General features: G+C 37.2%; 2 protein-coding genes across 2 annotated transcripts; one reads left to right on the top strand and one right to left on the bottom strand.

Annotated features, from left to right (window-relative positions):
- Positions 1 to 775: 775 nt before the first annotated feature.
- On the bottom strand, positions 776 to 14,857 carry LOC146004045 (uncharacterized). The gene is made up of 5 exons (XM_083142647.1): positions 13,447 to 14,857; positions 10,088 to 10,142; positions 5,858 to 5,932; positions 4,052 to 4,116; positions 776 to 1,781 (listed from the first exon to the last, which is right to left on the bottom strand). The coding sequence occupies exons 1-5, from the start codon at positions 14,806 to 14,808 to the stop codon at positions 1,758 to 1,760; spliced, it is 1,581 nt and encodes a 526-aa protein (XP_082998773.1). The 5' UTR covers positions 14,809 to 14,857; the 3' UTR covers positions 776 to 1,757.
- Positions 14,858 to 25,568: 10,711 nt separating this feature from the next.
- LOC146004469 (protein GVQW3-like) lies at positions 25,569 to 26,045 on the top strand. The gene has a single exon (XM_083143325.1). It carries the CDS (start codon positions 25,569 to 25,571, stop codon positions 26,043 to 26,045), a length of 477 nt encoding a protein of 158 aa, XP_082999451.1.
- Positions 26,046 to 72,089: the final 46,044 nt, after the last annotated feature.

Consider the following 72,089-nt stretch of genomic DNA (forward strand, 5'->3'; position numbering starts at 1 on the left):
CAGGATGCAAAAGAAAAATGAATGAAAATAGCTGTGGGCAATTTGCCGATAAATACTTGTGCATCCCACTGTATTATAATATAATGCCAAAATGGAACGCAAAGTGGAATCTGAATGAAACCATTCAAAAATCTTTTGTTTCGTTCGGGAATTTTCATGCAAGTTGAAGTTTTCCAATTATAAATAAGTATATTTGGGGAAAATTAGTTTCAAATTAATTGCATCATACTCTAATAATAATAATAATAATAATAATCTTCAGAAAGTGAAATGTCTCCACGTGATTGGGCGTTCCTCTTGGTGGCATCAATAAACTGACAAATTTACGTATCTCAGATCTCAAGGGTCATAAAATAAGTGTCCATGAGAAGCTGGGGGTATTTCATCTAATGACTTACCCATCCTGTTCCACATAAGTAGTTACCTTGTAATCAAGGGGTCCTGGGTTCGATAGTCGGTGGAGACACATAGTGGTTCGGATCCCACTTTAAACTGTAGGTTCTGTCCCGATTAGCCTTACTGTGCATAAAATGGATTAAAACACCAACTCAATCAATCATGTTCCACATGAATGGCTCACCTGCCGATAGCAATTAAATTTTAAAATCTACAAAGACGACCAAAAAATTAAATTATAACCAAAACAACCAAATTACAATGCACCATATAAATATTTTACATGCAAAATGTATTTAATTTAATGCAATGTTAATAATGTCTCATTTGTTAACAATATTCTTCTAGTTATTTTTACAATAAAAGTATTGATCCCACTCGAACTTTAATGATTATTATACATTTTTCTCCAAATATCTGATAGTTGAAATAATTATAACAGAGCAGAACACTTGAAACAACGTGAAACTAAATAACATTCCTAAAACATGTAATCGTGAATGTTATACAGACATTATATAGAAAGCATATATCAACAAGCTGTTTGTAAGCATAGCATTTGCTTTAGTCTAGTTTCCAAGTTACAATTCTTGTGCAAAACTGATCTCAATATTGACATCTAATTATATTGATTATGTTAGTACAAACTGATATTTTTCTGCAGTTTTTAACAATTTACTTGCATAAAAACAATACTAAAGTCAGCGTGCTAAATTATTTTTTCTTATTTTTATGGAAAACAATGAAGAATTAAGCTTGTAAATGAACAACAGTATTATTTTATACCCAATAGAAGTTTGATAGGTTTCTTAATTATAGAACTTAATTCCACTTCTTGTCTGTTCTGATTCTGTTACATTCTATCCTGATAAGATATTAATGCTCAATGCAACATGATTATAACAAATATCAAACGTACAAGAGCAGGGCAAGTGATATAAATTGCGAGTGTTTTTGTTGCAATAAAAGATGTCTATTTACTATAGATATTAGTCACAATTGGTTAAAACCGTAAGCATTTCTGTATATCAAGTAAATATAATATTTTAAACAAGTTTATTGGACTTCACAACACAGTATATAACGTGCCTACATCATTGTAACTAAACATGCATTTTTCATAATATGCATTGCCATGGTTAGGCATCATAACGATACAAGTAATTAACATTTTAATGTGACCAATACTGATTACCAAGCACTTAATATTAATAATTAACTACATTTTTAATCACATTTCAAAGGTAAATTGCGGTGAAGGAAATTGAAGTTTCTGTACATATAGAAATAATCAATACATAATATTCATTCCTTGCGTATTTCAACTGTCGACACAAATAGTAACAATTTGACTCTCAGAATCACAATGCTGGTTTCCAGTATTTCTGAAAAAAGAAAGAGAAAAGTTAAAGGAAGCGATAATGTAGGTCAAGTTTTTTTCTGAAGTAGCTACATTCACGCATCTCTTTTAGTAGTGTCACAATTCGCATCTTTATACAATATTTTTGTCCAATGTCGATCAAACTGCACTTGGACAAAAATGGTGTACATAAAAGAGAAATTAAAATTCATAATTTCGTTCCTTGAGGATACGTTTCAGGGTTTATCATTTTATATCATTGGATATCATTTTAAACTTATCATATATCTTCATCATTGTTATTACCCTAAAGATGCAGAAGAATAACACAAACTACAAATACACAAATCTCGTTATAGTAAGCTGTATTTCTGTGCTATTAACAAACAACGTTGTTCTTGTTTTGCAGTTCTAAATATGTATATCTCACCTACGGAGCCGACGAACCAGGCACCAAATGTTATCTCGTTCACCTTGTCTTCAGATGACTGCTTCAGTTCCGAAACACTTTTTAACACTTCAATTTCAATTTTTAGTTCATAATTTTTTTTTCCTAATGAGCTGGTTCTGTAAGAAGACTGAAGTTGGAAAAGGTACTGATAATTTGATTAATGCTTTTATAAGTGTTTATTTTCCCTTTTAATATCTTAATCATTGTAAAAGTATATAGAGTCTGTATCTTCGTGCAATATTCGACAATTATAGCTGAATACTTTCTATTTTTCATTTATATATATGCAATTTCGTCCTTTTATCTTGTTCATAATATGTTGACAATTTGTTTGTTTGGGAATATTTATATTTTTGTAGCCGGTCTCCGTGGTGGTGAGGTTAGCACAGCACGCTACGACGTCAGAGATACCGGGTTTGAATCCCAGCCTAGGAATGGGTATATTTTGAGTGTCCCTTCACCACATCATCACCCATCCTCACCTTCGCGGTTAGCCAAAGGGGCATAATAGCGAAGTAAAATAAACCAAAGTAAATCAATTATATTTTTGTATTATGTGTCATATTTTCTCTTTTCTAAAATTTCCATCAATTTTTAAGTATTTCCTGCTTTTAGCCCTTCTTTTCCATGCAAATATTGTTTGTACAGTAGGATACGTAAGTATTACCAAGCAAATTGTCAATCACCATGTTCGTGCACTTTATTTTGTCCAATGAGAGCTTCAAGAATTGAAGTAAACTTGAAACGAACTGCTGATAACCTCTACACCAGCATACTTAAAAATATATTATTTAAAAACACATAGGATGCAAGAGAAACTGATAAAGAAGTCATGGACAATTTTCCCAACAATACTTATGCACCCCACTGTACAAAATTACTGGACTAGTTAGCACACACTTAATTCACTTCTTTATACATTTTTTTACAAAGATATAATTCAATGAATACTTTTCGATAACGTTCAAGTCGCATTCTCTATTTATTGTGTCTCGATCCTTCATTCTTCCTGAGGAATGTGAGAATTTTTCCAAATCAAGTTTACAAAGCTTGAAAATGAAGTGAATGTGCATGTATATTACGCTGTATCTATTAAACAAGGGGGTAGTTTTGTTCCCACAAGTCATCGCACAGGGTTTAGCAACACTGTTGAAAGTTTGTTCACATTGGCTTCTTCGGGTCTCACTTTTTCAGGTCTCATCCTCGACTTGTGACGTCACGAAGATTTCAGTGTGTTCATGAGTAACACGCCTAACCCAACAACGAAATTTATTTACCGTAACTTCAGAACACGGAGGGGCGGGGCTTGTGTTGATTTCGGTGTGCGACCAGATATACCGGACTTCTTCCAGGATCGAGCGCAGATGCTAGTAGGGGAAACAGGGTACGTTCTAGTTGGCAAAATCTGTTACACCAGGGAAGTTTGATAGATAATATTTTGACTTTAGTTAGTTCAGCTATACGTTGAAGGCGGTTAATGAGAAATCTCGTTCCTTGAGCATATACCAAGCTACTAAAGACCACACCAGTGACATTACAATCAATCCTATTGCTCTTGTTTACACATGTTTAGAAGCACATTTTGTAGTAGTACATCTTAGAAACAAACATATTTAGTGTTTTCAAGCTATTCTACAGCATATAGTGATCTTCAGAAACTGTTCTTTGCTTTCAGTGTGGTTATCATATTTTGCTCGGTAACAGAACGTACGAAACTGTTTCTACCCAAATTTCGTTTACCCACCTTCCATGTAGCAAAATGTTCATTTGAACTTCTAAGAAGTAATTGCTTGGAAGAACTACGCTAGCAACTACAAAACCAAAGAATATTTGTTTGTACTTACCATGAAAAAACTAGAATGCACAGGGCAACATCTGTCCATGTATTCTATATTGCAGATTTCACACACTGCAAAGAAATTACTTATATTAGTTTATTTAAAATGTTAACACAATGCTTAACTGTATAGTGTTCATGTTATACATCATGTTGGCTTGCAAATGATTATCAGTAGAAATAGAAAATAATGTGTAGGATTATTTAATGCTATTTCTTAATATTATCAAAGTTGTGGATCCAAGTATTTCGGTATTACAAATGCCAAAGTTACATGACAATCACCAGCACATAGTTTTATGTTGCAGACAATAACAGTAAATTAAAACTTTAGGAAATGTGGATTTTAGCAACTAACTGTTATGCTGTGTTTTTGGTTATCTAGTTTGAGAAAATATATTAACTTTTTTTTTACAGATTAGTTAGACTGTGATTGTGATTAGCTTCAACGGGAGGATTCAGTAAAATCAGTACCATTGCAAGAGAGGGAGGCTCAAATGAAAGGTAAGATAAAACGTACTGTATCATTGTTTTGTGCCCAGGGTTTTGACAAGGGGGCGGGGATTGTGTCATCTTTTCTTGCATTAGATGCAGTGCTGAATCTACAAGTAAGTCTTTAGGGGGCCCTCAGCCATTGACATAATAGAAGGCTCATATATTTATTTATTTAGGAAAAGATCCTTAACAGAACCAATAGTTCCAATTACAAAGGATCATATTAAAGACATTTATAATAAAGATTAAATATACATTTAAAAAAATACAATAATACAAAACTACAGAATTTCAATATTATGCGTAAGGTTGTAAAAAAAAAACCTTATTTACTCAGGGGTACATAGTACCATGAATGTATACTTAGGGTATGTAGGGCTCACATATTTTCGATGTCGGCCATCTTGGGGGTGATGTGATCAGCACTACGCGACCGTCGCCTTTAAAACGTTACCATTTGATTTGAGGCTGGCTAGAATTTCACGAGAAATGCAGTGGTAAAGGTTTCTTCAACCTATCTTTAATCAGGAAAAAGGTATGACTGCATGATTGTAACAAATATATCATTTTCCAGGTGTGAGAAAACAGTGTAATATATATCACATCACTCCCTTAAAAATTTTGAGTTGAATTCAATATGGCGGACGTTCGCTTCGAGGGGACACACCAATGTGATTCCCCCTAAAGCTAACCTGTTTCTATCATGACCAATTGTACCCAGCCTAACTCATTTACTTTTTGTAGGAGTTAAAGACTTTTGAACCACACTCTAGGCCCGAAGGGGCTTTTGGTAATATTTTGCGGCGGGGGGGGGGGGGAGGGGGGCAAGATTTGTAGATCCGGCACTGGTTTAATGTTCTTTTTTTAAGGGAAAGGTTAGCCCTATATTAAATACGACAATATTTTATCTCTGTCTCTTTCTACAGAACTATATGCCACTGAAGGTTTTTTGTAAAGTTTCGAGTTCCACGCCTGAGGTTGGTAGAGCAGCTGACTACCACGCGGAAGACCCTGTTTCTGCGCGGCTCTGAGACCCACTCAGCCTCATATAAATGGGTAATTGGGCGGCCAGGCATGATGCTGATCACATCATCCCAACTATGGCCGGGATCAAGAATATGTGGAGCTCTACCTCCACATCACCCCCATATTTCAACACCATGGCATGTGCTCACATGCACAGGGGTACCTTTACCTTACCTTTTTAACACTTTCAGTCAGTCATCATTCATCATCACCGTCGGCGATTAACGTAATAAGGTAGAAAAGTTGCCACAAACACACAAACACTGAGACACACAAGGAAGATGGTACTTACAGCTATATTCAATATCTTGGCTGTAATCTCTTCTTTTTACATTTACTCTGAAAGGGTATCTTCTTGAAGTTAGATCTACGAAAGACAGGAATATATGACAATTAATAGTACAGACATGCATATTATTATTCATATTATTTTTAATTATTTTCTCTCCATTTTTGGGCATAAACATTTAAATTTCACTGTGACGAAGAAAATGAAATAATTTTCACAGTAGTGGTATAGTGGTAAAATAAATAGCGGGCACTTCACAAACTGCATCACAATGACATCCTAGTAGGAAATACCTTAAGCTACATAATATGGTGTCATAGTTGTTATCATGATGTTTATTATTATTATTAGTGGAAAATACCTAAATATGGAATATGTTTATAGTAGGAAGTAGGATATCTCTCCTGCATGGCGTCTTAACCCAGTAGTGGGAGCGTAAAATAATGGCGAAACTATATAATAGTGCATAGATATTCAGCCTGTTGGGAAATATATGCTGAACTGACGGGATTAATTGTTTTGTGTAACTTGCAGTTGGTGGATTATCGGAGGCGAGTTGTTTTTATGCTGTCTTTTTCTTAACGTAATATAAACGCAATGAGGGTTATTTAGACATAAAGGTGAAGTTTTGTAGGGTAGGTATTGTGAGGATTCAACGACTTTGTCATTGGTTAGATCCGACCTTTGTGAATGTGAAAACAAAGATGGCCAGGTTCATAATATGGAATAACATAGGGGTTTGCATTATGGAATAGTGCTCCATACATAGAGCCAACTTATGAGTAAGAAACGAAAGGTATGGGAAGAACAAAAGTGGTTACTGCAATTCATAGCGCATGAAATAAAAAATGGGGTACCAAAGGGGCGACAAAAAATTCATAATGTCCCCAGAACAACTTTATTTAATTCAGTTGCATCAAACCAGACACCACAGGAAGCGGTATTCCGGAAGATGGGAAGGATACAATTTTTTTCATCCGAGTTGAAGGAGCAATTCGTGCAGTATCTCGTTACGGACAGTAAAAGCTTTGGGGTGCTACCTCTGGATCACCTCTCGCTCCTGTCCTTTCTATCTCTGATGTTTGTACTCCAACCCACCACGATATCGGTTTCAACGTTACCAACACATACTACATCTGGAAAAGAAAATCACTCCATGAACGGTTTTCGCACTGCCAATGGTATAATTGACGTTGTTCCGAAAATGTCGGGCTCACCCCCGTAAATCTGAATATCTTGTATATATTCAGAAACGGGAAACCTCCTAGTTACTTTTTACTTGTATTTACCTAAGAGTTACGTATCTTTACAAGTTTCCTATGTCATAAGTCCTATTTTGTTCATTGTCTATGGTACTCCATATTTGGAGCACTTTTTCCTAGGATAGAATTTTTATATTTTTTACGATTTCATTTGTTTTATGTTCCTGTTGTGTTTTTAAGGTATCTGAATGGTAGATACTCTAAGAAACATATGAAACTGTAACATATATTTTTGCCAGTACTTAAATTCGCTAGCGTTAGCTAAATATGCAAAAAGCAGGATTGATATTCCATATTTAGGTAAAAAAAGGTAAAGTGTTCCCCTGTGCATAGCACCACGCCATGAAGGCGTATAGGGGGTGTGGGGGTAACGCCCCACACTTTCTTGATCCGGTCGTGAGTGGGGGTGATGTGATCAGCATCACGCCCCTGACCGCCTTTACCCCCCAGGGTTTCCCCCAGGTACCCATGTTATTCGACGCTGGGTAGGCGCCGGGGCCGGCGTCGAATAACATGGGTACCGGTACTTTCTCCTATTATTACATGTATTATATATAATTTATTATATTTATCCAGTGGCGGCGATTAGGGGCAGTTGCCCCCTGCCAAGTAAACTGTCCTTGCCCTCCCAGTTTTGACACCCACTCGCCGCTACTGTATATAACGCAAGGTACCAACATTGTGGCCGCAAAAGGTGCACGTGGCGGACGAAGAGCCAATCACATAATGTAGTACTGCCGTATCAAGCAAATGAAGCGTCGACTGGAAAAGGGAACATTTTCGTTTGCAAAAGGAGAAAGCAAATAACTGTACGCTTTAATGCTTTCTTTTAGTACGCACAGCGTTTCTGTATTATTTTCTGCTCTGTGTTGAGAAACCGAAGGCAGTGCGATAGCACACACAAAAAAGTAGTCATTGTGTTACGTTAGGTTTTGGTTAGATAGACACATAAGAGATTAATACTAAATAAAGTAAATTGGAAGTCATATTTTCTCACCCCCATAATAGTACTGCCCTATCAAGAAACGCTCCTTCAGTTTGAAGTTCTCATGGTCCTGCAACGCTCTTACAATAAATAACACAAATTACTCTGACAGAAATGAGATTATACGTTTGAAATATATACTTTATATATCACATTCATTTTCCAGAGGGGGTCCATAAAGTACGCGAGGCTGGAAACATTCGTCGCTGAGCAAGATTTTCGCTCGTTGAGCAGACAGATAATTTACTTGATGAAAAGCTGATGTGAACAAAACTGTCGGAATTTTCTTTTTCACACCCTTGCACAGCTTTCCAAAACTATTTAATATTTATTATTTGGTTGGAATAAACTAGACTTTCATTTTAATAGTACAATTACAAAACCTGGAATATTACATCACCTTCTGTTACTTGAACTTCCTCTGTAATTACGCTATATCGCAAGCCGTTGATCATATATTTCCTTTCGTCATTGGTCGCCAACCCGCCATCCTCATACAGTTTTCCTCTTCGTTCCTTTGCCTCACGAGATCGAGACACAAAAACGCCATATTCTGTGGCTGAAACCTGTGGCGAGCAACGTTCAATTTCGCTCAGCGATGAAGTGAGCAGCGCTCGCGGAGCAACGTCTATTTGGCCGTTAAGTAGCTGAACGATCACGTTGCTCGCTGAGCGCTCAGATGCTTGACGCGCTCCTGTTCGGTTCTGTTTACAATATCGTATTCCGGGAAAGGAGGTAGGTACAGTTAACGGCAAAGATGATAGTAGGCAAATTGTCCATGGCTGTTTTCATTAAATGAACGAAATTCTGTTGATTCGAAGCAGGTATTATCCTCTGCATATAATACTTTTATCTCAATTCAATATCATGACATTGCGTAAGAAGGAAATTAAAATGGTCATGGACAATTCGTCTACTGTTTCTTTTGCTGTTGGGTGTACTGTAACGATATAGTGTAGTATGGCTCATGTAATGACGCCAAGTAGACCTGCATTATCATGTGACTAAAGCAATCTCTGCCATTGGCTTGACCTCGGACGAATACCCCCTACGCTGAGTATGTTGTAACTTCGTGTACTTCTTCTTCGGCCTGCATGGCCTCATATTGATTTGCCTTAAATTTACATATAGTTTCTTCATAGTTCAGTTGTTTAAAATGTTGAAATCTAATTGTTTAGTAAGGGTAGATTACTCCGGGTAATGTTGGTCAGATAGGTTTCTTTTGCTGGGTTGCAGTAGACTCTATGAAGCCATATTTTGTACCCACTGATGCACAGCTTCACTGATTAACGTGGACTGACTTTTAATTATGTGTTATTCCTCCTAAATGAATACAAAATTGTAATTAAAGAAATGAAAGTAGTGGGAGAATTTTCTTGCACAGAGTTGCTAGCAGTGGCGACGATTAGGGGGGCGAGGGGGCATTTGCATCCCCACTTTTTGCCACTTTTGCCCCCGCACTATGCTAAACCTTGCCCCCCCCCTTAGTTTTGGAACCAAATGTCCGCCACTGGTTGTTAGTGTTGTCTGTTAAAATGAGGATGTACTTTTGTTAACGTATAAATTTGTGATGGGTTTTGTTATTAAAATATTGTGGTTTTTATATTTATTCCAAAGAATTGTTAATAAAATATGGGAGTGAAGTGAAGCTTTTAAATTCAGTTGACCATATGAACTATCTAAAGTCTTAAAGTTGTGTAACTTCCACTACATAGATAAGATAATCCCCTTCTCACCCTGGTTTTAAATTGTCTAGGAAAATAAGAGGTGTAAGGGATTATAGTACATTAAGATTTCAATAGAGTGATCATTTGACACTACACTACTAGACATAGGAGTAGTCGGAATTAGTGTACATAATGTGGACTGTAATACACATTTTATATGCTAAATTACTACTAATTTGTATACTTGAAAAATTATTTTAATCGAAAGTGGGCAGCGTAATAATAATTACTTGCTGAAGGGAAAAAGAAATGAACTCACCAATATTTTCATTCCTGCTGTTTGCTGCGTTTGTTTGTTTTGTGACATCTGCATTCTGAAAGTACAAAATAGTAAATACTTGTGAAATTTGAATCTTAATTCTGAAAATAGATAAAATTTCTATATGATAATTTAATCACTTAAGTCACTTTTACGAACACTCTTACACAAGTTCAACGGACAAAAAAATAGGCACACCCAGCAGAACTTGCCTAGTCTCCATCCACTGCAAGAACGAAGTTAAGGTAAACATAACCACGTGTCTTCTGAGAAACAGATCCTTTCGTGTGTGTTAATTCTGATGTCATTTTCCGATTATGGTCTTGGAGTGCGGTCTTCAAGTCGTGGACTGGAAGTGAAAGTCTTTCGAATTGCACTTCGACTGCAGCGCCAAATACGATCAGTAGATAAAACTTAGTACTCGTTGTTTTCCCCACGTTTTAAACACTTGCTTTTCACCATAGAAATCATAAAGCATTTTCAAATGTTCGTACACATACATTTCCACACATTAGAAGCACTTTAACCAACAACTTGCTGCCCCATAACGTATATTTAACCTGTGTTGCTGGCTTTTTACCACCGTGATTATAAACAAATGAACAACGAGTGCGGAAATCACGTAACCTAGTCAGCAACCATCTGTACTGCGAGCTGTGAACTTGCGTACTGCTATTCTTGGCGCTTTCGAACTGTACTAGGTGATTCCAACAACAGAAGAAATACGTCCCGTATTAGCCGCGACAGTCCCATTTTTTAAGTCTCTGTCCCGATTTTTTTAAAAAAAACTTAAAACTTTTTGTGACATTGACTTATCGGCGGAGAATTACTGTACCAATACACCTTCTGTACTATTACTATGAACTATGGGGGGAAATTATTTCACATTTTAATGTTAACAATGTGCCACATTCCAATTTTCTTGAAATATTCTCTGTTGATCTGGAACTAATGAACGAGTGTTTCGTACATGAATTGTTTGAAACTTTGAAAGCTATGTTGATTAATAATGTGAACTTTAATCACACGCGTGCAAACTTTTACAGGATGTTATTTCAAAAGAAGGATGTACTGAAGAAGATCCATTCATGGGCAAAATATCAGTGAATGACTTCTAATACTAAAGGACTGCTTGGTTGGAGTGCAATGCATATTGCCATACTATGTAAGTTATTTACACAGTATTTATTTGTTTAGTTAGTTTTCAAACATAAGTATTTTTGACGGACCAGTTTTTACATTAAAATATGCACATTTTGCCGTCCAGTTTTTCCATCAGGAAAATATGCAAAATGTCCCGTTTTGTTGTTTTAAAAATCTGATTATCTTAGAAATAGTTCCTTTCCTATGTTTTAGTTCTGGTTTTACTTTGCTCATGGATATATTGGTCATAGCTGTACAGGTCATAATATAAGTTTCCTCAACTTCAATATAGCAGCTACATTGAATGGTATGGCTTTATGACATGCGATAGATATATTCCCACGCAGCTCTCATTTTAACAACCAATTGGATTTCCCACAATCCACGGGTATTGTTTAGATTGACTTCGTTCTTACAGCGGACATAGAATAATACAGTGGCGGGATGAGGTAAGGGAGAACAAGCTTCGTGCTGCCAAGCCAACCATTGGTGCATGGCGTTCCTCGTACCGCCCCTCCAGTCGAGAAGAAGTTATTCTAACTCGGCTTCGTATTGGACACAGCCGTCTCATCCAAGGTCACTTGCTATAAGGGCTGGACCCTCCAATGTGTCGTGTATTTAATGTTATTTTACGAGCGTAAATGTTCGGAATATTATCACCGAATGTGCCGATTTGACTGTCCTCGGACATTCGTCGAATTAACCATTACACACAATTCTTAAACACAACTACTTCATTTAACTACCACACTTCATTCTCAACAAATCGCAATGCCATACTCCCCCCCCCCACACACACACAAAAAATGAAAGGTTTGGGTTTTAACCCGCGACGTTTAATTCCTTGTGGAAAAAAGAACGCTCACACTCAAGAATTTTTACAACTGTTCTACATCACTGCAAGTAAATGTCTTCAAAAGTGCTCATAATTGGATAAGCAAGCACTTCCTCATGCTACGATCACATTTTCACTGCAGATTGTGAGAAATGTTAATTTTTGTGCATTGTACAGTACTTTGTAAGGTATTGTTAAATATATTTTGCTTAAATTATTCATAATTATGCCTCCCTGTGTTCAGAATTGACAGGGATTTCCTCCAGGTGTATCATACCGAGTGCAATGGTTCCATCTTACGAAAATCTTTCTGTTTCCAATTTTAACATGCAGAATTGCAAATATTCTCTTACATTATTCGTCATGTTTAAGTTTTTTCTTTGCTCTCTGTTCATATGTTGGAATCTAGTTTCTGACTTCTTATAAGCAAGAATCATCAGTCTGTTTTTTTCGTAGGGAAGAAACGTATATAAAAGTTGATTACTCACTTCTGCTGATCAAGAGTCATGGACGTCCGCTGGATTTTTTCCAGGGCAAGCAAGGTATTTTTTACGGGGGAAGGGGGCATATTTTGGCCCCATAATAGTGATACCTCCTCAGTAAACACTGCTTCACTCTGAAATTATCATGTTCCTTCAACGCCCTTATTGTACTTAACACAAATTACTTTGAAATGAAATTATGTGTGATATATAATTGTAGGTGGACATTATTTTCCAGAGGAGGCTGTGGACATTCTTGCCCCCTTTGTCCCCCCCCTTCCATTCCGGACGTCCATGTCAAGAGCTATGCTGCAATATTAACGATTTCTGGACTTGAAATATTTCAGGACGTTCAGATAACTCTTGGATAATTGTACACTCGCCTCACTTAATAGTCCGCAATTTACTTCTTCTTCACAGCATTTTTGCGTAAGCATAATTGTGACACTACCAAGTGAGGGGAGTGTACAGTTCACTACCACAAAACTCGTAATTCGAGTTTCTTGAGAAAAACACAAAATATGCGAGGCTGGAATTGAAACGTGTGGTCAAATGAATGTCATCTGATTTCCGTTTTGGTCTTGCTATCTACAGGGCGACTTAGCTTTCTTTTTTCTGATTGGCTCAGATTGATTATAGCTGAGCCTTTGGTGGCGCAGGAGGTACAGCACGTAGAGTTAGATGAAACGGGGTTCGTGTCGTCTGTTTGGAAGTGCTTGAAGTTGAAGGGCCAGGTATTTCCAATGATTGTAACGATTTTGGACGTTGGATATATCTATCTCGTAGGCATATAATTTGGAAAACGATAGAGAAAGCCTGAAAAAAAAAAATGTTCACACACGTTTCACGCGAGAAAACGAATGTCGAAAAGTACATTCAAACTGAAAAGTGTCACCTACCTCTTGTCCTTGAAGACCAGTTGTGATCTGAGAGTTGATGTTCTTCATCTTCTCGAACTGAAAACCTTCATCAAATCCACAGTCGTAGGAACTAGCAGTCGATGAGGAACCACTTACACACTGGTCTTCGTTCATGTGTGGCTGCAAGTCTTTCACAATTGGGCTGCATGAAGAATTCTCTGTCATTCCTATTACATCAAATTTTGCACTTCCTGGATGATATAGTTTCCTTCTGTTCACTGAATGTAAGTAACTATCTCGTTTGCTTCGGCGCTGCTCGTCGGTCCATCCTGAACGCACCGTGCAAGGCTCTGTGTTTGACTTTTGCGTTGTGATGTTCTCCCTCGTTGCTTGAAATTGAGGCGGGTACTCCCGCTTTGATCTGCTTTTAGTCATCTGACCCTTTTTTGCTTTGGAGTTGACAGATTTTGCTCTGTTTCTTTGCCATCTTTTCCAGTTTGCTGCTGCAGATTTAGTTTCTGCGTTACGTATTTCATTCACAAGCTGATAATTGCCACACAATTGATTCAACCAATTGAGCATTACTACCATCTCTATACCAGGAAAACTAGGAATATCTGTTTGACCTGTCAAATCCATGCCTGACCCTTCTGAATGTGAATTATCTGAGTGCATTTCTTGATCTACCCTTGAGTCTTGCCTCAATTCTATTTGATCTGTTGAAGTTCCCACATCCTTATTTTTTTCGATGGTTTCTCCCCCGGTTTCCTCACCTTCTGGCAGTGGAGGATTCGGTCTGTAGTTCTGAGATGTTTTCACAGTGGATACTGGCAGAAACGCAGGTGCTGCTTTTGCAAAATATGAATTCTGACTTGCACCTTGATGAGGCTCGTCCATGTTATCAGTTTGGGAGTGCAGAGTTAAGAAGCTCGAAAGTGTCGTGTCTAGTTCGATGGATTTGTCACTTCGCGCAACACCCAGTTCCTGAAGTTGATCTGGCAGCGCATGGTCACCCTCATGTTGGAAGAAGGAGTGTTCAACCAGGTCTTCTTTTACATCCCCGAATACATCGTTCAATCTTCCTATCGTTGGAGAAGTGACGGGAATCATCTTGCCATCTCCTCTCGATTCTTGAGTTGGATTCAACGCTGTGTTGTTGTATGCTGACGTTGATTTGGATTCTTGAAATGAACGCCGGATTATACTTTGTTTCTCCGATTGAGGGGTCAGATCTTCACTGGCGATGGCATAATTGGGTTCCAGGTTCTCCTCCACGTTGCCAAGACCAGACGAATGTGTCTCCAGACTTATCGGATCATCCTGTCTGGAATTCGAAGAGTCAGCTTGTTGTTCAGCAATTGGATCTTCTTCGTCTGATAGAGTGAGATCAATTATCTCCATAGAGCAGTCGTCTCGGAGTTGTTCTCTTCTAAAAAAAAATGGAGGAGTGGGATTCTGTCCTAAGAAATAAATAATCTTTATTCAGTGCACACTTCTTTCATATATTTATAGGCTTGATAAAAAACTACAAATATAGATATTGCTATCATTAAATTAATGAGAATGTGTGTATGTTTGTACTTTAAATCCTTTATTTTTTTTTTTTGCTATCGAACACGAAGTTATCGTTGCTTGTAGATACAATTATGATAGTGCATATCGAATGGAAGAGTAAATTGCAGTTAGCAATAATTTCAATTGACGAAAATTCGTTGTTCTCAGTGGTAGTATGCCATTGTCCAAGAAACGGAACAGTATGGAGTAAATAACGATGATAATTTTCGTGACTTCAGTGTGGAGCAAATGACACGACAGATAAACTGAATCGTAAAAATGATATTTTCAATACAGTAAGCATTATAATAGGCACAAATCAGACCCTCTAATATCCTTGTAGGATAGATTTCTTTTTCATTCCATAAACAGTTTGCTCATGGGGAAATGCCTCCCTCCCCTCCCCAGAAAAGATACAGCAATTGACTTTTCATAGATATGGTGATATATTGCACTGATTAAATATTTGGGTTCACACTGTAGGCTATTACCGCGGAAATCATTGCGTCAGTTCGATGGATCTGGCATTGGATTGTATTTCAGGGAAATATGTAGAGAATATATCCAGTTTAACGTAACAACATTCTTACAAGGAGTATGCTCACATTGGTCAAAGCTCTGGGAAACCATAGGTACGAATCCAAATTAAGGCACTGATGTTTTTGCGTATTTGTTAGCTTATGCGTTCCATAAGTATCAATTCATCATTCATCCTCAATGTCAATGGATTCTGAGTTGGATACCTGATGGAGGCACATTACACATTAGTTCGGATCCCTCTTTAAACTGTAGGTCCAGTCCAGATTAACCTATCTGTGCGTAAAGTGCACTTAAAACAACAATTCAAACTTACAAACATCATCCTCAACATCGTAATTGTGTTAGAAAAGCGATGAATCAAAATAATACAATTCTTAAAAGTAGGTGCATGAATAGTAAACTTTCCAGAATGTGTTCGAGTATCATTCTTTCTTCCGCACAGTACATCTTGGAACTTGTCTTCTTGCACGTTGAGTGTTCGACTCACGAAGTTCTATCACATGTTCTCTGTCGATTCGTTCTTGCACCCATGTTGCTTCAGCGCAGTAGCACCGATTGGGTGTGAAAACTAAGGAGTGGCAAGGACAGATCATTTTCTCTTGGTAGACAAGGCTTAGCATTAAGGGCCATAGTGCGGGTTCAAAAAACTGGCAAAATGTGTGGGACAACTGCCTCCCACGCCCCCGTAATCGCCTCCATTGCCTCAGTGGGATGAAATCACAGTGCATTTTCTCTACAAAATCAAGAGTATTTACCTTTGTAATACTCGTATGTATAAATTTGTTTTCTGCCGGCAAAGCGAAGACATAAGATATTCTGGCTCTCTTATTTGTATTAACCGGGAGACGAGAGATTGTACAGTAGGATGCACAAATATTGCTCCGAAAATTGTCCACCACTATTTTCATTAATTTTGTTCTTGCTACGTGTTTTTAAGGGATTCATTATTGTTTAGACTGGTTCAGATGTTGTGAGCAGCTTGCTTGACGTTTTATTTCAATTCTTGAAGCTCTCGTTGCTTAAAACATAAATAAACATGGGTGGACAATTTGCTTGATAATACTTACACATCCCACTGCACTAATTTGCGGAGTGAAATACTTAGTGCTTTGCCCCTCTCATGTCATCATAGCGTGACACAGTTCACAGTATTTGTAACAGTTGGAAATTCTAGTACCGATTCCAGTAAGAGAGATCATCCACTCTCTAACATTTTGGCTTCATGTTGGCCAGTAGTAAAAGGATATTTATTTCCAGTCTGTTAATTGAAAGTCTTTGTTGTATATTTGCCTGTTAGAGGGTGAAGGAATCAGAGGTAGTGAATTCTCATTGGTTGACTAGTAATGACGGTACTTTGCAGGTATATCTAATTTTGAAAAATATGTGCCAGTACAACCACACACACACACACTCGGTTTTTATTACTTGCAGAGATATTCTAAGTAGCAAGAAACAGAATGATGCTAGTGCATCTGTTTCATTCTAAGAAACAGAATGATGCTAGTGCAGAGGTTGGTTGCTGCTTTATTAGAGTTCATCTTACCGTTCTTGAATCTAGCATTTTGAAGCACGCATTGAATAAAAGTGAAGGTGGACAGTTTACCTTGTATTAATATCCAGTCAACCGTACGAAAGCTTTCTAAAACCTTGAACTTTAAATTGTATAGCTGGGAATATTTTGCAGAAACACCAGTATTGAATGTAATCTTTAGAAATGAAAGATTTGTTACAGGATATTATTAATAATTATGCTTATGAAATTAAGTTCGGCACATTGTCCAGGGCTATTTCATTAAGTTTCTCTTGAATCCTACGTATGTTTTTTTCAGATTAGATTTTTATGTATAATAATGCAGACGTTTTCAGAAGCTTGTTTGAAATTTTGTTTCGATTCCTGAAAATATCATGGTGATGGACAACTTGCTAGGTAATACTTATGCATTCCATTATACATTAACGTGTACGCTCAACCTGCCTACAATATGAAATTTAAGAATTTGTAAACCTATCCATGGTGAGATTTTGATAAGTTGAAGGCCACGTTTATGATAGTGCAAACGAAAATATCTGTTTTATTTTACGTAGAATGAAATTCTGTAGAATTACATGCTTCATGCTAGTACTATTGTATAAAATAAAATATGTACATTTATATGTATTCCAATATTAAAAATATACACTGAAACCAATTAAAAGATAAGATATATGTAACATCAAAAACATCATATTACCAGCATTTCCATCCTATTTAAAGAAATTGCTCAAGTCAGACAAATCAACAAAAGCATGTCTCAGATACACTAGTTAGCATAATATTGTAAATATTATTGCTGTTACTTTTCCAAACACAGTCCTGTAACAGGAAGGTACAAAGATGTGTTTCCAGTTTTTCAAACATCGCCGTCGCCTTGTAATCAAGGGTTCCCAGGTTCGATACCCGGCGGAGTGGTTTGATTACAATTTTAAACTGTAGGTCCAGTTTTGATTAGCCTATACTTACAAAACTCAATCAACCATCATTTTTAGTTAGTCACAATACACAAATGCGGGGCTATTCAAAAATAAATTTACATTTTGAAATGATTGTAACTTGTGTTGTTATTGAGATGTGCTAATATGTTATGTATGCATGAAATGAGTAACTCGAGAAGTTTTCTTTCAGTGACCGCCTGCAAAACGTAGTACTTGCCAGTGCCATCACGTGATCACTTTTCTCAAAATGGCTGCTACCCCGACAGAGAAGGTCTTCTGTGTTATGGAGTTTTGTTAACCTGCGTCCGCTACCGAAGTGCGTCGCAAATAGGGTCGAATTTAAGAACGCTCCACCTAGCAGTGGATTGGGTAAGGAAATTTAAAGGGTTTGTATTTCATTCTCCACGCTTATGGCACAAAGACACATTTTTCGCCTTAACTGATTGCTATTCTACAAATCCTTACCTGCCCTCAGGCGCTCCAGGTAAACAAATCTTTGCAACTCAAACGTATTATTCGGTGTTGTATAGAGCATCTCCAACATTGAGCGGGGACGAGAACTTTTGACAGAAAACGTATCTTCATAGCCTTCCATTATTCTTTGTTACGGACTAGAAGCAGAGGAAATGAACATAAGTATACACTCTTGAAAATCTACATCGAAAAATGTTGCGCCTGCATATATGTTATACATTTAATGTTAAAAATATAAAGTTAATTCATTAGCCTCATTCTGGTTCGCTGCACGTTTTGACTCTACACATGCACGTCTAATTGGTTACACCGTGCAACACGACTCGTCCACTTCGTTGGTTTGGTGTCAAGTAGTGCTTTTGGTGTCTGCGCCATTTGCACTACGTTCTGGAGCGGTGTAATGTGTGGTGTATGGTCACGTGGTGCGTGCTAACCTTTCAAACGAACCTTTAAAGCAGCAGACAGGCATTTGTTGAATCTTCTGAACTTGAACACCGCTATCCGTCTACTTGGTTGAACATTTCCTTGCACCAGCCTGACTTCGGGATACTCCTGTACTACGCCAAAAAATGCAGCGAACTTGACGGGGCTATTATATACTTTAGGCTAAGTAATCATAAAACAGACTACGTGATCTCTGGCAAAAATACATAAAGCTCATTGTTCACGGAACTTATTTGACTACAGGTTTTACAGGGACAGAATGTTCACCATCCAGAGGGCTACACTCACGAGGGCAGACCAGATGGTGAGGGAAGGGGCGAGATCGAGACGTAAGGAGGTAAGAGTAATTTTTTTGTCTTCAGGAAAAATTACTATAAATGTTAGTTCATCCACATTAAAATGTCAGTTTTTTCGATGATGTTTTCTTTCTGCACTAGCTTGTTGCAATGCATACTATTTGATTTGCCATCGAATGGAATTCAAGCATAATTCCAAGAATTACCTGCCCATTCCTCCCTGCTGACAGACAGCTTGCGACCATATTTAATCATAAAGAATGATCTGGATATTCCTTTCGTACAAAGCTTCCCCGCAAAAGAAAAACTCTTGGCACTTCATTTTCCAGCAGATACTTTTACTAGACTAGAAGAGCTTTACTTGAACACAGACAGAACAATCCAATAAATTTGAAGCCCTTAATGGATAAATACTTATAAGTATAGGAAGGTTAATAATACTCGCAGATATGAATCCATATATGAACCAAAATTACACACAAGGACCAACAAAACCTGCAGGCGTCATTTATAACAAAAAAATTAAATCGTGAAAAACACATGCTGTGCCTGTTTGCGAATTTATTTATTATTTTAAAATCCATGTTTTCAGCGAAATCTGTTTTTCTTAGAAAATTTAAAAGAAGCGCTATGATATGATGGTACTGGAAATATATATATTTTTTAGTTTCCCAGTCCAACCAATGAGTGCAGGGAGGGAATAAAGAATACTTACTCTTCCCCTTCTCCAATATGCTCAGTTACTAAAAACTGTTGATTATTTACATATAAATGTAAATGTGGGAAAGATATTGCAAAATTAAAAGAAGGAACTAAATACCGTAACTTGCAATTGTGCTAATTTTACAAATGTGTTAACAAATGTGCGTTTTTCATATTTTAGTGAACCGTGTTTCTGATACGTCCGATATAGCTAGCCGTAAGGCTGATGGTGCGTGAGGGTGAGGGAGCGTTAGGATGAAGGCCTAATAACGACGTGAGGGTGTGTGCGAAATGGTGACGTTAGTGAGTTTGAGAGCCTGTCAAGGTGAGAACGAGGGCGGACCGTGAGGACAAGAGTGAGGTCCAGTCGTGAGAGTGTCCCAATTACCATTCTTGTCTTTTGAACAACTTTCAAAGCGAAGGTTAAAAATAGTAATTACGAAATATTTAAATGTCTATCGCGGCTCACTCACCCTAGAACGCAGCTTCACAATTCCAGATCCACTGAAAATAAAACCCGCGTACGTTAGTGCACTGGAGGCATATTTGTTCTACATTTCCTTCAGAAAATTATTCCTCTTATGTAGTTTTGATGTAACGCTTGTGTTGAAGTGCTTGTTACAGCCGTAAACTACAAGAGAAATAATTCTACAATGCAAGGAATATATATACAAGAAAGATTGTTAAGAAAAGTTTGAGAGTATAAACATTTTGACAATAATAACACTGATTTTGGGTAAAAATAACCCCGAAAAATCAAGGTCGTATATTACAGGGTAATTCAAAATGAATGGTGCAACTTTACACAGTTATCTATTATGACGTTGCTATTTATGATAGAAAATCAGACAAGGCATCCATATATAGAAAAACTCTGGAAGTTTTATTCCCACTTAGCGGGCTTATTCTGCTTATCCGATGCTCCACCAGGATCGCCAGTGTCGCAAAATGGCTAATGACCAATAAAAGGCGTATTGTGTGTTGGAGCTTTCGAGAACTGATTCAATCACATGGTTCAAAGACATATCCGCATGCTTTTTGGTACAATGCATATATTTCACCCTTCCGAAATTTGCGAAAGTTACAACTGCGAATTGTTAGTGCCTTCGAAACCGTCGACAACGACTTGCTGTCTCGTGCATAGCAAGTACTTGATTATCGTTTGGACCTTTTCCACATTATACGTGGTTCCCATGTTGAATCTTTATAATGTGAGTCATGTGAGTATAACTTCCAGAGTTTTCCTTTATATTGATGCCTTGTCTGATTTGCTATCATAAATAATAACGTCATAGGGTCATTCCACGTCAATTCATCCAGGCCATGTCACCCACCATCCCCGATTTTGATGAAATTCGGTATGCTTATAGAACTTTTGATGCTGATTACAAAAATGACAACTTTTTTAAAATTGGTCAAAGAGTTCAGAAGTTACGCGCTTTTTAAGATCTCCGTGTACGCCACATCCGGCTCCACTTTGAATGACACGCATTAGGTTATAAACGATCGTATCTTCCCTCGGGTTTGCCGTAGAAACTTCAAGTTTGTTTTCTTTTGTTCAGAATAGTATAAGCTTTCATTTAAATAACGTTTCAGATGAATGCATCAATAAACATGTATTTTATATATAGTTTTATGTATTTTTTTAGAAAAATAAATGACTAACTTCAAGAGCAAATTTCATGCAATGCCCCCCCTTCAATTTCCTCCCAATTTTATATGTAGGTAGCTCAGAGTGTGTACTAATGCCTGATGAAAAAATTGGGATGGGCGGTTCAGAGACAGGGTGATAAAAAAATAATTTGCATAAAATGACATTAAAAGTAAATCTTATTAAAAATGCTTATGTATTTAGCACAAACCCTGAAGTACAATATGTTTCAAGTTACAGTATTCAAAATTTATGTTCACTAAGCATAGGCGTAACCTGGCGGGGGCAAAGGGAAGCACTTGCCCCCTCCAAAATTTATAGATCAATTTAAAATTTGCAAGTAATAATTACAGTGGAACCCCGATTTAAGTTCCTCGATTTTACATTTTCCTTCATTTTGCATTCAATCTTAATGGTCTGGTTAAAAATTTTCCAAGATTTTATATTTTCCCGCGTATTAAGTTTTTTCAGCTTGGTCTCCTGGTTAACGTAAAATTGAGGTTCCACTGTATCTAATTTTTTTGTATAATTTTTTTAAATTTTATATATTATATAATTATATATAATTATTATTAACATTCCCAAGTTTAGCAAATTTATCTTCGAGAACATTCTTTTTGTGCATTTTATCTCAATATGGAAGTTCTTTTTGGGCTACTCTTCATGGGGATACGTAATATGAAGTAAGAATTAATACTACACATTTGTGCTGATTGAAGTTTTTTCAAATGGAGCTTTTTCGCCACATACCACAGAAAATATCCTTCTGACGGGATGGTTGGAACAGTAAAAATACTTGTAAAGACTTCTATAGTATAAAGCAACAAGTACAGCAATTATGTAGAAATAGTATTCAAGGTATACATTTCTTAGTAATCATCTAGGGTGAAATGACAACAACCCACAGTACAATGTGTCAACGATTGCAAAGTACTACAACAGTACCAGGAAGTATGCACTATTTTGAATTTACAGGTTCCGTAAGTTACTTTTTACAAGTAACTGAGTTACAGTCAATCATTAAAACAGTTACTCAGTTATTGTTACTGGTACTTTGAAAGTAACTGAGTTTCTTTTACAGTTACTGTAACAGTAACGTACTGTTAATGATCATTGATTTGTGTAAACGATACACAAAATCAATAATCAAGAAGACTTCCATGTTTTACTTATGTTTCTAGTACATAATATGTATTCATATATTTACATTATTACTGCTAATAAACGATGGAAAACACAGTCAACTTTGCTTGAACGATTATAATTAAAAATCATTTGTATGCTGACTACGGTATTTTGAATATGGTGTCATTGATTCCACTTGCACCTATTTCTTTCTCCTCCATTCCAAGTTCAACAATATCCAAAGATCCACTCCCTCGACAATGACTTTTTCCTAGCTGAACAACAACATTCCAAACCAACGCAGCAGTCTACCAAAAACAATGGAGTTTTCACATACAATTAGAAATGAATTACAGTAAAGCGTGGATGTTCTAAATTTAGCATTCAACAAAGTATAGCTTCCTTGCCAGCAATTCCAAGAAAATCCTTTCACGTAGCATCCGGAGAAGGTACATATTTTATTTTTATAGTCTTGAACAGAATTGTCCAATTTAGCTATTTCTCTACTGCAAAAAGTAACTCTGTTACCGTTGTTAACGTTACAGGTACTTACTTTTAAAAGTAGCTAGTTACAGTTAGAATTCCTAAATAAAAAGTAACTGTACTTGTAACTTTGTAACTAGTTACTTCGAAACACTAGTTGTTTAACAGTCAGAGACAAAATAGTAAGTGCTGATGTGATATGTTTTGTATAACTGTATGGTTTGACTTTTGTGAAGAAGTGGCTTTCGAATTCCAACAGTGTACAGTTATGTAGTAGCATGTGTGTGCGTGACTCAAACTTGTTTGTAGGATTGCTTCAAAAGTCCACGTGAAAATGGCGATGCAGCTATTAAATTCTTGCATCCACTTTGTCCATCAACTTCCCACTACTGGCCAAAAAGTATGCTGTGTCCAGTGGACATTAACAACACAAATGGATGGACATATGCACTTAGTGATAAGTCAAATACTTTAGTGTGTTTGAAATGGTCAAAATATCCATCTAAAATGTGAACGGCACAATTTATAGTACATGAAATTTTGGCAATGCATAGAGTACAATTTTTAGGTACTATCTTAATGGGTCACTTGGAAACTTTCTTCGGGTTGAGATAATCGCAAAGTTTTCCATCGCATAAAAATAGTGTCCAGGATTATTTGAAAAATACATTTGAAAAATCATAATTATTACTCTTTATTCGTTTGTTCCTCAAATGCCAGGAGTATCACAAAATATATTTAACTTATAAATTTTGGAGGGGGCAAGTGCTTCCCTTTGCCCCCGCCAGGTTACGCCTATGCTTAGTGAACATAAATTTTGAATATTGTAACTTGAAACATATTGTACTTCAGGGTTTGTGCTAAATACATAAGCATTTTTAATAAGATTTACTTTTAATGTCATTTTATGCAAATTATTTTTTTATCACCCTGTCTCTGAACCGCCCATCCCAATTTTTTCATCAGGCATTAGTACACACTCTGAGCTACCTACATATAAAATTGGGAGGAAATTGAAGGGGGGGCATTGCATGAAATTTGCTCTTGAAGTTAGTCATTTATTTTTCTAAAAAAATACATAAAACTATATATAAAAATACATGTTTATTGATGCATTCATCTGAAACGTTATTTAAATGAAAGCTTATACTATTCTGAACAAAAGAAAACAAACTTGAAGTTTCTACGGCAAACCCGAGGGAAGATACGATCGTTTATAACCTAATGCGTGTCATTCAAAGTGGAGCCGGATGTGGCGTACACGGAGATCTTAAAAAGCGCGTAACTTCTGAACCCCTTGACCAATTTTAAAAAAGTTGTCATTTTTGTAATCAGCATCAAAAGTTCTATAAGCATACCGAATTTCATCAAAATCGGGGATGGTGGGTGACATTTTCACAAAATTCTGGATGATTTGACATGGAATGACCCCATAATAACTGTGTAAAGTTGCACCATTCATTTTGAATTACCCTGTATTACTTTAATTTTAGGTTTATCCTTATTTCAAAACCTTTCCGATTTTGCTCATTCGGCCCCCAAAGCGATCCTCACTACCGGTAGCTATGGCTGTGTTAGTAATACGTTAATAAATCCAAGTTCAACCTTGCGTGAACAGTGTCGGATGTACAACCCGCGAAACCCCGCAGTGCGATGGCGGGATGAGCAAACTTTTAAGGGGGGGGCTTGCTATGCCCTTTTCATACTCAAATATGTGTATGTAAAACAATAAACATAGTAATCTGTCCAGCACCACAGAGCAAAGAAGTAAAGACCACCGAAATACGCGTATTGTAAGGTGAAAGAATTTAGTTAACATTAATTTCATTCTAACCGCAAGTGTGTCTTCCATAGATCTGTGGTGTGGAACTATAGAAGGACATGGATGTCCACAGGGTTTTTTCCCCATGGAGGGGCAAGCTAGGTATTTATTCCGGGGAGGGGGCAAATGAGCATATTTACCCCCATAATAGTGATGCCTCCTCATAAAAACACTGCTTCACTTTGAAATTCTCATGTTCCTTCAACACCCTTACAATAATTAACATAAATTACTGTGACTGAAATGAAATTATGTGTGTAGGTGGGCATTCATTTCCCAGGAGGATCGTAGCCCCCATTTGCCCCCCCCCCCTTTCCGGACGTTCATGAAATGATGTTACTGTATGTATGTATGTATGTATGTATGTATATATGTACTATATATTATATATATATATATATATATATATATATATATATATATATATATACGAGGGACGTTCATTAAAGATTTCCCCTGACCCAGTTCTAGTTAATGTAGAATACTGAAATTTTGCGTGTGTAATGATACATATGTGCATAGGTCATGAGATAATTTGCAATTCTGAACTCCCCTTAGTTTTTGTCTTACAAATACTAAATTGAGACAAGGTGTAGTGATGGATCCAGTGGAATACGAAGCAGTCGTCAAGTTTCTTTACTTGAGAGGCCGCACACCAAAGGAAACTTTTGATGAGATGAAAGTGACCTATGGAGAGGATGCCCCATCGTATGACGTAGTGAAGCACTGGCATGGTCAGTTCAAGGGTGGTCGGACTTCAGCAGAAACAGCCCCCATTATCGGGCGACCCCAGTCAGCCATTGACGAAGACACCATTGGGCAAGTGAAAGCCGCCATCTTGGAGGATCGCCGCATACCCGTAAGCCAACTAGCTGAAGATGTCAAGATCAGTGTGGGGTCTGTGGAAAAAATCATCCATGACCATTTGCACATGCGGAAGGTGTCTGCCCGATGGGTTCCTCGGCTACTCACACCTTTCCAAATGCAGGAACGAGTCACGTGCTCCCGGGCTAATTTGACCATGTGCCAGGAAAACCAGAAGGTATCTTTTGACATACTAATCACCCAAGGTTAAACGTGGGTCCATCACTATGACCCAGAGACCAAGGCCCAGTCAAAGCAATGGAAGCATCCTGACTCACCACCACCAAAGAAGGCCTGTGTTTAACCCTCAGCGGGCAAAGTGATGCTCATGGTTTTTTGGGACCAGCATGGAGTAGTTGTGATGGATTTCCTGGCGATGGATACCACAATTACCAGGACATACTACACTTCACTGCTGCAGAAATTGCGGAAGGCCATCAAAACCAAGAGGCGTGAAATGTTGACCAAAGGCGTCCGCATCCTGCAAGACAACGCTCTAGTTCACAACTCGAATGTTGCCCAGACAGAAGCACGGTCCTGCGGAAATGAAATCGTTCCTCATCCCCCGTACTCTCCAGACCTCGCACCATGAGACTTTTACCCTTCCCAACCATGAAGTCATTTCTGAAGGGAACGCACTTCCACGACGACGAAACGTTGTTTTCTGAGGTCAAGCCATGCCTTCTGGAGCAACCTGCAGACTTCTACAAACAAGGTCTCCACGGGTACATAAAGCGATGGGAAAAGTGTGTGGCCAATGTTGGTTCCTATGTAGAGAAGGACTAATGTCTGTACTAATTTTCGTTTATCTCCGTCTATGAGAACTGGTTCAGGGGAAATCTTTAATGAACGTCCCTCGTACATTGAAGAAACTGATTAACAGCAAAAGTTTCGATATGTCCTTTCAGAAGGGCGTGTATTTTATATAGAAGGGACCTTTAGTATTATTTTGTGGGGGAGGGGGATTTGTATATATTCGTGACTATTGGCTCCTTGCTTTAAAGTTATCACTCACTGATCAGAAGCGAAAGCCTCAGTTCGAGGATAGAAAGAAGCTGTTGAGATCAACGGTCCACTCAACCGAAGGAGCGAGAGCCCATCTGCATTTTGTTACTAACTGAATAGAGGCATTGCGCCTTAATAGACCCTCAGTATGCGTGCTGCGTTCTTAATAGAGCCACCCGTTCCCCAATTATTGACCGATGTCGTCATTCCCAGAGCTGTGGCCTGGGAAGAAACACAAGTGAGGGAAATTTGGATGCAGAACTTAAAACTGAAGAACGGGGGAAACTCATTGCCCTTTCACAAGACGCATTTCTTTAATTAGAAGACAAACGTGGCAAAGACGAGTATAATCAAAATATGACCCTAGCATTTCAATGCCTTCCCCTTATAAATTCAACTAGAGCGTTCGAACTGCTAGTGCGTTGATCACTTATCTGTATCATGAGGTTAGAAAAGCGAGACGAAGCTCTCGGAATAAATTGTTATAACGTACATTATTCCGTTAGTAGTTTGCTTCTATCCACATCTTAGGAACTAGAATAGCTAGAAACACAAACAAACATGGCGATGAGACATGTCTAGCAATTGCTAACATGGGACTTTATCCCAACGAAGTTGACCTTTCTGCTCTGAAGATCAAAAACACTATTTCACTTCTTTTTTTTTTTGCATGTGTTGATTCAACTTGCAATTAACTTGCACTTAACCAATTTTCTTACAGGATTCTTGTTGGGAAACCTGATGGTAAGAGACCTGTAGGAAGGCCAAGACGAAGATGGAGGGACAACGTTGAGATGGACCTAATGGAAATCGGTAGGGATTGAAAAGAGTATATAGAACTTTCTCAAGATAGGAACAGATGGAAGGCCTGTGTTGCTGCAGCCATGAACCTTCGGGTTTAAGAAGGCTAGAGAGTTAGTTAGTTAGTTAACCAATTTTCACAAGTACACAAGGTGATTCAGAAAAGTTGCAGTCACACCATTCGTTCGCAAATAACAGTTTTTGAGAAAATGGCGGATATGTGGCGGGTTGCAGGCCTAGTCGAGTGTATACGACGGTATACGCCGTATACTCTGTAGTTAACCGTAATCATTAACGTATACCCTCTACCACACATGCTTCTACTATACGATGCGTATACTTTCTGTTTCTACTTTATACTTTCGTTTATATTTACTTATGTAATTTGGATATAACTGCAGTGAACTTATTGAGCACTGGCTTTTGTTGTCAAAACCAAAGTTTTGATAACTTGAGATTTCGAAGTATCGAATAAGTCCCATGCACAAGTCTCAACAATGTTCTTTTTCCTCTTTTATGCAACAATTGGTGGAGGACTAAAAAAGCTCAAATCATTATAAGCAAACATTTGTGGGTCCCTTGTATTGCAGTTTTAAACACGTTGAGAACGAAATAAGGGAAAATTGTTGCTCATTCTGTCCAATTTTTACGTTTTTTAAATTATTTTCCAAACTTTTCATTTTTAGTGTAATTAGCAGTATTATTAAAGTTATTAAAAGTATAGAAACTGATAATTCACAAAAGCAATATTAGCAAGAAAATAAAATTTCCAACATGCTACGCATTTGATAGTTCTTTAAATTTTAAAAATGCCCCTTTTATTAAAAATTGTTTTTTTTTAAATTTTAAAAATGCCTGTTCTTTGAAAATTATGGGTATAACATCATCATTCTCATTGGTATTCTACCATGAAAGATTTTTTTGAAGAAGTTAAATGCTTTCATTCATATATTTAATGGAAACTCAATCCAAAGTTCATGTAAACATGGTCTCCATTTAACTTTTCACGAAAGAGCGTTTACGCTGTGAAAATGTTGGGACTACGGCATTAGATATGTGAGTGTATTGTTACGATCCGCCACTAACGTGTTTGATGATACCCATGTTCTCCTTGCACACTTAGTTCATTAGGTGTACACTATGTGATGCAGATCCAAATAACAAAAATAATACATGTATCAACATATCTAATTTCCATAGAAACCCATTGCCGTCCCATTATAAAATTTTGCACACAAATAGTCAACTGATGTCTTTAAAACACATATTTTTAAAATGAAGTTAAAAGGGGTATTTTTGAAATTTCCAAAAAAAGTTTTTCTGGGTTTTTGAAAAAATACAAAATTCAAGTACCGCAGTCACGTTGCACTTCAAATTAAAACTCGTTAAAAACAGAAAAGAATGACACCAATTTTAGCTCTCTAGGTCAAATACGTTTTGATTTACAGCTGTTCAAAGATTTCAAAATGTTGTCAAAGTATTGCGATTATTGAGTTTTTGGAAGTTAATAGCTCAAAAACTAAGTGCCCGAAAAATTTGAAATTTTACAATTTTTGTCAACTTTTACGTTGTACCAAAAAATATCAATTTCTGTGATATCAAGGTTCATTGGTTGATTTGACATGGAATGACCCTAGAGAAGATACAGAGATCATGAAAAAGCGAATGCCGACAAAAAAATCGCATTTTCATCACCAGGTACCAATCTGGCGCTGAAATCTGTTGCACAGTGAACATCATCGCGGGAAACGCTTCGTGCGGCCATTGATCACACTGTCTTACGCTTTCAAAGTGTCATTCAGGTTGTAGGCACTTATATTGAACACTGCAGTACTGACATGAACTAAAAATAAACTTGTTGTAAGTTCAACTTCTGCTTGTTATTTCAGAGCCGCATTGCCTCCTGCTGGTGAATATTGGAACTATTTTTTGTCGGCGTTTGCTTCCCCATGGACTCCACAGCCTCTCTATCAAGTTTCATTGCAATCCGATGCTTCGACCGGGCTCCAGAAGGCTCTGAACAGTGTACTTTAATTATGGCCGGGTCATTCCATTTCAAATCAACCAATTTGAAAATGAATGGTTGCATGATCATTTTAGAAAAAGATCATTTTTAGTACATACGTTTATACATGTTTCTAGATATCAAAACCAATGCTAAAAAAATATTGTCTTTAGTTCTCCTGGGGCAGCCATTTTTTCAACATGGCGCATGGCTTTTTTTCTCTCATGTAGCAGTTTACGGAAACCTTAATATCTCAAAAACCATTAGTGTTAGAGACTTGAAACAAAATTCATTTTGTAGCTAATGAAGCATACTTTCTGTGATATTCAAGTATGTTTTGCTCAGAATTGCATCCTAAGAACAAACATTATGGTGGTAATTTGGGTAACCCCCACCTAGTGGTTGCATGACTTTGTAGTTGGTGGTGGGGCTTGCGTGCTCTAATGATTTGGCAGGCTAAACCGGGAAGGCTGGCAAGGAAGAGCCAGACTAAGAAACAAACTAACGGCTCCAAAGGCGGAAGAAGATGAATGACAATCTCAAGGGCGGAGGAGGCGAAGAACCAAGAGGAGTAATACCTCTTTAAAAAAACCCTTGGTTAGCACCTTGTAAGGCCCCTTGCCAGGGTTACGGCGAAGACCTCAACGGCTGATGCGGCGGCGGAGAAGGAGACCTTTACTACGGCGCAGAAGGTAAAAGAGGCACCCCTCCCTCTTGGGCTTAAATAAAAAGGGAACCACTGCCTTGTGGTGAAGAGGGAGACAACCCTGACAACCCAAGGCTAAGGGAGACAATCCTGACAGAAAACAGCATGCTTGGATGCTTCAGGTGCCAGCCCCACCACCAAGCTCGGGTGCTGTAAGCCAATGACCTGCACATCTTAAATGGCTTTATTAAAGAAACTAAAGTGAAACGCAACCGGACCGATGCTTTGACGACAACCTTTAATGTTAAACGGAAAACGAAGATAGGATGTTGGAATATCAGAACTCTGAAAGAAAGCTCAAAACTAAAACAAGTGGAAAGAGAAATGAAAAAAAATGCAAACTAGAAATTCTTGTGTTAAGTGAGGTGAGATGGATAGATTTTGGTGAAATAACAACACAAGAAGGAAATACAATTTTGTATTCAGGACAAATAGGAGATAATGCAGAACACAGGAATGGCGTAGGAATACTCCTAAACAGAATAGCAAGGAAGAGCCTAATAGAATGAAAGCCCATCTCCGACAGAATTATTTGAGCTAGGTTTAGAACCCGCTTTAGAAATATAACTATAATACAATGTTATGCTCCCACAGAGACGACAGAAATTGAGAGGAAAGATAAATTTTACCAACAAGTAAATGACGCAATAAAAAATGTGAAGAAGAGAGATATTTTGATCCTCATGGGTGCCATGAATGCCAAGGTAGGCTCGCAAAATGAAGGATTGGAACATATAATGGGGAAACATGGTTTGGTAGACATAAACGACAATCGAGAAAGATTGGTAAACTTAGGTCCATCACATGAATTGGTCATTGGAGGACAATCTTCCCTCATAAAACTGTCACAAAGTAACTTGGGTTTCACCAGATAGCATTACAGAAAACCAAATAGACCATATAATAATAAGCAGGAAGTTTAAGAGATCGCTAATGGATGTAAGGAATAAAAGAGGAGCGCATGTAGCCAGTGATCACCATCTTGTGATAGCCAATTTTAAGCTAAAAATAATGTCTACATCCAAGAAGTTTGAAGGAAGAAAAAATAAAATTAATGTTCAAAAATTGACAGAGAAAGAGAAACAAATGGAATTTAAATTAGACATAAATAATAGATTCCAAGCTCTCTCGGAAAGTACACAGCATGTACCATATATTGAAACAAATTGGGAAAATGTAAAGAGAATCTACTTAGAAACTGAAGAGAAGGTACTTGGAATAAGAAATCAGTTACAAAAAGACAGGATGTCTGAATACACTTGGGAAATAATAAAAAATAGGAAACAAGCAAAACAAAAAATAAACCAAAACAAAACAAGATTACAGAAAGCAGCAGCCCAAACAGAGTACTCAGAAATAGATAAAAAGGTGAAGAAATGTGTGAGGATAGAGAAGAGGAAATGGGTAAAGGACTTAGCACAATCTGCAGAAGAGGCAGAAAAGAAAGGTGACTTAAAACAGAAGAAATTATCTAGAAAATCATTTAGGAAGAGTAAACCGGTGAGAGATAGAAATGGTAATCTATTGCTAATCCAAGAACAACAAATGGAAAGATGGAGAGAATATTTTTCAGACATATTGAATAGAGATGGGAAAAGTGAGGAAGAAATTTGTAAGAAAACAAGAACAGAAGAAACCAGAAAAGATATCAAAATTAAATTAGACCCCACAACTAGAGCAGAAGTGAGCAATAAAGGAAATTAGGAATGGCAAGGCTCCTGGAATGGATCTAATCAAAGCTAATGTGGAAACTTCCATTGACCTATTACAACCGATGTTAGAGAAAATATGGAATGAAGAAAAAGTTCCATTAGAATGGAGAGAAGGCTTAATAGTAAAGTTGCGAAAAGAGGGAGATACAACTTACTGTAAAAACTGGAGGGGAATTACTTTGCTAAGTATACCAAGCAAGATACTATCGAGAATAATCTTAAATAGACTGAAGGATGTTGTAGAATCAAGATTGAGGAAAGAACGAGCTGGTTTCCGCAGACAACATAGTTGTGTCGATTTAATAAATACTCTAAGAATAATTCTGGAACAAAACAGTGAATGGTAAGTCATTTTATATCTTACATGAATCGATTTTTAAAAGGCTTTTGACTCACTAAATAGAAGAGTCATGTGGCAGACACTAGCAGATTATGGTATTCCAACGAAGATACAAAACCTAATGAAAGATATGTACGAAGGTTTCAGGTGTAAAATCCTACTTGAAGGACAGCTTACAGAATACATAGATGTTACAAATGGAGTGAAACAGGACTGCATTCTATCTCCGACAATATTTCTGCTAGTACTAGATGCAGTTATGAAGAAAACGATGGGTTGCAGGAAAAGAGGAATACAATGGGGACTCAAAGATAGACTAGAAGATTTAGATTTTGCGGATGACATCTGCTTACTAGCACAAAGACTTAGCGACATGAAGGAGAAACTAATAAGAGTACAGGAGGAAGCGAAAATAGCAGGACTCACTATTAATGTGAACAAGACTATATAAAGGAGAGTCAATGCAAGAGGAAAAGAAAAATCGAATGCTTGCCATGAGCTGGTTCAACAAGTAGAGTCATTTACATACTTAGGAAGTGTCATAACAATAGAAGGAGATTCAGATGAAGACATACAATATAGAATCAAGAAAGCCAATGTGGCATTTATACAACTGTATCCCATTTGGAAAGCCTGCAATATTTCTAGAAAGACAAAAATAAGAATTTTCAATACAAATTGAAATCAAGTTTACTGTATGCTTGCGAAACATGGAAAACCACACAAGCTAACACAAAAAGGATACAAACCTTTATTAATCGCTGTCTCAGGCGTATCCTCAACATAAAATGGCCAGAAATAATATCAAATGAAGAACTATGGAGAGGAACTAAACAACAGCCAATCGCAACCCAAATAAAAAGAAGAAAATGGAGTTGGTTAGGACACACCTTACGAAAACCAACTGGAGTAATAGAGAAAGCAGCCTTGACTGAAACCCCAAAGGAGCCCGAAAAATAGGACGTCCAAAGAAAACATGGAAGAGAACAATGGAAGAAGAAGCAGCCGAGAAAGGAAAAACATGGAGAGAGATTTTATTTATTTATTTACTGCCCTCACCAGAGGCAAACCTCCAATTACAGACGGCAGAAAAAAAACAAAGAATACAATACAATTAGCAAATATATAAACATACATCAACCGATAATACAAGTAATCAATAACATAATCAATAATGAAATTAAACAATCTGGTCCTGTCTCTTGTCTTTCACCATACAAGAACGAATACTTGTGCAATAATTACAGCCATAAAATACCTATAGATATATAATTGTAGAATACAATGGAAAATAATGGGGAAAATTGTGATACCGGAATGATTACAGTGTATTTTTTGTTATAATTCTGATTCAATCATTTTTTCATGTAGTTTGAATGGCAATGATAAATGATAAATCTATGGCACGTTGCAAGGAGTTGGCACGTCACAGAGCCAAATGGAGGCGTTTCACTGAAGCCATATGCCCCTGATGGACCAAAGGGAATTTTTAAAAAAATGGGTAACAATAGTTATAAAATTGGATATTTAAGCCAGGATTTTTTAATGAAGGGGTTTAGTCTAGGGCTTGAATTTTTTTCATGTGTAGACCTACCTGCAGGGTATCTGCAAATTAAATATCAGTGCTTAGAAATGCAACCCTTTTTTACAGCATGGGCTCAAACATGGCCGTTTATGGAATTTTGACAGTTTTCGGGGTTATGTATCTCAGATGGGTACTCCTTAAGAATTCTGAAATTTGGCATGGAGGGAGCTCTGCATAAACCTAACTCACAATAAAAATCTCAACTTTTAGATTCAACTCGTTCGGTCAATATGAGGTAGCGTATGTGACCTAATTTGTGACATTGCTGTGTAAGGTTAAGTTACATGTATATCTAGAATAATGAAGTCTTTTCTTTTTTAAAAGTTGGGTTAAAAAGCCTCAGAAAATATAGCAACATAGGATTTTTATACCTGAATTACCAGAAATTAAAATTACAAGGTATGACAATTGAAGATCTGCGAAATCTCATTGCAAAGGGTACCCACGTCCAGTTGGTTGCCAGCTCCAGTTTCCTACTCATTCTCTTTGTCAATTCACGCAGAATTCCTTGTTTATTCACTAAGTTCCTACTCTCACTAAATGAACAGAAACCCCCAGTTCATCACGTATATTTTTTTCTTGACCAAGTGGTAGTAATCAAACTGATGATTCTGACATTTTCACCATTAATTGTTGCTAATTTACATTTTTCTTTTTAATATTTCAATTATATGACTGTACTGTCCACGCAAAGGGTTGTCAAACTTGCCTTCATTTTCTTCAGTTCTAATGCTTTCTAGAACACTACTTACCAGTTTCCTTTGCGCTCCTTGTATGATGCGAAGAGTTTTGTGAGCAAGAACACTTTAGAATTTTTCTGCAATGAGCCTCCTCCTTAGTTTTGAAATAGGAGATACTTCGGAAACAGAACAGACTTCATCCATTTCTTTCAGTGTTTCTTGTGGTGGCACAAAGACACCATTTCCATTCTGGCATTTATGTGAACCACTTTCTCCAGAAATGAAAATTTTACTGCAACATGGGCATATTGATTTACCTGGTATAAGACTTACTTGACACTTTTTTGGTTTTGCCATGTGATGCAATTTGATTGATTGATTTGATTTAACATTTTTGGGTACATCATTTTGCATCCTTCATTTTATATGTGGAAATATCTCTTGATCTAATTACAAAAAATCACTTACTTACCTTTTTTCTGTGAATGGTACTTCAGAAGATCACAGTGTACTTAACCAAATAAAAAAATATATTTAAGAAGACCTTTTTTGATTGACATTTGCATATTGTCTCTAAGTAATCCATCTGTAGCCTTGACCTAAGAAATGTTTTTTTCGTTTTCAGTAAGTTATTTAAGATTAATTAAATATTTGGCTACTTTACCAAAAGTAACTTGATGACAGTCCTCTCCAGTCACAACAAACGTTCACAAGTCACCACCTCTCAGCACATTAGGCAAAGGAAGAATGACAGAACAGATTATTCATGTACATATCAACGTCAGACTTGCCTCAAATCCTATCAAAACATGTTTTTGAATCTTCTGCTGTGTACAATTTAGATCTACATCCACAAATGTCTTTCCTTGCAAAAAAAAAGTGGAATGTACAGGCAACATAAAATCATATCTTCTACCAGCTTTGACCCTCCAAAATAAACAGTGTACTTTTAAGCTACATGCACTACAACATTTTAAAAATCGGCTGCTGACACTTGGGTTCCAGTAAAATGTTGAGGAAACTCAGTTTTGGAGCTGACAACACCAACTGGAAGTGGGTACCAAATAAATCAAACCCTTTACAATGAGATTTCGCAGATCTTCAATTGTCATACCTTGTAATTTTAATTTCTGGTAAGTCAAGTATTAAAATCCCATGTTACTATATTTTCTTTAACCCAATTTTAAAAAGAAAAAGAAAATACTTCATTATTCTAGGTATACATGTAGCTTAACCTTACACAGCAATGTCACAAATTAGGTCACATACGCTACTTAATATTGACCGAACGAAATGAATCTAAAAGTTGAGATTTTTACTGTGACTTAGGTTTATGCAGGGCTTCCTCAATGCCAAATTTCAGAATTTTTAATCTCAGAAATTTATCCCCGAAAACTGTCAAAATTCCATAAACGGCGGCCATGTTTGAGCGCATGCTTCAAAAAAGGGTTCCATTTCTAAGCACTGATATTTAATTTGCAGACACCCTGCAGGTAGGTCTACACATGTAAAAAATCAAGCCCTAGAGTAAATCCCTTCATTAAAAAATGTAGCTTAAAAATCCAAATTTATAGCTATTGTTACCCAAATTATCACCATAATTTTTGTTCTTAGGATGCAATTTTGAGCAAAACATACTTGAATATCAGAAAGTATGCTTCATTAACTACAAAATGAATTTTGTTTCGAGTCTTTAGCTCTAATGGTTTTTGAGATATTAAGGTGTCCGTAAACTGCTGCATGAGAGAAAAAAAAAACATGCGCCATGTTGGAAAAATGGCTGCCCCAGGAGAACTAAAAGCAATAAATGTATCTAGAAACATGTACAAACGTATGTACTAAAAATGATTTTTTTTCTAAAATTGTTATGCAACCACCATCGGATGGTTTGGTATGGAATGACCCGGCCACTAATGTAATGCTTTATTGATAAGGGGCTTTTTAGAATTAATGGCAATTAATTCTAATTAAGCTCTATACTTTTAGTAGATATTTCCTTACCTACGTTCTTACGATGCTAGGCGTCCGGGGTTTGAATCCCGACCTGGGTATGGATGTTCTTTGTGAGTGTCCCTTCATCAATTTCAGCATATCATCCTCATCTTCGCGATTAGCCAAAAGTGGCAGAAAAGCGAAGTAAAATATACCAACTCAATCAACCAATCTTACCTACGTTCTAACATATTACATATGAAATTATTGCACGTAAATTTCTTGACAGTGCGTGTACACTCACCGACAATAAAAATGGGACAACTGGATCTTGAAACACTCGCTTCCCTGCAGGGCGTTATGTGTGTTGCCTAACTCCACGGCAGTGGTGCAAGTTGCAATTGAAAATTTGCTACTTAAATCCACTCATCACCGTAGAATTAAGCAACACACACAACACCTTGCAGGGAAGCGAGTATTTCAGTATGTAGGTGCCCCATTTTTATTTGCTGGTGACAGTACATTGTGTAGAAACGTAGATAAAAGTAACCAGATATGTACGAGGGCTATTTTTTCCAACCTCCGATAGGGCATGAAATCAAAACCACAGTGAATAGTAAAATGATTTTATTGACAAATGTTACGTACACGTATAATCTACTTTTCAACATAATCACCAAGAAGATTCAGACATTTATCGTACCGATGCACCAGCTTTCCAATACCCTCTGCAAGAAAATGGTGCCGCCTGTCTGTTGAGACAGGTCTGCAAGGTGTCCTGAAGCTCCTCCTCATTGGTGTGGAAGCGCCGTCCTCCCAACCACTTCTTCATCGCCGGGAAAAGGTGGAAGTCACTCAGTGCCAGGACTGGGGTGGAGTGATCAAACACTTCCCAGTGGAATCGTTGAAGAAGGTCTTGGATTGACCCAGCAATATGCAGTCGGTCATTATCATGAAGCAAAACAATGCCTCTCCGTTTGTTGTGGATGGCTCTGAGTAGTCTGCTCAATGTCTCACAGTATGCAGCCGCACTGATAGTGGTCCCGGGCTCCATAAAGTCAACCAGTAGAGTGCCACACACGTAAATTTGCCGTTGCGTAGAAACGAATTTTCGTTTCGTCTCCCTCTCTCTTAGCATCATGTGTTCTACCCTGCTCGAAAACCTTCGCTATTGTTGCCACATTGTCATTCCATTCCTGGACACACTCGCGCAAACATAATTGAAAACAATTGAATAGCGCTTCAGCTCGCGGTTCCCCCCGTTCGGTAGGGACGCTAATGTGGCAATATAGCACGGCGTAGTGCTTGCTTCTTTTATGCAGTGCATGTTCATTGGCTAGCTAGTAACTAGTGTTGCCAACTGTAATAATGAAGCACTATTTCTGTCACGGAAGGGGAAAAGGCAGGTAAAGTGGCGGTGAGTTTTGTTGGATTGGAAGCACCATATTTTTATTTTATACTAAGTATTTGACCGGTTTGACGTTGTGTGCGTGTATTGCGTGTGTGTATGTAAAAGTGTGTGTTTGCTAATGAACGTTAAATTCCATAATGCCTCCAGTTCTGTCGAAGTTGAAATCAAAAACCTTGCATAGCCAAGCTCGGGAAATTCTAAGCAACGTGCACGAGTTCATGAAGGAGGAAGCCAGTCATGGTGTTAGCATCCCAATAAAGCATTTTGGCAAGAGAGCAGCGAACAGCAGCAACAAATTGTTCATATTTCATAATTTTGGAATTATTCAAAATAAATAAATTATGTGGCTCCAACATCATTTTAACTCTGGCTCCGGCACGTGTTCTTGTAGAAATTGCATAGAGGAGGCTGTCATTTTTGCTGCTTAATGCGATACATATTGTTTTCTGTGTTAAAATTGCCATGCTTTGATGGGTGACCAAGTTCATAGCAGGGCCGGCGGAAGGGGAGGGCGAACCGTCCCATCGCCCAGAGCGGCAAAATTTGAAGAGAAGAAAAAAATAAGCCTATTGAAAACTGTGATCGAGCGAGATATTCTTTTGCGCTGAATAGTATTGAAATAGCATAAGAAGTCTCATTATTTATTTTATATTTTGATGTTTTAGTTAGGAATATATTGATTTTCAATTTTCCGTTGCTGCGTAATGACCGGGGGGGGGGGGGGTCGAAATAGAGCGGCATCTGCCGCCACCTCCCAGGGAGGCAAAATGACTAGCGCCGGCCCTGGTTCATAACAAAAGAAAAAGCCGCGCAGCTTATCGTCTAGTGGCAGTATATGTACTTGTTATTGTTGTGGAAGCCGGCATCCTTTGTAAATGTACAACAAAGGCAACCGACTGTCGCCGATCTCAGAGAGGAAATAATAATACTGCTTCAGGAGGAGTGTTATGGTGCAATTGTAGCGGTTTAACACGTTGGCATGTTATTAAAGTCCGCGCGTTCATTATATCCCCAGCGGTTAACAAAGGGAGCGGTGCTCTTTGTTAAAAGAAACACCCAAGCGGGCGGTTTTCTTTTGAAGAAACTGGAGTAGGAAAGCGATGTTGCCAAATTGAAGGAAAGGGTAAAGAAAAAGAAAGAGAAACAAACAAATTAAACAATATGTAAAGAGAAAAGACTCACGCACCCGCCTGCTCCGCCTTGCAACTACAAGAAATGTAAAGAAAATGTGGCAACAACGTCTGAGTGCACGCGCTTATCGGAAGCGGTCTGGCTATTGTTGGCTATTGTTTCCAGTGTTAAGTTTTATCAAAGGATTGCCGATGGGGATATAATGAACGCGCGGACTTTATCTGCCGTTGCAGTTCCATACCAGTGTATACGGGTTTTGGGAGTGAAAAGTTAATGCACCAGTGCATTAATGCAATGAAAAATAATATATATATATATATATTTTTATTTTGTTTGAAATCACTCAAATAAGGAATCGTATGAAGAAGTCTTCTTTGCAGCATTTTTGGTAATTTTACTTATGTGTTATGTGTTTGCAAATTTTTAGTCCATATGTATGTAGCTACATACAAAGCCACTTGTTAGTACATATTAATCCTAGTCCTGGTATAATGCATGACGTTTAAAACTCAACGTTAGATAGACCTGAATTCTCTAATTTTATTGTTGTACGTAACAGCTGTGCATTGGCGCACTGCAGCGATTTTTCTATCTGCTCCATTAGCAACACTGCTTCTTTAGTTGTTTCGCGCATCGCACGGCAGAATTATCTGCGCTGGACTCTAACACACCTCGCACTTGGCGGGAGAGTCGATTGTAGCAGACATCTCTACTCCCCCGTCGCTCAGCTTCGACTGAAGCGTTGGCCTTGGCAGTGGTGGTGGTAGTGGCAGAGGAGACACCAATCACGCTGCGTGACGCCCCGCTTCCTAGCGCTTCACGGGCCACAAGGCGGCGCCATCGGAGGTTGAAAAAAAATTTGCCCTGGTAAATTGTATCATCACTTTGATTAGACCATTTTATGCACGTCTGTGCCTCCTTGAGGGCTGAGCAGTGGCAGCGATTAGGGGGGGACAGTTGCCCCACTCACTGTACGCCACTTTTGCCCCCGCACTATGCGTAACCTTATATGCAAAGGGAAATATACTGTCTTTGACCCCAGTTTTGACACTTTGCCCCGCCCCCTCGGTTTTGGAACTCAATCGCCGTCACCGCTGATGAGCGTTTTCAGCCCTCTCTTTTTTAGAGGCTCTGGGTTCGAGTTTCGGACAGGGTCCTTGTGCTTATTGTTTCATCTATTTTTAGGCGAGAACTCTTGTTTTAAACCAAGTTTTATTTATACATCAAATATTCACCGTTTCAGACGGTGATTTATTGTACAAGGAGGTCACAAAGTGGGCGTACCCCCCTTTGTTTCCGATACTACAGTAGTGGTTGTTGTTATAACGATGTGATCACGTACCTGATAGTTCACTTGTCCAGGACATCGGTATGGAGACCATCATGACCGTAGTACAGCTGAATTCTGCGCCATGTCCTGGCAGATGTTTTGCGGAGATATTTCGGCGTCACGTCCTATCAGCATCAGAGAGTTCATTAACTTGACAAGGACGGTACGGCTTGCACTTTAAATCAAGTTTCATCTTTTTCATCATGGTCGAAATATTGCAAATCAACAACAATTAAACATACTTTCCAACGAAAACCGAGGGGTAGGCCCACTTTGTGGCCACCCTGTAGGTCTGCAGAAATACCTCTACCATTGTGAAACGTACCAGCCTTCTTGACGGAGTATTTAGCTTTGTGCGCTACAAAAACCGGAAATCCTAGGTTTGCTTGGCAAGATCATGTGCATTCCACTGTGTTTGTTTCCTTAGTTCATCTGCTCTCAATTCACTATTCATCGTAATCCTTGCGATTAACTTAGAAAAGCGATTCCAATAACAAAAACATACAAATAAACATACTCCATTGTCCTTAGCTGTTCTTTCTTTATTTTTTCCCTTTTGTGTCTCACTTCCAAAAAAAATGCTGTTGTAAATTTTGAAAAATTATCCTCCTTAGAATTCCTCTCACAACATCCGAGAAATTTTGTTGTGTTATTTAGCGTCGCTTTTCTTCCACTTTTGGCTAATCGCGACCATGAGGATGAGTAATTGATAAAGGGACACTCACTAGGAACATCCATGCCCAAACTTCGGTGGCGAGATTGAAAGTCGATTCCTTAACGCGCTCAGCCATCGAGCAGGCCCAAGAAATAATGTTTTTGTATAATAGGAAATAGAATTATGACACCTCGAATCTGTTATGTAGAAAAATCTGGACAATGACGACTGCAATCTTCTAGAAAAAGTTCTGGCAGACCTATTTCTTTAGAATAGAAAATAGGCGTAGTTTTGCGAAACGGGAGAGAGACGCAAGGGCCATTGGAACTTTAACATGTATTTAGCTCTTTTTAAAAACGTAAATTTTACCGTATGCCATACCATAACAATCAAAGAAGATATATTACAGCATTTCAGACGTAATGATAATGCCTATCTCTTTGGAGTTTCCGATACTAATTTATTTTATATATATAAAAAAATCTCACCCTTCTCTGGCCGCCTGAACTCCTGGAAGCAGTTCGAGGCGAAATATATTCAAATACATTTGCTACAAATATTCAATTATACATTAATAATGCAAATTAATAATGCTCAGAAAAATTTATAAGATTACTCAAATCATAATTGCTCATGAAACATTAAAATAAAATAAAAATAACCAACTACTTACACTGCTGATTCCTTCCTTGTTTGGTTGCTATAGTAACGACTGTGTTTTGTTTTTCAATAGAGTTCGAGGTTTCGATCAAGGTTATTAGAAGTATAGAGGTTGGGCAGATGGATTGTTTTCTTTGTGTTGACGTAACGAACGGTTCTGAGGTGAATTTATTTATACACGAAACGAATACGAAATCTATGCGTTAGTGTTGTACTAGGTAGATATTCAATTTTAAAACATGCAATTATATAATTTCATTTATATTTTTCAACGAATATAATGACATGATTGATATCTAAATTTAATTTGAGAAAACTTGGATGCTGCTATATTTATTTAGTGAATATGAACAACTAAAAATATAACTTTTTTAGTCTTGTCATTACTAAAATTTTCTGTTATGTACGAATTTTATGTCCTCAGCCGTACGAAAGTTTTCGATCGATCTTTATTTATTAACCAGAAAGTTCGAATAAAGGCAATGAGGAACATCATAGTTAAATACTAATCCAGATATATATTGTGCAATATTTTTTCGAAACATTTGGTATTACACAGAAATCTTCTTTAGTGTTATACGAGAAAGCAGTCTCATGCTTTGAAATATTTTTATTGAAAATTAAACATCGATATTGAAGATTTTTTTTAGATTCTATGAAAAATGTACTTGAATTTGTAACTCAGAATAAAAATAAAAAGAGTTCTCAAAAGATAGAAGACGTACTCTTTTACTTTACATCCAAAATTATTAAAACATTTATTTTGATATTACATATTTAGCTTCAAATCTTATTGATTGTTGAGACATGTTCAAGTTTTATAGATAAGTGTGAAGTGCAAAGGGAGTACATTTGAAAGTTGTAAAACAACTTGTAATGTTGTGAGGGAAGTTACTGGAAGCTACTTCATTTATTTTCATCCTCGATACTTCTTCAACGTGAAATTCCCCGTCATATCTAGAAACTAGCCAGCATAAAAATATAAACATGTAAAATAATATCAAAATTAACATTTTATACAAAAATGTTGTAACTATTTTAAGTATGTCTTCAAACGTAATTAGCGTGTTTGAAATAAAGACCTAACGTCTCTACATATTGGCCTAGGATGAATCTGACCCACAATTTGGATTACTGAATGTTAGTTTTTACTTATGCCGCTTAGCGGCTCCACAGGAGTAATGTCTGAAACTTTATTACGGTTTACTAATATGACATCAAATATTTTAATTCGTTGCTTGAGAACAGGTAGTCTCATATATTTTGCAACGAACATTACTTATTTTGTATTTATTCATAACTTTCAACATGGATAGACTGTCCGACCATATAATTCTTACATAAAATCTGATTTCGAGCCTTATTGCGTTTCACATAAGCGTTTTACATATATTTAAAAATAAAAATGGTTTTCAGTAACCGATACGAACAATGTCAGAGTAAAAAGTGTATTAAATTTAAACTAAACACAGGTGCTAATCAATAAATGTATGCAAGAAATGTACTTAGGTAAATATGTTTATTGACCAGTTAACCAGTTGACCAAATAATATTACATACTCACATTTACCTTGTCACTTGGTCTGGCACTTATTAAATTTATTATCATACAAAACTTAATTTTTAAATGGGACCGATATGAATTCTTTACCGATGTTGATAAAGTTCCAGTAGCTACATATACCGATAATCGATATTCTACCAATTTTAATCATGGCATAATTATGATACAAGTGTCTTCAAGTCCATAAATAGACGAGATAAATTATTTTCACGTCTCTATATTGAAGTTCTTTAGAAAAATTGTTATTCTAGCGTTTTTTTTCAATTCTGTGAGGAAACGAGAGCTATTGTGCAATTAGTTAAGAATCCATACATTGTTAACCCTTGTTCCTAAAACTGATTGATTTGCTTTATTTTACTTCGCTTTTTGTGCCACTTTTGGCTAATTTGCGAAGATGGAAATGAGTGATGATGAGATGAAAATGATGAATGGACACTCACAAACATCCATGCCCAGGCCAGGATTTGAACCCGGGACCCCTGGCGTCGTAGCGCTATTCAAACTAGCACCCAATTAATTGCCCTAGTTTGTTTTCTTGTCAATGCGAACTTTTCAAATGTTCCCCTTCCGTTTTCTTGTTTACCAACAAAACATAACTCCTTGAAGTTCAACGTCTGTGCCAAGTTCACATAGAAGATAGCAGCTGAAGAAAAAAGAATGGCGTTGGCCTGGCAACACTCCAAAAGTTGGACGTATATTTCCGCAACACGAACCATGCATCTTTCCCTTGTATACTTTCCATAACGACATTACCACTCAGGCACCATTGGCAATTTAAAAGAGTTCAGGTTATGTATTGCTGGAAATTTCTCTCTCTCTCTCTCTCTTCTCATAGATTCTCCTTTTTCCCCCACTTCTTCTGAGTGCTTTCAGAAAGCCAAACAAACCCATTTGAAAAATAATTAATTTATTTTAAAGTACCAACCTAGGAACATGAAATTATATGCGATGTTTTCTGTAATTGAAGAGAAATGTAATAAGTTACATTACTAATATACGAGCGTACACTTCTGTTTTTTACTGCAGTGAAATATGTCCAAGGATGTTTTCTAGAAATGTACATCTTCAGTAATTCCTCTATTGTATCTGTTTATCTGCTGCAGAAACAATTCCTTTTTGCCTTTTGGCACGTGAATTAAGCTCCCACTTTCACCCACATTTTGTAAGAAACAAGAACGTCATATACACGAAAACATGGCAAAAGGTGAAATATCGAACTTACTGCTACTAGAAAAGAGCCCTTTTCTCTCGAGTTACTATATTATATAAATATGATATTGAATTTTCAGCATTTTATTGCAGGAAAATATTTCATTTTGAGTTCGAGAGGTATTCAAAATAAGCATTGTATCGAAATTTATATTTCCGGTGGTATCATACCTTTAAACGGTTCGTGTTTGAATTAAGAACTTCAGACCAAGTTCCGAGCATTTGAAACTCGACAGAGATCAGTCGAAAGGTGAAGAAGAGGATAGTGCCTTCGTTTGGTTATTGAACCGTTAGAACGCGTCACGCGTAGTGGCTGGTAGCATGTCGGTTTGGATGTACGTAATCCCTCAACTCATGCGCATAGATTTATTTTAATTATTCGAATTCAAATATTTCACAATTACAATTACAATCATCAACTTTTCTTATAGAAGATATTGGAAATGTTGTCCTTGTACTGCAACACATTTTTTACATGTTGCGACATAATAATTACACTAATAATACTAACATATTGATCAGAATTCGCTCTATTGGAGTGTTATGCAGTGTGCCTTCCGAAGAGAAACTTACGAAACCTCCGCTTGGAAAGCTACCAAATGTGCTATGCGCTTGAATTGAAGCGATACGTATAACAAATTCCGCCGGCAAGCGGCATGCTTTCAGCCGCTAAGCGAGACACTTGCTAGGGGCACAATAACCAATTTTCGACATTTCAGGGAATAAGTTCATGCAATTCTGTATAGTTTTTTCAACAAATTTTCATCACAAGAAATGACCCCTCCCCTAAAAGTCCTCTGTAAACACAGCCTGTGTCCAGGAACCCCTCTATGGGCACCCTGAGCAGATGAAAGAAGACATGTAACTTTTCTGTATTGATGCGAAGTTGAAGCTACCACAGTTTTTCAAATGAAAACGTTCAGCTTATAACAAAGATCAAAGAAGAAAGTATACATTAACGAAGACTGCATAAATTATGTATTAATATTTCAAGCGTTAATGGCATCAAAAACTGTCAGAAATTATACAGCACATTTCGTGTTATATGCAAGTAGGCACGTTCACTAGCGCCGTTGCGGCGAAGTGCGGAGTTACCCGCAAGTCTTGTGGGTTTCTCGCTGGGCAGGTCCATAACAAATGGATGTATTAGGTCGAATTAACTAATGGAATAGAGGAAACCTTTTAATTTCTCTTTATCGCCACCATGTAAAAATCCTTTAGTCGTTTGGTTATGCCCGAGGGGAAAAGAGTTGAGCCATGATAAATTTCTCTGGTAAATTCTCAGATAGAGAGAGTTCTCTTTTTGGGTTTGTTTCTTTTTCTATCTGACTAAAATCTCGATTCCACTTTGGTTCGTTCAAGAACTAACCAGGAAAAGAGGAAGAGAGAGAGAGGGAGAGGGGGGCAGATGCTAAATTAATGTGTCAAAGTTTTGCAACGCCCTGCCAGGATGGGAAGATGTGGTTTAGAATGCTGCCGGTGCTTTTTGCGTTGAGAGAGCAAGATAAGAAAGAACTTTTGGAAATCCCCTCTCGTTGTTTGTCCATCCGGTGTAGATCCAACTTGGGAGTAATTAATCAAACTCTTCCCTTCTGTATTATTGATTCTTTATCCGAGACGAGTTTTGACGTTTTTGATGCGCCTATCTTTCGTGGCCTTTCCTCTACCACTCATCTTCCAAGGAAACTTGAACTGGGGGCGAGATGAAAGGCTGGAAAAGAGGGAGGGGAGCTGCATTCAACTTTCTACTTGGCGAAGTTGTCCTATCTCTGTGCAAATTGGTGGACCTTTTGCTGAATTTCTAAAATGAAATATCTATATTAGAAAAAGAACGGAGTGTACTATGATTTTACGTGTTGATATTGTTTTCTGTCTTTTTTTTATTATATGGTTGCAGAAACTTAAGATATTCATAAATTACTGATGGTATTTACATATATGTATTATGCATCTCTGGCCATAGCTAGAAAGTTAAAATTTGTCAAAATATTCTATCCATGTGAGTTAACAGAAGGCTGAAACTATTGATGCTAAAAATATAAAGTACATTCAAAATACCAAGTCAATTTATCACTCCGTATCCATGAAAGTTGGTAAGCCTAACTTTAGACAGTGTATGTTACTTTTAGGTAAAGGGAATGTCGACAACACCCTAGGTTTTATTTATTTTTTAATTTTTTTATGATGTGATATATAATGTCTTACCACATCAGGGGCGTAGATTCAAATTGTTACTTTATGATTGTTCTGTCATCCACTTTTACGATGGAGCATCCATTTTCATTGTCGTGATTTAATCAAAAAGTGGACTAGTGAAGGAAATTAACTAGACGGTAGGGTGTGATGCATAAGTATTACCAAGGAAACTGTCCGTCACCATGCTTATATTCTCTGTTTTACGCAATGAGAGTTTCAAGAATCTGCTAATGCGAAAGATCACATGCATATCGTTAGTAAAACCAGTATTGCTTTAACTGTCGAAATTTCATTCATTATAACCAGTATGGTGTTTGAAAGATTTTAATGTCTATATGTGACAAGTTAACCAATCGGAAATCAACAATCGATAAATCGATATCTCCGAAGTAGCTCAGTCTGTTCCATTCTAACCGTTCGATAGGATCTCTACAGAAGTATTGATTGTTCGGACATAACTGAGCACAAAGATATTTCGTGAACTGAGAATCACCAGGTCCTAATATAATGGGGTATTCAATATCTCGATCGATATGTCCACCTATCTGTCAAATGGGTGTAAATAATAGAAAATTGACACACTAGAAATTTATCCCTATAAAATAGAAGTAGAAATATATTTTGTGTGTAAAATGCTGATGAGATCATAAATTTAGAGAAAATATTAATTACCTTGGTTTGGCTATTCAGGAAACTACGAGAGCTGATATTAAATGCTACTTAAATATGATATAAATTATCTTAATTGGAATTTGGTTAAAAAATCTATAGTCAATGAACTGGGCATATGGAGGTTACGCAGTAAATATAGATTCAACTTGTTTCTTTTCGGAACACAACCTGTGATATCTGTTGTAGTAGATTTTAAGCTAAACTCCCAATATAATGTAAGCTTCCACTGACAACAGCCATTTTGGGGAAAACAAGGGGGAGAAGGAGAGTAACGCTCTGGCTACAGTGTTGAATCCGTTTGTTTCTTGGAACGGTCGATGGTTTCGTTCACCACGAATCGCTTACACACACACATCCTTCCGGTTTCGAGTGCATTTCGCTGAAACTAGTTTGCAGTTAAAAAAAAAAAAAGCTTTTTACGAGCCTCGTAGGCACAAAATGTCAAGCACCAGAGATAAGACATAGAGCCTAGCGGGGAAACATTGTGCACTGGAGTTAGAGACTGCAGTTAAGGAAGACACCGCTGATAAAAATAGAAATGACAGTTTTAATAACACATTGGACGTGCTTTAAAAATAAATGGACAGAACACTATCTGTTTGTGCCAGACATTTAAAGTTCAGTGTAGGTTTATTGAACTTACTTAGATATTTTTGAAGCTGTTTTTCCTAGAAAGAAGGTATGGCTGTTTATAATAACAAACCACCCCACACCTGTAGAGAATTTGTGACACGTCCCTCATTATAAGCCTTTCTATTTAAGAAACGTGGTTTGCCAACTGGTAGGCAGTCATTTTATTTCAATAGCATCATTTTATAGACCTTGAACCAAGGAAAATTCTCCCTTCGCTATGCATTGAACTTTGACTCGGATACGGGAGGAGGAAAGAGGTTTCTGTCCCAAAGGGCCTCCTCCACTTGAATGAAGTAACTGCTTCGATACGTTTATACAAAATGTATAACACGAGTTATTTGAAACGTGGCATAAACATCTGACATATTCTGACAATTATAACTAATATAACATGTCAGTAAAGGGGGAGGTGCTTTACTATGTTCACCCCCTGTTATCCATGATGTTTTTTTTACTTAGCTTTTCTTCCAATTTTGGTCAATCGCGAAGATGAGGATGAGTGATGATATGATGAAATTGATGGAGGACACTCACAAGGAACACCCATGCCCAGGCCTCTGTCGTTGTACCGCGCTAACCACTCCACCATGGAGGTCGGTAATTTTCGTTTGATTGGACTCGACTTCGGCTATAAGGTTCTCTCTCTCTCTCTCTCTCTCTCTTTCACTCACTCTCACTCACTCACACACACGCACACACACCCAGTTTGTACGTTTCTTTCTTCTTTTATTTCCGTGTGTGTCTATCTTTCTAATTTTCTCTTTGTTTTCTTTTCCTCTGCATCACTCTCACAGAAAAAAAACGTTTGTTTGGAATAACCAAGAAATTGTTTCTGGCAACCAAATTTTTGTTTAAATAGGCAGCAAACAGATGTTTGTTAACCACAACCAAATTCTTTGAGTAACTGTGCACATTTGTTTGGAGTTACCAAAAAAATTTGGTCACAATTACCAAATTTTTTGTTTGTGGTTACTATTAAGCTTGAGCAAACGTGTTTTGTTAATGTAAACAAATCAGTATTCTCTGTGTAATATTGTTCCTCTGGGTCACTCTCATTTTCTTTCTTTCTCCCCCGTTTATCTCTTTCTTTCTTTTTCTCTATGTTTATTTCTTCCTCTGTTTCTGTGTATCTTTTTTCTATTGTTCCTCTGTCTTTCATTTTCATCTGCTTCCATTTTATGCCTGTCTTTTTATGTATCTTTATGTGTTTTTATTTTTCCTTTATCTGTCGCCTTACGTTTCACTATCTCTCATTTCTTTCTTACTCTATAATTCTCTCTCCCTCTTTCCTCTCTTTATTTTCCCTTCCGTTGTTCTTCTTCTCTTTCTTTATTGATGTTTTTCATTCTCTCTCTTTATTCCACCATGTACGTGATTCGTGTTTAATGATCTTAAAAAAAATCATGCAGGCCATTAGGCAGTGACGGCGCCAGCCTGAAATAAGTGGGGGGTGGGGGCTACAGATTTTGGAGTCAAATTCTCTGGGGACTAACTAATGCCGAGTAAAAGGTATTTACTTAAAACGATCATTGCTGTATAATATTACCAGTGACATATTTTACAGTCCAATCCAAAGATAAATCACCGAAATGTTGCATTTTTCCCATCCTGTACAAACGTACTTTTAGACCCGATTTTTTATGTCAAACAAAATGCAATAATTGTATTGTTTTCTTTTCCTACGTCATCACTGAGTGGAATAATATCACACACACTTACTATTCACATGAAGAGTACAAAATATACCATAAAACTGCATTCAATATCAACTCGCTGGATATACTAAAAATACTACACGTAATACTGTCTATGTAAAGAGTGTGAGTTTTTTTTCTAAAATGAGAGAATGAACCGTAGCAAGAAATTACGATAAGATACATATGTTTTTTATGAGCAGCTACAACCTTGTTTAAAATGCAAAGATTTTGCAAGCTCCATCTCAAAGGACAGAATAGACAAAGCACTCAACATCTCGTTACCAATACGATTACGAAGGTTACTTGATCTAAGGTTAACACTAATCGGCACGAGAGCTACAGCTGCTACTGGAATCCGAACCACTTAATGAATATTACTTCCACCGGGGATCGAACCCGCAACTTCTTGATATGAAGGCAGCAGTTTTATTGCTAGATTATCGGTGCGGGGAGCCCAGTTTTAATCTTTCCAATTCTTAGCATTTAAGAATTAGGTAGTTTGTGTACTCTTTGATTCTTATATTTGCAACGATAAGGATAGATATAATTATGGAACCAATGAGAGAACATCATGTCATTGTCGGTACGCAATTGAGGAACAAACAGAAAAAAAATAACGCTTCTTTAGATTTTGAACGTCGTTCTACTTACACCAATTCATTTGTCACATCTGTTAGACCTATTTCGAAGTATAGTGATACGATTTATAACGGCTAATAATTGTACACATTTAGCTGTAATGCCAACAATCAAACAACAATCTCACAGTCACTGTATACGTCCACCTACCAGACAGGCAGCAGATTTCGTAGAAAGATTGGCGACTCATCATGGTCAATTACTTACTATCAAATGATCAGTGGCCACTGTTATCCAGGTATATCTGCAACTGCCCCTCGTCCTCTTCATTTTAGGACACATCGTAATGAAATTACCTTGCGATCTAACCGAACTAGGAAATGCAGTTGATCATTGTACTTGCCTCAATGGAAGTTTTAGAATGGAAAACGTAAATTTCTACTTTTTAAATGCCTCTACCATACTACAAAAAACTTGGGGGCTATAGGTGGGTTTCATACCAGCTTTGGGGGGCTTCAGCCCCCCTGTAGCGCCGTCCCTGTCATTAGGATGGGTTAAGACTGATGACGACGCCCCTGCCTGGGCCTTCCTTTCTTATTGTGTAAAGAAATTTACCAAGTATGCCACCTGGCATTGTATGCTAAGTCGGTAGATAAGGAAAAGGCACAGGCACGTACAGTGGGATCCATGAATATTACCGTGCAAATTGTCCATCACCATGTTCGTTGACTTTACTTGACCCAATAAGAGCTTCAAGAATTAAAAGAAAACTCAAAACAAGCTGTTGACAACTTCTGCACTAGCATACATAAAAATCCATCACTTAAAAACACATATAATGTAAGAGAAAAAATAATGAAAATAGTCATGGACAATTTGCACGGTAATACTTATGGATCCCACTGTACATTTAGAAGGGGGCAGTGTTCTCCTAGTATAAAAAGGCCAAAGAGGTGCAAGGGGAAATTAAGATGGACTAAGCTTAAGTCGAAAGTAAACAGACTCCTGCCAGCTTGAACCTGGAGCACAGGTTGAAATCATGCAACGAGCATTTGAGTGACGTGCAACGAAAAAGAAGAAGACGAAGGATCAACATGAAGGAAGATTCTGTGCAATCTTACTGAATGGACGAGTCTTGACTTGACTATTCGAGGCGTAACAGAGTGAAGTCAACATCTGTCTTCAACCATTCAAAGGGATTTGTTTGTTTCAGAGTTTGAATGGCAACTTTTGTAACCCGGCGCCTCATTGAACTCGAAGAGCCTGCTCAAATTCAGCCTGTGTTTGTTTGTTTGTGCTCCGATCTCTATGGGAAGAAGAATGATAGAGGTTTTGACCCTGAAGTTTTTGCGAATGGATCGTAGCCAACGTCCATAGCAGACAAAAACATGTCATTGGGTCTGAAAAAATCATTCACTCATCTGAAAGGTTTTTTTTTTACTTCGCTACCTTGTGGATAATGGAAAGTTTGGAATGAAACAATTTTCTGAATTGTTCGAAGCCAGTTGAGACAATTCTGAGAACATAATGCTCAAACTTCTAGAGGCTTGTTCAGGTCGTGCCTTTGTCCAACGTTCGATGCCTATCATATTATTCAGCGCATTTTCGTGTTTTCTGCGTTTTAGTGATATAGTATTACTTCTTTCATTATTTGAATGTCCAGTTTATTAGAAGCACGAACTCAATACCTTGTTGGAATGGTTAAAGAGATCCCGGGTTCAATGTCCAGGTCGGATCCCACTTTAAACTCTAGGCCCAGTACCAATTAGCCTACTTATGCATAAAGTGAAGTTAAAAGTTCAGGTCTCTGTCCCAGCGGGTAGTGAACATTTAATACGAGGGTCATCCAGAAAATAAAGACAATTTGGTTATACAAAATCAAAAACACAATATTTAATGAAAAAAAAATTCTGTTACATACCTGAAGCTTCCTTCACTTCTCTACATAATCACCTACATTTAAACATTTGTCGTATCTGGGCACGAGCTTCAGAATTCCCATGTTATAGCCTACTCTTCTGCCGCCAGTTCATTAAGCAAGATGGTCACTGCATTCTCCAACTCTTCATCACTTCCAAAACGTTTACCGCACAGAAACTCATTCAGCTTAGGGAAAAGTTGGAAATCGCTAGGAGCAGGGTCCGGACTATAGGGTGGATAATCAAAAATTTCCCATCCGAATTGATCCAGCAATTCTTGAGTTGCACCAGCAGTGTGAGGGCGGGCATTGTCGTGCAGAAGCACAGTTTCTCCAGAAAGCATTCCTCGCCGTAGTTTTCTTAGAGTCTCACAATAACAATTTTCATTGATCGTAGTGCCTTTTGGCGGAAATGCGCGAGCGGTCTTTTGTTTGAATGCAGTGACCACCTGGCTTAATGAACTGGCGGCAGAAGAGTATAAACATGGAAATTCTGAAGCTCGTGCCCAGATACGACAAATGTTTAAATGTAGGAGGTGGTTATGTAGAGAAGTGAAGGAAGCTTCAGGTATGTAACAGAATTGTTTTTTTCCAATAAATATTGTGTTTTTCATTTTGTGTAACCAAACTGTCTTTATTTTCTGGATGACCCTCGTATAACCCAAAGTACCATACAAAAATGCATATGTAAAAGAGCATGTATTTATTTTTAAGGGGGTGGAAAGGAGGGCAACCTGGTTGACCTAGGTTTGCCCCTCGAAGTCACCTAGCACCACCACTGCTCTGTTCACTCATCCACCTTCACCCTACGACCGGAGAGTGACCAATTGCTGAAAGTTTGTTTTCCTTTTTTTTTTGCTCGTTCACCAATTCACGGTGTACTCGTGAAAACTCCTTAATCTACCAGTACCACATTTCTGGAAATATCACCCACCATTCGGGCCCAGTTCGATCTCAGTCACTTGCAAATGGAGGCCACTGACCGTGGCGGAGTGGTTAGCAGAGGGCTATACGACGTCAGGGGTACTGGGTTCGATGGGTATGGGTTTTCTTTGTGAGTGTCCCTTTTCGGTGCTTAAACAGTAGTAACTGAACCCCCCCTCCCCATCCCCCAACTGGAAACCCTTCAAATACCACACTGTAACAAACATGCTTTAGAGTATGGTATCATATTGGCCTCTCCTACTTTCATATTCTATACGAGTTAATGGAATGTATTTATCTTTTTTTCTTGCTTCGTTGCGGATCTTCTGTTTTTTGTTCTCGGATGATCGTATACTTTTTCGGTGGAGATAAAATGTATGAACTGGATATGATTTGATCTTCACATTTTCCTGTCTCTAGAAACCACAGTGTATCAACCTACACGAGGGATCTGTCATCGCATAAGCAATTTATGATCATGTTGCATTTTTGTTCTTAATTTTATGTCCACTTCTAGCAGAGCAGGTTTACAAGATTAACACGTGCGAACATTTCTGTCGAATAGCATTTCTCCGGTTGCCTATGTATCAGGCATCACATGCCTCAATGTGTCCTTCTTTGAGATATGATATCTATGTAAAATAGAGATGAGACTGTGACTTAATGTGTCATTTGATTTGATTCTATTTATTTTACTTCGCTCTTCTGGTGAAGCGATGTTGGGAAAAAATGGCGTATTGGTTCAATAAGCAAGATTATTCGCTAGATTGAATCGAATGTTATGTGGATTTAATTGAAGGACTTGTGTAGTAAGATTAAGTAGTGTTTAAATTATTATCTATTGTGATAGAAAAGGACAAAAGTTGATTGATAATAATCAAATCTATTACAATTTAAGACGATCAATATCCCTTTGGATTGTATTAGAGATGTGCTTTAACTGTCTCGTTTATTTATCATAATGGATCAAAAGGGAAGCAATATTGTTGAGGACGGACATAGTGCTATATGCAATAATACTATAACCAGTGATAATATTGATATAATATCATCTGATTCAAAACATGAAGAAAATGATGTAAATGATGTCATGGACATTTCACACAAAGTAAATGGGCCGAATAAAAGAAAGAACAATACAATACAAAATGAAATGGGTAACAAAAGTTCTAGGATGGAACACACTACCAATCATGAAGAAAAAATATACCAGTATGACATAGGTGCCAACGAACCCTATTTAGTGATAATAGAAAGTAGAAACCAACAGTTAGGAAATTTGCATCCAGTTAAAGTTGGATATATGTTGATGGATAATAATGTGAAAGTAAAGTATGTAGATCAAAGTGGACGAAATAGAGTTCGAGCATTATTCAACACGTCACAAGAAGCTAATAACTTTGTGAAAAATAAAGTGTTATTAGACAAGTTAGGAGTAAATGCCAGAATTCCTAAATCTTTAGTGGAGAAGGAAGGCCTTGTGTTTGGAATACCCACAGAATTTGAAATGCAGTATTTGGAAAGCAGTATAGAAAGCCCAGTGCTAGTGACTAAGATGGAAAGAATGAAGAAGAAAATATGGCGGAATGATGGGTCATTTAAGCTTGAACCTACTCAAGTCTTATGTGTAACTTTTAAGGGGACAGTTTTACCACAATACATAGCAGTTGGAAAACAAATAGTTGAGGTAGTGCCACGTGTGAAACCAGTGTTGCAATGTAATAGATGTTTCAGATTTGCTCACACAGGTCAACAGTGCAAGGGTAAAAAATTGTGTAAATAAATGTGGCCAAGATTATCACGAAGGAAACTGCGAAATGAGTGAAACATGTATAAATTGCAAAGGAGATCATAATGCTTGCAACAAAATGTGCTCAAAATATCAGGATGAAAAGCAAATTCAAATTATTATGGCCGAGAAAAACATCTCATACTATGAAGCAAAAGGTATTGTGACGGGAAATAATTCAAAAAATATATCATGTGAACAAAAAATTAAATTATTTAGGGATCAATTTCAACATGAAACTGTTCGAAGAAGCGGATTGGAATTCCCTCCCATCAAAAAGAGTTATGTGAATGAGAAGAATGCACCAACAAGTGATAGTTGCAAGGAGGGCAGAGAGAGAGTTATTGTGCGAGTTTTGTAACTCAAATGGCGGAACAAAAGAAAATAGCAAAAGAGAATAGTGGTCAAAAAATGAGAGTACAATACAGCAAAGTTGTTACATCACCTCCAAAGAAGATTATGAAAACGGCTACAAGACGTATTGTACAACTCCCACGGGAAAACAAAAAGGATGTGAACGTGGATTCTTCATCCTCATCAGACACAGAAAAAGAACAAATAAAATACAAATATCCAGTACATTTGAGAGAATCCCCTTATAGTAAGCAAGAACAAGATATGGACAATATAAATTGCAGAAGATATTCGGATCGTAAATCAGTTTCTTGTAGACAAAAGGAAATATATCAGTCATTGTTGGACCTTTTACCAGACATGATTGAATCAGTTCGTGATTTAAATGATTCCAGGAAGAAACAGAAGATTTTAATTTCAATGCAACAAATTATAGGAAAGATAATTGCAATATTATCAGAAAGTTAAACTTGTAGAAGAGGATCAATAGGTATGTCTTTTATAGTGCAATGGAATATAAATTCATTTACAGCTAGAAGATTAGAAGTATTACAAATTATAGATGAGCATCATCCAGGTATATTGAGTTTGTCCGAATTTCGTGGTAGACAGCATCAATATTATCAAATACCTCATTACGAGTTAATATCTAATTTACATACTAAAGATACAAGAGGTGTAGGTTTATATATACATGAAAGTATAAAATTTAAAAGAGTAACATTACCAGAATCATTAGGGTTGATAAAATTATTTAATGTAGAATTAATAGCAGTGAAAATTAAGATGAACACATTAGAGTGTACAATAGTTTCAATTTATATTCCATCGAGTTATAAATCTCAACATATTAAAGTCACACACTTTAATGAATTATTATATTATGTCCATGACAATGTCATTATCACAGGTGATATGAATGCTCATCATGAAGCATGGGGTTGTAATTATAGAGATGCATTAGGATGTAGTATTTTGGACTGGATTAGTGATCGATCATTACATTTCATGAACGATGGGTCAGCTACTCATTATCCATGGAATGGTAAATCACCAACAGCCATAGATTTAACTATTGTGTCAAATAATATAATAAATAAATTGTTTTGGGAAGTAGATTTTGTGAATAGGGGTAGTGATCATTTGCCAATTTTCATTACACTGTTAAATGATGCACACTCAGTACCTAAAATATATTCATTACCAATTAGAAGGTGGCAGGTTAAAAACATCGATTGGGAATTATATTCTATAATTTTGGACTCTTATATCTCAATGGAAGATATTAAACAGGAACAAAACATAACGTGTCAACGTTATTTACAATTAATAACATATGCAATGGATATTGTAGCTAAACGGAAGAAAATTAATAATAAAAACAACTTTCCTACTATAAGTTGGTGGAATGATGAGTGTCAAGATGCAAAAGAAGAAAGAATAAGATTGTCTGAAATATTTGCTGAACAACCTTTGCCAAATAATTGGATAAATTTAAAACAAGTAATTGCTAAAGCAAAACGTATCTTTAATAAAGCAAAAAGGCAAGCATGGGAAGAATTCTGTGAATCATTATCACCATCTGTTAAAACAAACACAATTTGGAAAAAATAAATTTTCTTAAAAAAGGACATAAAATTAGAGTTTCACCTATAACAACAATTTGGCAAGAACATTTTGAAAAAAAGTTTACACCTAGTTATGTAAGAAATAAAATACCCGAGATTATAAATAATATAAGTTCCAGTGACGAAATTTATTCAAAAATAACATTGCAAGAATTAAGAGAAACTCTAAGTAATATAAAATCAACTGCTCCAGGATACGACGGAATAACGTATGAAATGATAGGACATCAATCGGACAATGCATTAAAAGTACTTGTAAATATTTATAATAATATTCTGAGAAGTGGAAATGTGCCACAAAACTGGAAAACACATCTGATACTACCTATACTTAAATCAACTAAAGATCCGAAAGAAGCTGAATCATATCGACCTATTACGTTGGCTCCTACAATTGAGAAGATATTTGAAAGATTATTATTAAAAAGATTAGAGTGGTATTTTGAGAAAGAACAATATTTTTATCCCTATCAGTTCGGTTTTAGGCTAAACAAGGGTTGTATTGATGCATTATCAACATTAACATTGCATGTTCAAAATGCAATGTATAAGAAACAATATACATTTGCTCACTTTATAGATATACAAGGTGCATATGATAGCGTTGATCCTCATATATTAATTGATATGTTAAATCAGACAAATACTCCGAAAATAATTATGAAGATAATATGGAACTTGATGATAAATAGGAAAATATTATTTTGGTTTCAGGACACACTTAGTGGGCCCGTACCACTTCACAAGGATTACCTCAGGGAAGTCCACTGAGTCCATTATTATTTAATATATATATGAGAGGAATATTTCAATTTCATAATTCTACAATAAAAATAATTCAGTATGCAGACGACTTGTGTATATTAGGATCATTTTGTAATCCATATGAAGGTATTCAGAAAATAGAAAATAATTTTTATAAAGTGAAATGTTGGCTGGAGAGAATGAACTTTATCATATCACAGAACAAGTCAGCAGCTGTATGTTTTAATAACAAAAGTGAACATAAATATCCAAATACGTTGACACAAATTGCTGGTATTCCATTTCAAAATAAAATAAAATATTTAGGAATTAATTTTGATAGAAAATTAATGTGGATGGATCATATAAGGTATTTACAAGCTAAAGGTGAAAAAATTTTCAACATGCTTAAAATTTTAGGAAATACTAATTGGGGTGCTCACACAAGAATAATGCTTTTATTTTACAAAAACTTTTTTAGGCCTAAGCTCGAATACGGATGCAGTATATATGGAAATGCTACAGAAAGAATTCTATCTAAGATAGATAGTTTAGAAAGAAAAGTCTTGAGGAGATCATTGGGTCTCATGAATTCAGCTCCCAATGTAGGAGTTTATTTAGAATCCATAGAAAAACCTTTTAAGTATAGATGCAAATGGATTACAAATAAATTCGTTTTCAAGTGCTGGGAAACACAAGAACATCCAGTAAATAAACTTATGCAAGACCAATGGATTTTATATCAAGAGAACAAAATAAAGGGACAATATTCAACTTTCCTACAATGTAAAATAGAATTTCAAGATTTATTTTCTACAATAATAACGCATAGCAAACATCCAATTTATGAAATTTCATATGATCAAATACCGGTAAGGAATGTTTCATTAACAAGTTATGCAAATATTCAATTATATTTACAAAATTGGGAGAATTATAGATTCATATACACAGATGCATCAAAAAATAAAGAAGAAGTAGGATGTGCTTTTATTGACTCTTCAAATGGAAATATTAAAAAGTTTAGACTACCTGGAGAGTGTTCTATTTTCTCGGCAGAAGCATATGGAATATATCGTGCATTGATGTACATTAATAATATTCCAGATAAAAGGATATTAATATTAACAGATGCTAAAAGTGTTTTGTACAGTGTGCAATCTTCATATAAAAAGTTATATAAGGCATCAGCATTGGTACTTTACATAATAAGATTGTATGTTAAGTTAACTACAGAGGGAAGGACAATTCATTTTGCATATATACCAGCACATTCAGGGTTTCATTATAATGAACTGGCAGATAAAAATGCTAAAGAAGCAAGACTTATGGATCACAGAACGAATATATTATTATCATATACAGATATGTTACCAAGAGTTAAAAACAAAATTCAACAAGATTGGGAGATATGGGTCAAACAAAAATTTACATATATGGGTCATTCATATAAAAATGTACTAAATTTAAACAATAAGACTCCGTGGTTTTATACATTTAATATACCCAGAAAGTTTTTAGTTTTAATACTAAGATTGAGATCAGGTCACATACGTTTAAATCACCATTTATATAAAATTAATTTAGTAAATTCACCTATGTGCAAGTGCAATCTAGATCAGGAAGATGCTCATCATGTTATATTTCAATGTCCACTTTATACCACTCAAAGGGAGATGTTATTCAAGAATCTAATAAAGAAAGGAATACCTCTTCCAACTTCTTTATCCTGTTTAATATCGTCACCAGATGTAACAATTGTATTTATCATTTGTAGATTTTTTCATGATATTAATATAGACATATGAAAATTGTAAATATTCAAAATGTGTAACTTGATATAGTCACCAGATATAACAATTGTATTTATTATCAATTTTAAATTTGTATGATAATGATGTAGATAAATTATGTATAAGAAAACTGTATATATTCAAAATTTGTAATTTGTGTAACAGTGTCATGCATGACATATTTTTAGGACACTTGGTGTAGAGCTGGTATAACAGCTAAAACCAATAAAGTATGAATGAATGAATGAATGAACTTCGCTCTTCTGCCACTCTTGACTAATCGCAAAGATGAGGATGAGACATGATTGATTGATTCATTTGCTTTATTTTATTTCGCCTTTTCTACCACTTTTGGTTAATCGCGAATATGAATATGAGTGATGATATTGATGAAGGGACACTGACAAAGAACACCCGTGCTCACGCTTGGATTTGAACCAGCGACCTCTGTCGTCTTGGCGCACTGTGCAAAGCAGAGTGGATGATCCAAATATCGTACACTCTACTGACGTAACAGCGCCGATTAGTAATTCAGACAACTGTTTATTACATCTTGAGAATGCTGATAAACATTTTAAAATAATTTTGTCCAGAGACCATTCGATGTTAAGAGTTTTCAAATGAATGCTAAACATTTCCATTGACACATTAAGCAGTTAGATAATAACGAAAAAATACAATAAAAAAAATTAATAGTTTTGCGGGTTATGTGGTAGAGCAGCAACACGCTGAATTTCTACCACGAGGACTTCACCAACTTACTTCACAAAAACTGTGTTGATCTTTTAGTTTCTAATGCACATCGCTGTTCGTGCGATAAATCATACAATGCAGTGACCATTAAGAAGCAGTATATTTGAGATTGGTAAAGTTACGTCAGTCAATATTGCGTTTTGTAGCATCACATAGCACGAGTTGCATGAGAGCGAAGAACCGGGCAGGAATTCTACCGCTGTCGTCTGCTTCAGAAGGCAGGAAGGGTCACATGAACCAATCACGGTAGACCTCTCGTACGCTGGCGTAAGAGAGCCCATTTACGCGCGTGCTGTAGAAATGGAAGCTTTCCCTCCAGAAAGGCAGCAAGGAATATAGGAGTCCTGTACGCCGAACCTGCTCGGCGTCCGGCCGGGAAAGGCATTGAAAAGAGATGCTAGAACGAGTGTTGAGAGTGGAGCGTTGCAAGCGGATCGCGAAAAATAGCTATTATAATGCCATGAAGGTCAAACATTTATGAAATTAGTCACGTTTTACTTTATAATCACAGCATTTAAGCTTTTTTGAAATTTTAAATCTGGGAACGCCGGGTGTACGGGCGTACTATAACGCTACGCCACTGCCGGTATGCCAAAATGGTAGTACAGGAATGTGTTTCATGTTCTTCTTCTGTATACACCAATGTCACAGTTTCAATATCGGGCGATTATTATGAGACAACAAACAAAGGTGTACAAGACAATAATTATGAAACAGAGGGAGTACATATTTGTCTGGTGTGCGTGTGAATTTAGTGCTGAAAGTTTCATTTCACACTCTCCTGCTTCCGCAACCTCACATGCTGGTCTACAAGAAACAGTAAAAGGAGCGAAAAGAAATTCAGTGTTCTGTTTACGAACCAATGGCAGGCAGGGAGACAGTTATATCGGTTTGCTGAACAGAAAACGGGTCATGCATTCTGCAGGCTACGCGCTACACATTTTACTTCCGTAAGGATAGAAGAAAAGCACTGTTTTCTTCTTTTTCTTTTACCTTCAATTGACTTTTAGCGCAGAAAGCAGTGCGTCTGTTGTGGGTTCTTTTTAGGTCCTATCTTTCGCTACCTAATAAAACATTCTCTTTTCTTCCTTTCTCACTGAAAATCGTCCTCGGCCATGTTTCTTATTTTGTCTCGCGAAGCTTCACTGAATGAAAAGAAAGAAGAAGAAAAAGAATCTTGAAATGGGCGAGTTCGTAGCTGATTACATAGCAGCATATTTGTGATATTGACTTTCTTCTTTTCTCTTTTGCTTCGTGTCCTTATTTTTGTTCGTTTGCGAAGAATGAAACTATGAATCACTTCAAGGAGGATATACATGAAGTTTTTAGCATCTTTATGCGGATGCCGTTCCGCTTTCTTGTTTATTTTACCCAAACATATTGGATAAAAACGTAAGCACATACGTTATGAGCCTTGCATTGGTTCCCATGAGTCTGTGCGAACACTGCGTAACAGACTCGAACATCGAAGGTCCGTTCAAATTAAAGTATGACATTTTGGCATAAGAGTGAATGAGGTTTTTACATGTAATTTTCACGTGTTTATCAGTATGAGATGAATACTCATTGTTGGAATAGAAAGTGTACATGAAGTATTTTCTTCAATAATAACCACGGAATGGATTTACATGTAAATACATATTATATTGAAATTACCACTGTTATTTTGTGATTATTTTCTTTGCGAATCTTGGTGTGCAAACTCGAAAAGTACAAATTTTATTTTTCCATATTTTTACATATATACAGGGTGGGCACAAAGTCGCTTTCCCCAATAAATGAAGAAATCAAATAAAAGAATTTCGAACCTAGGTGACTTGACAATCTTTATTGTACTTCAAAGTGTCGTTTGTACTTCAAATACTGTTCAAACTGTCCCCCACAATGTTCAAATGTACAAGGTACATCTCTTCAGCATTGATTTGCAAATATCATGACACAATTGAGGATTGTAGTCCAATCTCTTGAATGATTGTCCAATTAGCTGTTGCAAGTGAACCAAATCCTACGGTTTCTCGGAAAACACTTCGTCTTTGACAATACCCCACATGGAGAAGTCGCATGGTGTGAGGTCACATGAACGTGGTGGCCAATCCGTCGTACCACGACGACCAATCCATTCATCGAAATGTTGATCCAAGAACTCCCTCACAACAACACTAAAATGAGGCGGTGCTCCATCGTGTTGCCACGTGAACGGAATGTTTCCGTAACGAGGGTTATTGACAAGTTCTGGAATCACAACGTCATGCAAGATCTGAAGGTACGTGTCACCGGTAACAGTTCCTTCAAAAAAGAATGGTCCTATGACACCACCACTCCAAATACCACCCCAAACCGTGACACCAGGGACGTTTAACTCTTCCGTCATAATTTCGTGTGGATTGTTATCACTCCAATAAACACAATTGTGTCTGTTTACGGGACCGTTCTTCTTGAATGTGGCCTCATCTGTCCACAAAATTCGTTTCCGGAAGTCTTTGTTGTTCCTTTGTTAATTTGCGGTTCATCTCAAGACCTGCAATGCAAGATAACAACTCCACTCAGTAAACAACTATCTTCAACAAACAGTAAACAAAACAGGTACGAAAACATGGTTACCAGTCCTAGAGACACAGAGTAGTGCCAGTCCTAGTACAAAAAAAAAACGCTCGCTGATACTTCGCTTATTTCTTTTCTATCTATCCTTACTTGTTTTGGGGGAAGCGACTTTGTGCCCACCCTGTATATCTTAGCTTTTAGCACATATTTTACATATTTTAGTTATTTTTACATACATATAATTTCCAAAATTTGGAACATTTTCCGACACATGTTCCATATTAATACTATCTTTTCCATTTTTGTGTTAAATACCAAAGGTTTTGGTTCATCTGTATTCTCTTCGTTTAGTACACACTATTTGTTTCAAATCTTTACAATAAACAATGCACCTGTTGTTCTTTTTTTGTCAAGCTATCGCAGTGAAATCCATTCCTTATTTTAAATATACTCAAATTACTTCATTGTAGTTTCTGTCAATACAAATCTGTCTTCAGGGACAAGAGAGGAGGATATTCACGTTTCAGGACTTTCTTTCAGTACCAAAAAATAAAGCATATTTTGTTTTTGAATTTGCATTAAAGTTATGTCCTGTAAGGCTAATGCATTTTATTTAACTTGGTGAGCCGCTGCTTAATAAAAATGACAATTTTACACAATTGTAAGTCTGTATTTAATTCCAGAGTTTTTGATTAAATAACTAAACATGATATTTACATACCTAACACATTTTAGTAAATATTAATCCATTCTGTGATAACACATTTAGAATTTTTTGGGTCTATTAATATAAGATTATACATTCATGAACATCAAATTTGGACCCCTTTAGTACGGTGAGATCCACAAGTATTGCTCGGCAAATTGTCCATGACTATTTTCATTAATTTTTCTCAACATCCTATGTGTTCTTAAACGATGAATTTTTATGTATGCTGGTGCAGAAGTTGTCGACAGCTTGTTTTGAGTTTTCTTTTAATTCTTGAAGTTCTTATTGCATCAAATAAAGTGCACGAACATGGAGATTGACAATTTGCACGGTAATACTCATGGATCTCACTGTACAGTCCTGGGAGTTTTTTACTTGAAAGTCAAAACTCAAGTATACTCCCGTGTACTTTTCCTAAAGATAGAACTTTGTTTTGGAATAACATTTGCCTCTGAAATGTTATCAAGGACATTATTGTTGCGTTATTGTAAATTTAAACTTTTAAAACTACTTTTTCTCTTTTTATTTGTTACGAGATGGAAATGAAGACGTGATGGTCGAATTTCCACAGCAGTTACATCAAATTTGCTCCACTGACCTAGAAAGAAACATTTTACCGTACTTGAATAAGTGCACTTCCAAAACTGTTCCCATCGGATCATGCTGTGCTGAAGAGAAGCAAACGCGCTGTAGAAAAAATGTAGTCTTTACTTATCTATTGGGCAACTTTTATCGCTATTTCCCCATGCGTGGAAACTTTTCGGTTCACGACTATCCTCATCAAAAGTTGGCTAGAAACTTCTCAGCACCGCTTCGACTCGCGACCTTATACATGTTTACGCGAACCGTCCCTAGGTGTCACCAGCTGCCAAATATTTCGTGTCTGGCATAAAAGTTTCCTTCCATAGGCAATCGCTTAAGACACCTTGCTGAGCCTCAAGGCTTACATTTTCCTCAAATCACAACAGTATTCTTCTCCTTCTTTTATCTTTAGAGATTTGATGTTTTTTGCACATCTTATGTACACTTTTCTCTCTGTTTCTTTGTGGTTTGCACTGTTCTTTATCTTCCTGAGCCGCGACAGAAAGTTTCAACCTAAGTTTTTTGCAGAAAGTTATAAAACACAGATACTTGGGGAAAGAGAATTAGATGTGTCGTTAAAGTGTGCCGAACAGTTTTCGTGGAACTGAATCTGTTCACCATCATTCTTGTATGAAAGGAAGCTAAGGCGAACTTTTGTAAACAAACAATACACTGGTTTTCTAAGAAAATAAATCGGGGTGTACACTACGCGACATATGTGATAATAAGATGAAATTTGCACTCGTTTTTCATTTACGTTTTTAGCTTAATCACGTGAGGATATATGACGATCAGATGAAATCAAAGACCAGCCAACTTCGGTAGCGAATAGGTTAGTGCAACACGCTACAAAACCAGGGATCCTAGGTTCGAATCAATTCACCATTCATTGTCATCATCACGATATGTATTTGTTTTCTGGCGAAAAGTCGCAAACTACCTAACTCCCCTCTCTTCCTTTTTATCGGCCTATGTGGTCTAGAGATTAGTGTTATGCGCAGCCGAATCTTTGAATCTTTCTTTCGAATCACGAAGAGGACAATGACGTTTCTTTGTGCTTTACTATTTCATCACTAGGGAGGTAGAATAAGTATTGTTGAGGAAAATAGTACGTACCAATTCCCTTACTGTCACAACAATTATGCACAGGGAAGAAGCTGATGGTGTTCATAATACATTGCAGTGAAATGTTTGTACCTCAGTACTAGAAACCATTTGGCAAAAAAATATCGCTATTAATTGATCCAAATACATAGTTTTCGAACTAAAATAGTAAACAAGACATTGTAATTATGTTACATTGGTATCTGAACAAGTACAAACAGGTAACGGTGTAAAAACTATCTCACAGAACACAACAGTTCCATGACAATCAAGTTTTGTTTGGCATATTTTTTGTGCATTTTCTGTAATTGACTTCAACGGCATAGGTTGCGGGATTTATTTCATATTACCAAGTTAAGGAAATTTTAATAATGCATACTCGCAGTTAGGATAATTTGCATAGGCATTCCCCACCTACTGCACTGTCCCCATGTTGATCCATACAAGCAACCCCTCCCTCTACCTTCACTTTCCTGTCATGTAGCGACGCTGCTTGGGAATCCACGGCTCACCCGTTTGTAATATTGGCCGGCCTTTCACACTGGCCTAAACCATGTGAATAGGTGTAGACGGTCACGTTGACGCCTAGCTACTCTTTCGTGCACGGCCGTGTTTCACCGACCACCGATTTTTTTTTCCTGCCGAATTCGCTAGAAGTAAGGGGCGGCTCAAGATAAAATTTTCACCGGGGCAAGGTGATTTTTGGAACCGCCTACTACTTTCCACCCCCCATCTTTCTTTCCTGGTCCTTCTACAGAGCATTCCCTGACATTCGCTACGAGACTCGGCGACAAGCGGCCCGGCATCAGCGCTTGTCTTTCCCGGTGAACGGGTCAGCGACAGTCGCTAGAGTCGGCTATTAAAATTACAGTTTTCATATTGTGTACTAACCTTGACTACAAAAGGTGTTGAAAATAATGTCCCTATGCTGCAACACATTCCTGGCATCTTTGAAGGAAATTGGCATTTACACGTGCAAGTTCGTCTACTGTAATTCTCCCGATTTTTCGTACAATACTCTCTTTTAACTCACGGATGGTTGTGCGTATTGTCTTTGTATACTTTATTTCCCCATTTTTCTTTCCACTTTTATTCAGAACTGACCCTATTACTCTAAACGTTTTTACGAGGTTTAATATAAGCGACTGTCGCGGACCCGTTCACCGGGAAAGACAACCGCTGATGCCGGGCCGCTTGCCGCCGAGTCTCGTAGCGAATGTTAGGGAATGCTCTGTAGTTTCCACCTTCCTCCAAGAAGAAAACATGACCATATTAATTTGTATTTACGATTATAATGACGAAAATTAATAGCCTTATTTTAAAAAATACTTTTCTTGTTGCTGTTAGAAAATAAAATTATTGTAGGTATGTGTTTATATGTATAATACCTACATAATGACATCAAAATAACAGCAATATCTTAGCTTAAATTGCTACATGATTTTGCAGTATACTTTTTATGTTATGCAGCAGTAACTTCAATTTATTCTTGTCAACAATATATCCAACTCTTTTTCCTTCCGGCACATTCGCTTATTTCTGTCACATGAGTATTTGCGCGTTCTATTTTTTACACTCACTATTTTCAGTCATACAATTGTAATTCTTCAATAAAGTAGTTATTCTTAATATTTATTAATGCTTTTTATACTAATTCTATCGATCATGAATACTAGTAATCATTGAATAAAAAGGTGAAACAAAATATGGCGATGGAATTGAAAAAGAACACGAGTACTAATGCGTTGTAAAAAGTACAACAGAGACACATTCACTGCTTCATTCTTCTGTTGCAAGGTATATAGAGATTAGATAAAGCCATCCGAAGATTGCCGATCTTGCACGAACGCGTGACGTCACCGGAGAAGCAGTGAGCTCGGCTGAAGCAGACGGCCCCTAGCATTTATATGGGAGATTCGGAGAGCGAAAGTATATTATTACTTTTAGGAGGGGGAAAATAATAATTGTCACCCTCCAAGATATTATTGAGGCATCCTTTTAATGATTAGTAACATAATTGAAAGGGGGCAAAGTACATGTGAAAAAATATATTTTGAAAATCCATATTCGTGAAACTTTCTGACCGATGCGCTACAAAGAAAGTTGCGTGTTCTCCTTTAAAATTTCGTCATTTTACAAATCGTTAGATAATTTTAACAAAAACGTGGCATGCTAAAAAAGAATTAAAGAGTTTTAAAAAAATAATTGATTAATAGACTTAGTTTATTTTACTTCGCTTATCTGTCACATATGGCGAATCGCAAAGATGAGGATGCGTGATGATATGATGAATTTGAAGAAAGGAAAGTAGACCCAAACCCGGGAGGGGATTCGAACATGGGGGCTCTTGGCATCGTAAAGTGTTGTGCTAACCACTTCGCCAAGGAGGTCAGCATTACAAGGAAATAAACAGAAAATGGCATCTATGTTTTAATATGCGAGAAACATTTGCGAGGAGGTTATTGAACTAACAAATAATTATTACAAGATGATGAAAATTATTAATACAGGGTGTTTCGTAAGTTCGTTTACAACGCTTGGGAGGTGATTGTACGAGTGAAAATAAGGTGGAAATTTCTTGTAACGAAATTCCGGAAACGGCTTTGTGGCCGAGTTATTGACGTTTGAAAACGTGGGGAAAAGATTTTCCGAAATGAATAATGGCAAAACGGGTGGAGAGAAGTCGTCGGTGTTGGGCGGTCCACTAAGAAATTGGGTACGCTCTTGTCAAAAAATGACGCGGCAATGTTGTGCAATGTCGGCGCATGGGATTCCCCAAAGGACGCGAACGAAGATGTTGACGGGAGTGGGGTGGGTGTGCGTTCTGCGTGAGCTGGTATCGACGAAAATTGGCATGTGTTGAATGGCACCAAAAAACAAAGAAAATTTCCTGAGCGAAGGGCACCATGACGTAAAAACGAAAAAAAATGAACTGTCAAAAGTTGCATACCCTGGATGGCAGTTGGGTGTCCGTGTGATTTGACGTTAAGTACCACATTTCCCGCTAGGGGCGCCAACAGTGTAGGTTTCCTCATGAAGGAGCGCACGTGTCTGTGCCATTCGTGCTTCAGGTGCTGTGCCAGCAGCAGGTTGTTAAACATTGACGGTTGAATGGAAAGACGTGAGGTCCTTGGACAGTAGTGTTGGGCAAGCATTTGACCTAGCAGTGTTACGTGTTAATTCTTAGCCACAGCCCATCGTGTTCTGTGAAGTATACTAGTGTTAACGGCCATAAACACTTGTAGCCCGGTGTAAGGGATGGCTGCATACACGTTACAAGATCTGGCGGACATGCATCTGATTTATGGGGAGGCTTGAGGTAATAGCCGTGCTGCAAGGTGTCTGTATGGGGCACGTTTTCCAAATAGGGTGTTACCATCGCACACTTTATTTCAAACTGTAGACACTCGACTTCGGGAAACAGGATCAGTGTTGCCACCTCGTCGAGAAGTTGGACGACTGCGAAGTGTGCGAACACGAAGGTTTGTGGAAGATGTGCTAACTGCAGTGATGGATCATCCAGGCACCAGTACGCGCGCACTAGCCCACGAACGAAACACCTCCCATGTGAATGTGTGGCGAATCCTGTTCGACTATGTGAACCCACTTATCAAGCATTTCTCAGTGAGGTTTTGCCTGAACTACTAGAGGACGTGCCCTTGGCACTGAGACAAAGACTGCAATTTCAACATGACGGTGTACCACCACATTTCGATCGGAATGTGCGCCATTTCCTCAATACCGTATTCCACAACCAGTGTATTGGCAGGGGAGGGCCTGTGCCATTGCCACCTCGATCGCCTGATATTACGCCCCTGGATTTCTTCCTCTGGGGAGAGATGAAACGCCTCGTTTGCGGAACACCTGTCGTGTCAGCCGAGGAGCTCGCCGTATCACTGTAGCTGCAGCATCGATAGCAGAAACGCCGGGGTTGTTGGGTCGCACTAAGACAATCCTTGATTCGCCGTTGTCGCCTCTGCTTGGAAGTACATGGTGGACACTTTGAAAACCGTCTGTGATGAGGTTCCCTTCACATCTCCATTAAGCATGCTGTTTGCCCTTCAGGGTATGCAACCTATGAAAGTTCATTTTTTTCGTTTTTACGTCATGGTGCCCTTCGCTCAGGAAATTTTCTTTGTTTTTTGGTGCCATTCAACACATGCCAATTTTCGCCGATACCAGCTCACGCAGAACGCACACCCACCCCACTCCCGTCAACATCTTCGTTCGCGTTCTTTGGGAAATCCCTTGCGCCGACATTGCACAACATTGCCGCGTGATTTTTTGACAAGAGCGTACCCAATTTCTTAGTGGACCGCCCAACACCGACGACTTCTCTCCACCCGTTTTGCCATTATTCACTTCGGAAAAGCAGTTTCCGAAATTTCGTTACATGAACTTTCCACCTTATTTTCACTCGTACAATCACCTCCCAAGCGTTGTAAACGAACTTACGAAACACCCTGTATATCTGAAATATCGAGAGTTGACCTTGCAGTCTCTAAATGTACTTTTAGGGTTACGCAAAACCTTTACTCAAAATTGCTAGTGTAAATTTATAAGCTATTAAAATTTAAAACTTATTCCTGTTTGAAAAAAGAAACTGCCAAGTCAAATTAATATTTCGTAGAAATACATATATTTTTCTTTCATGAGGCCAAGAGAGTATTTGGAGGCGACGGTGTCTTGGGAAGGCTATAGCCCCGGATCTCGATCTGCAAAGGGGCTTCCAGTGGGAAAACATTGCTATGAAATAGTCCAGAAGAAGGGGCGAAATGATTTTTTTTAAATGGCTCAAGAATACAAGCTATAAGTGGATATTTGGCAAGCTTAGTCTAAAACTTACAACTGAAATCGTACGTGTGTGTGTGTGTGGGGGGGGGGAATATGATTCACAATACTAAAATTAAAATAAATATGTGGGAACAATAGAAATCAAAATATGTTGTAGTTAGTGACGGCGCAATAGTAAAGATGCAGAGGTAGCCTAAATCATATTTTCCCGGGGCAATCATGTTTATTATTCCGTTACATATGACACAAAAATGCATATTTTGGCTAAAAGAGCATTCATTCATTTATTTATTTTTGTCGTTTTACTGGGGGCAGATAAGAGAGAGAGAGAGAGAGAGAGAGAGAGAAATTGTCGAACGAAAATAGGGCGGCGTTCCTGCCCTCCCCCTGTAGTGTGGTCACTGCCTATAGCTATGCTGGAGAAGAATGCACCAATTAATACGCTATTAAATAAAACATATACTTTTAAAACTTTTAATCAAATTATTTGTGAACTATGATATAAATTTAGAGAGAGCACATACTTGTTCAATTTAATTTGGATTAGTTAACTTCTAAATCCTGCCATTTCCGAACCTTCTTCCGGTGTAACTGCACTGCTCTTTGAGCCCTAGCTGCTGCGTTCAGGTGGCGGAACGAGCAGAATACTAATTTAAACAAATATGTGACAAATATATATAAAACACAACGTGTTAAAGCTATTGGCGGCGACAAAGAAAAGACAGAAGACAAACGTGGAGAGTGCAGTGATATTTTACGGGAAGGAGTCACGTTTATTACACCCTTACATTTACATACAATATTAAAAAGTTCTGCTTTTAGATCTTGCATAATGCCTTTTTCACAAAAATGGGCAATCCCGCATTTTTTATATCAATCAAGCTGTGATATTTTAGATTTCTTCCTTTAGTTTTCTGATGAGAGTTTTCACAGCTTTCCATAGCATTTAGGCATGATTTCAGTTGACAAGAACAAAATAATCTTATTTTAAAACATAGACTAACTAACTAACTCTCTAGCCTTCTTAAACCCGAAGGTTCATGGCTGCAGCAACACAGGCCTTCCATCTTTCCCTATCTTGAGCAAGATCTATATACTCTTTTCCATCCCTACCGATTTCCCTTAGGTCCATCTCAACGTTGTCCCTCCATCTTCGTCTTGGCCTTCCTACAGGTCTCTTACCATCAGGTTTCCCAACAAGAATCCTGTAAACTCCTCTTTCCTCTCCCATTCGTGCCACATGGCCTGCCCACCTAAGTCTTCTTGATTTAATTATTCTAATAATATCTGGACATGAATACAAATTATGTAGTTCTAAATTATGTAACCTTCTCCACTCACCTGTCTCCTCATCCCTTTTAGGTCCAAATATTTTCCTAAGAATCTTATTTTCAAATACTCTCAATTTATGTTTCTCTTTCAGTGTAAGGGACCAAGTTTTACACCCATATAATACTACAGGCAAAATTACTGTTTTGTATATTTTAACTTTTAGTTTCTTAGATATTAAACGAGAAGACAAAAGCTTATGAAGAGAGAAGTAACATGCATTTCCTCAATTAAGCCGACTTTTTATTTCTCTTTAATATAATTTTCATTTGTTAATATTACTCCTAAGTATTTGAATTTGGAAACTGGTTCAAACGAGTTGTTATCAATAATTAGATTTTGATTATTACCTAACACTTGGTTTCGGCCTGTAAGCATATATTTAGTTTTCTCTTTGTTAACTTCCAAACCTATCTCTTTAGCAGTTTTGAAAAATATTTTAGCATTATTCTTAATTGTATTCACATCATCCCCCAGTAAGTCTACATCATCTGCATATGCTAACAACTGAGTCACACCATTTAATTTTAGTCCTTCTTTAGTTTCTTTTACCTTCCTAACAGCATATTCTAAGGCAAAATTAAAGAGCAATGGAGATAATGCATCTCCTTGTTTTAACCCATCATGAATTGTAAATTTGTCAGACATATTAATACCCACACGAATTTTACTTTCTGTTTCACTGGTGCATATTTTTATCATACTAACAAGCTTCTTAGGTATTCCAAACTCTACTAATATATTATATAATTTATATCTTTTGACCGAATCATATGCTTTTTTGAAATCA

The sequence above is a fragment of the Lepisma saccharinum genome, chromosome 21, assembly GCF_977018435.1.
Source record: "Lepisma saccharinum chromosome 21, izLepSacc3.1, whole genome shotgun sequence".
Classification (NCBI taxonomy): Eukaryota; Metazoa; Arthropoda; class Insecta; order Zygentoma; family Lepismatidae; genus Lepisma; species Lepisma saccharinum.

Bases quoted from the DNA above. Each gene is read 5' to 3' on its own strand.
- LOC146004045 (XM_083142647.1), bottom strand. From the start codon at position 14,808: ATGGAGATAATTGATCTCACTCTATCAGACGAAGAAGATCCAATTGCT. The intron at 5,933-10,087 runs GTGAGTTCATTT...TGTCTTTCGTAG, and splicing joins CAGCAGGAATGAAAATATTG to ATCTAACTTCAAGAAGATAC. The intron at 4,117-5,857 runs GTAAGTACCATC...ATTTCTTTGCAG, and splicing joins CCAAGATATTGAATATAGCT to TGTGTGAAATCTGCAATATA.
- LOC146004469 (XM_083143325.1), top strand. From the start codon at position 25,569: ATGGATCCAGTGGAATACGAAGCAGTCGTCAAGTTTCTTTACTTGAGA.